The sequence below is a fragment of the Myxocyprinus asiaticus genome, chromosome 48 (assembly GCF_019703515.2).
Source record: "Myxocyprinus asiaticus isolate MX2 ecotype Aquarium Trade chromosome 48, UBuf_Myxa_2, whole genome shotgun sequence".
NCBI lineage: Eukaryota > Metazoa > Chordata > Actinopteri > Cypriniformes > Catostomidae > Myxocyprinus > Myxocyprinus asiaticus.
The window spans coordinates 20,111,488-20,172,435 of NC_059391.1; the positions used below are offsets into that span (position 1 = coordinate 20,111,488).

The 60,948-nt window shown below is 37.3% G+C and overlaps 3 protein-coding genes across 5 annotated transcripts; 2 read left to right on the top strand and 1 right to left on the bottom strand.

Annotated features, from left to right (window-relative positions):
* Positions 1–7,012: 7,012 nt before the first annotated feature.
* Positions 7,013–32,080, top strand: LOC127437786 (cryptochrome-2-like). 2 transcript variants are annotated; one of them, XM_051692965.1, is made up of 12 exons: positions 7,013–7,363; positions 8,853–8,961; positions 15,311–15,453; positions 23,409–23,593; positions 24,269–24,357; positions 24,590–24,730; positions 25,155–25,466; positions 25,750–25,901; positions 28,008–28,210; positions 29,787–29,870; positions 30,040–30,248; positions 31,008–32,080. In XM_051692965.1, the coding sequence occupies exons 1-11, from the start codon at positions 7,206–7,208 to the stop codon at positions 30,240–30,242; spliced, it is 1,779 nt and encodes a 592-aa protein (XP_051548925.1). In that variant the 5' UTR covers positions 7,013–7,205; the 3' UTR covers positions 30,243–30,248; positions 31,008–32,080. The 2 variants fall into 2 exon arrangements, with proteins under 2 accessions (XP_051548925.1, XP_051548926.1); XM_051692966.1 differs by lacking the exon at positions 7,013–7,363 and adding an exon at positions 12,582–12,629.
* Positions 32,081–35,181: 3,101 nt separating this feature from the next.
* Positions 35,182–52,164, top strand: LOC127437800 (C-Jun-amino-terminal kinase-interacting protein 1-like). Its single transcript, XM_051692989.1, has 12 exons — positions 35,182–35,640; positions 36,964–37,075; positions 40,605–40,913; positions 44,855–44,936; positions 45,969–46,970; positions 47,606–47,678; positions 48,240–48,409; positions 48,507–48,610; positions 48,734–48,850; positions 49,962–50,032; positions 51,465–51,563; positions 52,037–52,164. Exons 1-12 carry the CDS (start codon positions 35,570–35,572, stop codon positions 52,107–52,109), a joined length of 2,283 nt encoding a protein of 760 aa, XP_051548949.1. The 5' UTR covers positions 35,182–35,569; the 3' UTR covers positions 52,110–52,164.
* On the bottom strand, positions 52,151–59,370 carry LOC127437794 (centriolar satellite-associated tubulin polyglutamylase complex regulator 1). 2 transcript variants are annotated; one of them, XM_051692977.1, is made up of 9 exons: positions 59,004–59,370; positions 58,746–58,848; positions 58,251–58,381; positions 58,078–58,162; positions 57,913–57,998; positions 57,420–57,615; positions 56,087–56,196; positions 54,792–54,855; positions 52,151–54,555 (listed from the first exon to the last, which is right to left on the bottom strand). In XM_051692977.1, the coding sequence occupies exons 1-9, from the start codon at positions 59,050–59,052 to the stop codon at positions 54,390–54,392; spliced, it is 990 nt and encodes a 329-aa protein (XP_051548937.1). In that variant the 5' UTR covers positions 59,053–59,370; the 3' UTR covers positions 52,151–54,389. The 2 variants fall into 2 exon arrangements, with proteins under 2 accessions (XP_051548937.1, XP_051548938.1); XM_051692978.1 differs by having other exon boundaries at positions 54,413–54,555; positions 54,765–54,855; positions 59,004–59,369.
* Positions 59,371–60,948: the final 1,578 nt, after the last annotated feature.

Sequence of the window (60,948 nt, forward strand, 5' to 3'; positions counted from 1 at the left end):
AGGTACAGCATGGATGTAAGCATCTGTTTATATACGCTTACTCTGGCGATGTGATTGGTTGGATTAAATGAAGATGCTCCTCCCAAACTGTGTTATGAAACTCCATAAGGAGAGAGTCCAGTAATATACAAGGACCAGAACAGAGACCTGGAGGTGTGCTCTTTTTACATGGTCCAGTAAGCAGCCATGTAGCAATGTGTTAAAAACACTCAGAACACCACACCCCCACAACCACTCACAACACTATAGTGCCGATTTTCGCACAGACAAGCACCACTTACATTTCCTTCAGAAAACATCGAAATCTTGTTTATCGAGCACATTACCAGTGCTGGGTAGTAACAGATTTCATGTAACTGTATTATGTAATCAGATTACAAAAATCAAGTACTTGTAATTAGATTAGATTGCATTTTATAATACTTATAATCAGATTACAGCTACACTTTATGGATTACATATTAATCAAGTAAAGGCAGTAAATTTTTCTTATTTGTTGATCCCACTAATTATATTTTCATATTTAAAAATATTTATAAAAAAATAAGATGGGGGGGATCGCACACGCATACCTTATAATAGCCACCAGCCATAATTATAATGAAGCTGGAGCAGTAATCCACTCATAAATGCTGAGTTGCATTATAAAATTAAATTATGGTGGCGACAGGAAGTAAACAATTATATGGAAAAGGACTTAAATATTGATCTGTTTCTCACCCAAAGCAATCGTATCACTTTAGAAGACATTCATTTAACCACTGGAGCCATATAGATTACTTTTACTACAACTGCCTGTGTTTTTGGAGCTTTAAAGTGCTAATCACCATCCAGTTGCATTGTATGGACCTACAGAGCTGAGATATTCTTCTAAAAATCTATGTTTGTGTTCCGTAGAAGAAAGAAAGTTATACACATCTGGGATGGCATGAGGGTTAGTAAATGATGAGAGAATTTAAATTTTGGGGTAAATTATCCCTTTAAATGCATTTAGGCAACATTACAGTAGGTCAAAATGGTACATGCTTATCCTACTCAAATGCATGTGACATCAAATAAACAAGAATTATGTCATAAGTAATCCAAAAAAATATTATGTTAATGACTAAAATTTTAGTAATGTATTTTGTAATCAGTACCAGATTACAATTCAGAAGTAACTACCCAGCACTGCACATTACCAGACACTATTTAGTCCAAGACAGAGCACTTGGGAGAAATTGGAACGCCCTGCCCCCCCCCCAAAAAAAAGAAAAAAAGATCAGTAAATGTATCGAATTAAAAAGACTTGACTCAGTAGGATGAAATAAAATTCACATAATCTCGCTCCTCCTTGACTGGAGCTCACGCCCGTTGGTTGAAAAGCCCTGATCTAAAGGTAGATCAAATATATTTTTATTTTAAAATGTAGCGACAGTATGTGTTATGTTATACAATTGTTTTAATGTTTACTCAAATATTCATTCACCTATTTCTTGTCTTTTAAAGGTAATTTAAAAGCACAGGCCTGCTTTTCAGTCTTGCACCATGCCAGCTCTGTTAGACATCCAATAAATCACCCGTGCGTTAACTGGCATGGACACTCATGCCTGGCAAGACATGAATTAAACCTAATACAGCATAGATCGACACCACCTGTTCTCTCAGAACAACAAGCCTTAGAACCTAAAACTTAATGGCTTTCATTTCAAGGACAACATTTTACATAAAACATTCTTAAACCACTGTGAAAGGGCTCTTAGGGACTTGGTTTGATTTGAATGATACCATTCACTGATAGGGTCCCTATCAAATCTATTATCTTTCTAATTAAGTCACATTAAGAGGTTTAACACTGACCCATGTTAGAGGTCAATGCTCGCATACAGTAACAAATTACAACTAACAAATTAATATTTGCTCATATCCAAAGTTGTTTTGAATGACAGCATAACATACATCAGTTTTATATTATCTGGTTTAATAGTGTATTTGGTAGATTTCCTGGTGTGCTACAATGCAAATAAATATTTGTATTGCTTAAGATATTCATATGAGATAAAAGATTTTAAAACCTGTCATTATATAGCCAGCAAATACTTACCAGCTCTATCAATGCATGGTATAATAATAAAATGACACTGTCTTAATCCTATGAAATGACAGATTAAGAGACTGCAGGAGCAGGAAACTCTCTCTTATGAAATCTACTCTTTGCATGTTTGTTTGTGTGTGTGTGTGTGTGTGTGTGTGCATGTCTATGTAAGTGTGTGTGTTCTACATTGTGGATGTTTAAGAGTCTCACCCCTTCATTTATGTGTATGTGTGTGTGTGTTCTGCATTGTGTCTGATTTACAGATTTTTTTTTTTTATAACAAATTTAAAAAATGCTCTGTGTTAGAGTCTCACCCATTCATTTCCAATGGCGGATCAAATTTGACCCAAACAGTACAAACGGGGGACTGTTTGATAAAACCACCTAGACTCATTGAATCTAGTCCAAAAAATTTTTTCCGTGTTCAGGTGCCAAGTTTAGGAAAAGTCACCAAGCCGTGTACCACTCAGATTAAGGAAACTATTTTTGTCTAATAAATAATATTAAAAAATTATTACAAATTCTTCAAAAATGACCCGAACAGTGATTAAAGCTAAAAGTCAGTTTCTATAAAGGCACCTTAAAGTACCTTAAAGTCTTGGCTACATAAAATACAGTATTTTTAATAGATGTTGATCTTGTGACAACATGCCTAAACAGCAGGGCATATTGTCACACGATAGAGTAAGTTGTTACAATGAACCTGCCATTAAACCACACATTTGTGTAATTGGACTTTTGACTGAAAACCTTAAGGTTACTGAGATAAAGCCTCTTGTGACAACATCCCATTGAGAAAACTAACCCCGGTTTTTGCTATTGCACAGGGATATTACTCACTGGATGTAATTTCTTCTATTTGCAGTGGCATGGAATATCTTATAATTACTTGGAGGGTCAGTCAACTCAGACAGACAGTTGTAAAAGAGTTCCGATTTTTTGTCCTTGACTGATTTTGTGTAATAAAAAACGGATTACTCTATGAGATAACTCTCTGATATCACTACATACACCAGGAGTTTTTAGGGCTTATTGCAGAGCAGGATCCTGGTTGTCAGCGACTATGCCTCTGCTTTGTCAGTGATTGAATTTAGAGCCTTTAACACCTAGAATTTTATCAGGCCATTCATAACAAATGTCTGGAATATCCGCAAGTTCAATCTAGACTTACCATTATTGATCAAAGCGCATGACGTTTCTGAAATTGGCTTGGTCGTCCCGAAAAAAAAATATAATAAATAAGAGTAAGCCTCAATTTTATGCACTCCACTCAGTTTTTAAGATGCCATGTCTAAGGACCTTTAAAGGGATAGTTCATTCAAAAATTTAAATTCTCTCATCATTTACTCACCCTCATGCCATCCCAGATGTGTATGACTTTCTTTCTTCTGCAGAACACAAATTAAGGTTTTTAGAAGAATATATCAGCTCTATAGGTCCATACAATGCAAGTGAATGGTGATCAGACATTTGAAGCTCCAAATAGCTAATAAAGGCAGCATAAAAATATTTCATGCGACCCAGTGGTTTAGTCCATGTCTTCTGAAGCGAACTAATAGGTTTTGGGTGAGAACAGACCAAAATATTACCCTTTTTTCACTGTACATCTTGTCATTGCAGTCTCTAGGCACGATCAATATTTCAAGCTTGATTACACTTCTTAATACTTGACGCATACGCAGAATACTTGATGGCGCGAGAAGTGTAATCAAGCTTGAAATCATGATCGCCAAGGAGACTGCTGATGTCATGATTTATAGTGAAAAGGGAATTTGATCTGCATTTTCTTCTGTTCTCACCAAATCCAATTGGATTGCTTCAGAAGACATGGATTAAACCACTGGGGTTGTATGGATTACTTTTTTGCTGCCTTTATGTGCTTTTTAGAGCTTCAAAGTTCTGACCACCATTCACTTACTTTTTATGGACCTACAGAGCTGAAATATTCTTCTAAAAATCTTCAATTGTGTTCTGCAGAAGAAAGAAAGTCATACACATCTGGGATGGCATGAGGGTGAATAATGATGAGAGAATTTTAATGTCTGGGTGAACTATTCCTTTAATAAATTGTGGCAAGACAAGAATCTGGGGTGAAACCACTAGGGCATTGTTTAAACAACAACTTCAAAAATCTTGATTTTATTGTACAAAATAAAACACTGTGTTTATTAATGTGACTGAATTTAAAATATAGAAATTATAACTCAATAAGTTCTACTCACTTCAAATGGCACTTGTGTGGGTACTCTGAAGGGAAAATGGCATGTATAGCCTATATGTACTTTACCCTTTGTGAAAATATTTATTTTCTCACTTTCGTTTGCAACGACTCTTCGAGTGGCGTCTCCTTCCCACAGTGTCTTTCAAGGGCGCAAAAATGCCCATGGTTAAATAATAAACTTGAGAAACAGTGTTAGGTTTAATTTTTAGCTAAATCTGAGAGCGCCCTCTAGTGGCCCGGACTGGAGGATGCCGTTCCCTATGACGTACGAATCAAGGTTAAGGTTGCACGTTAGTTCATAACTGTGGCAGGGGGCCTATGAGACAGCAATCATTATGCATTAGCCAATTACTATTACTATTATAATCATCTTAGAGTTCTAAAACGTGCATACAGTGGCAATGAACCAAACAAATTAAAGCAACACGTTACAACCTGAAACACAGACCCCATGCTGTTAATTCTAAATTAATATAAAAAGTGCGCATACATTAGTACAGAACTATATAATAATAATTTGAAATTATTCATAATAATATAATAGTATAATAATTCATAATAATATAATGGTATAATATATTATAGACCTATAAATAGTATACGTTTTATATAATATCAGAAAATTATTTTAATAAATGCTTAAAACCCTTAAAACATTATAATATACACAACCAGTCAAAATTTTAGACACAGTTGACTGAATTTATATTTTTCATTATATTAAAAACCTTTTGATGTAAGGCTTGGGTGATGGTCTATGCTTAAACGAATGATATAAATAAATAGGATAAATTGTGTTTATGAATGTATTTTGCAACTAAACTAAAATTTTATTTTTTTTATTTTTTTCAACAAGTGGCTAGCATTTATAAAGGAATTCCTTTAATAGCCTAATGTTTATAGAAAATGTATACACAAAAAAATCATCTTTCTAAACAATACTAGTGGGGATTTTTGTATGCACATTTTATTTTTGCATTTTTGTGGCATATGCACCTTTACACAGTTTTTTGGACTTCTTAAAAGGCACGATGAGTTCCTTACAACTTTTAATAATGTTTCAAAAGCATCCCACGTGGGCACCTCACGAAGCTGGTTGTAAAGAATGTCCACATTGTGCCAAAGCATTGCAAAGTGTGGCTGTTTTGAAGAAGCTGAAATATAAGATAGTTTTGATTTATTTCATTTAATTATATTCATTTTCGGCCACTTTAAAACTCTCTTACCTCAGTTTGTGTTATTTTATATTTTAAATGGCTTAACTCTTATTTTCTAATGTGAAAAAAATGATTAATAAAGAATTAATACATCAGCTTTTGACTGGCAGTGTAAATAATAATGCAGACTAGTAAAAATAAACATTAGAAATATGTTATATTATATATCTGTTAATAAATTATATATTAAGGATAATACGTTATAATATTTAGATGCATTATTTATAATACATATAATAAAAAACATAATATTTTAATATTTATATAAATTATCATTAATATTATTTGGAGGGACTGGAGGGAATTCCCATGTTTTTATATCCACATTATTTACAAAAGCACATTCACAGAGATTAAAACATTGGGCCGTATATGTTGTAATTCAGACATCCCAATTTTCTCTTAAGGTTTCCAACTTTGTTCTTTCACTTTTTTATTCATACCACATTTATTCTGTACTTTCCATGCTTTGTCCCAAGAAATACTTACAAATAACAATTTAATTAAAAGTATAATTCACCCAAAAATGAAAATTCTCTCATCATTTACTCACCCAAATGCCATCCCATATGTGTATAACTTTCTTTCGTCTGCAGAACACAAATGGAGATTTTCAGTAGAATATCTCGGCTCTCTTGGTACATTCAATACAAGTGAATGGCGGCCAGAACTTTGAAGCACAAAGAAGCACATAAAGGCAGCATAAAAGTAATCCATAAGACTCCAGTGTTTAAATCTTTATCTTCAGACGATATGATAGACGTTGTTGAGAACAGATAAATATTTAAGTCCTTTTTTCCTATAAATTCTCCTCCCTGCCCAGTAGGTGGTGATATGCTGAAAGAATGCAAATTGCCAAAAACAAAAGAAGAAGAATGTGAAAGTGAAAGTGGAGATTTATAGTTGAAAAGGGCCTAAATGTTGACCTGTTTCTCACCCACACCTACCATAATGCCTCTGAAGATATAGATTAACCACTGAAGTCGTAGTGATTACTTTTATGCTGCCTTTATGTGCTTTTTGGACCTTCAAATTTCTGGCCACTATTCACTTGCATTGTATGGACATAGAGAGCTGGGATATTTTTATAAAAATCTTCATTTATGTTCTGCAGAAGAAAGAAAGTCATACACATCAGGGATGGCATGAGGGTGAGTAAATGATGAGAGAATTTTTATTTTTTTTTTTTATTTTTTTTTTTGTGAACTATTCCGTATATATTTATTTCCCATTCTCGTACTGTAATAATCAAGGAGTTCTCCGTATATCTTTTCTAACCACTTGCCGTATGCTAAACAGTGTGTGACGGTGCAAAATAACTCTCCGGTCACGTTCAGGGTTTTTTTCCAGCAGTTGCATGAACCGATGTCATAACATGACGATTGTTTCCCCATGAACAACACACCAGTGAAACGTGACGGGGCTGGATCTCCAACGTGGAGGCGAACCAATAGTCGCTCGCGAGCCCAAGTCACTCATTATGATAATCCGTACACGTGTCATTCTTCTGCCCAATGGACGCGGGAAATGATTGAGTTTGCTGTGGCTGCTCCTAATCTCAAATTTGAGAGAGAGAGAGAGAGAGAGAGAGAGAGAGAGAATGTGGCTAGGGAACGACTGAAATCGGGAATTATTTATTGTCAGGACTACCGTCGAATTCTATTGGACCTTTAGGATGGACTAAATCGTAATTATGGTGATGAATTCCGTGCATTGGTTTCGCAAAGGACTGCGGCTCCATGATAATCCAGCTTTGCAGGAAGCTCTAAATGGCGCGGATACTGTACGCTGTGTTTATATTTTGGACCCGTGGTTCGCAGGTTCGGCCAATGTGGGAATCAACAGATGGAGGTTAGTTTAGGGGCCTGATTTGTGATAAATAACCATAGATACAGTCATTCGCGGGCTGGCTGTAGTGCAAGTGCATTGGGTGGATAGGGTGGCGGTTAACTGCGCAGCTCGTGTGTACTCAGACGCCGGGATGTTTTGGCCCTCGCGTGCGCCAACCCACCGTACTTGCTAGCTGGTGGTTTGTCATTGAAAATAATGTTGCGTGCAAAATATATAATGTAAACACGCGAGATAAATTGCTTGATTTAATGTTTTTCATGCTTCACAGAAATATTATATAACGTGAAATGTCATACGCAATTATTCAGTGCTGTAAAAGGCCCAATTGCTGTTCACAGTGCGTGAAAAAACTTTTTAAGTCAACTGGACACTTCAGCTCAGTTTATAACAGTTAAAAACAATCCAACTGAGGTTATTGATATTTAAAACAATAAGCGATAAATATTGATCATCAATGCATGAACTGATGTATAATTTTGGTGGTGCAGTCACTGTGCTGGGACCATTAAGGTTAAAGCTAACAAGCTAACTGCGTTGTGCTCACGCCCACTTGCTCGCTTGTGTTTTATATAACACCTAAAATTACTAATTTCATGATTGCATTATTGCGTCATTGGTTAAACGCGTGTGTCTTGTTAAACTCGAACGCGCGAGCTGGCGCGCAGTTTGGACACTTAAAAGATTGTAGCGTAATAGCGAAAGTCATGTGATAGAGCGATTCTGTTTCATGTGTGTTGTCTGATCGGACACACCGAGATGTATTGTTTTTATATTTATATATATATATATATATATATATATATATAAAAATCTGGAAAAAATTAAATATTTATCATAACATTTATTACCTCTTTGTAACATTGTCAAGAAGGAGGAATGCAGTTAAACCAGGTCCCCTGTCAAATCTTTGAATTCATTCATTCATGAGTATATGCGCATCCATGTCTGCTTTTATAACAATAACTATTGTGAGTTTGATTCATGCAGAGCGAATACAATACACAAGTTAAAGTATGAATAATGAATTCAATAAAATTCACTGAAGTAAATGCTCAATTTAAATATGAGGCCTCATATATGGTGTTACTATAAGAGGTTATATTCTATTTAAATGTGCATGAAACAATGTGCTTGAAACCTGTTGATGAAATCATTAACAACCATTGAACATTAGTGCAAGATTTACTGCTAATTGCAATATGTATGGTATCATAGGCTTTTGTTCTTAAAATAAATCATTTTAATTTGCCCCAAATGTTGACAGACAAAACAGGGCCCTAGGTGTGATATCAAAATAGCTGTAGCTTTCTAAGTAATAACTTCTGTTAACTTTTAGAAATTACTTCTGAAAAAGGATGTAAGGTCACTAAGTTTTTATGTAGAGTGAGATGTGTATGCCTTGAATATCAGTCTTAATTTTTCAAATATATTAAGTGTACCATATTTTAATTCACCAAATATGAATAAAAGTAAACTTTCTTCCTGACAGATTTTTACTGGAGTCTTTAGAGGATTTAGATACAAGTTTGAGGAAACTGAATTCAAGGCTGTTTGTGGTGCGGGGACAGCCAACGGATGTCTTCCCCAGACTATTCAAGGTCAGTACGACTCCAGACATTTGTCTTGTCTCCTTTTGTCTCCTTTTGTCTTTTAATATGTAAACATTTTTGGAACATTTACCAAGTGGATCAGATACAGACCAGGAGCCTCATGTATAAAACTCTGCTTAGATTTCTCCCTAAAAGTGTGCGTAAGCACAAAAGTCAGACTTTGCGTACGCACCAAAAAATTCAGATTTATAAAGCCGTACGTACACCAAAACCTGCGCATAGTTCCCTTAATAAATCCCAGCTAACGGATGATTGTGCGTACATGCAAGTGATTCATTCCCCACCCCGTCTCCTCCCGAAAATAACCATATATGGAGTGTACAACGCCTGTTTTTACTATGCATATCCTCATCTGCATACAATTACCATATGCATTTCACCATCCAGACACGTGATTACTGCGTTTAACGGTACAAGAAACTGTATTATAAGAGATAAGACTGTAAATGTCACATGTGCCCAAAGGTTAGATGCTGCACCATGAAGAAACATTATGTATTAAGATATGAACTTGTTTTCAAAGAATATATCTTGAATATCCCTTGGCAATATGTTTTTATCTTTGCAGACATAAATCTAACCTAAGCAGTTTTGCTTCTTAGAAAACCTTTTAGATCGTTTTAAGGGTATTTTTATTGAGAAGTTAAATATTTAGTACTGGAAACAAAATGAAAATTATTAAAATTATTTGTGCAGCATTGTCTGATATCATCGGATTACTAAGATTTTATATTTGACTGGTGTTATATAAAAACAGCTGAACGGTAAATGTACTTTTGATAATGTTTTTATTAGACTAGAATGGGGGTTACATTGCGATGAGGGTCGGAATGAAGTGGAGCAGTCAGCACATTTTATGTGCATTGTTGTACCTGTTTGCAGCTGTACAATACTGTTTCTGATGAGACACGTCTCTCCAATGATCTGTTCGACTACTGAATGTGTCCAGCAGTGCCTGTCTTATAGCTACTGTCCGTTTTACCGAGCCATTTCACGTCAGTCAGGTACGCATCGCATTACAGATAATCTTTATTCAAATGCTGTACTTATCTCAGTACATCATTGTAATAGAACAGAAAATATGTCAAATTAAGAAATCTTCGCTGTCATGGGACACAGGAAAGTTCTCCAAATGCAGGGCTTCCCAAATCAATATTTCCCTTTTACTGCTTATATTTGAATCCCTTTTCAATTAGTTACATAAAAATAATATAGCCTACTATTGGATTGATAACGATTACTTCTGTTTCAAGTGCTTAACTACATACTTTTTGTATTCTAAACGTGAATTAAATGATAACACTATGTAACACAATTTTTGTTCCTGGGTAGTAAAGTGTTATTCCTAATTGCTTATGCCTCAAAAGTATAGAAAATGGCTATTATTCCCCACAGACTTTGCTTTTGTGACCAGGACAGTGATATTTTGAAATGTACCTATTCCCAATGAGAAAACGGGCGAATTTGTGTCTTTTCGTTCACATAAAGTCAGAAAAAAACAACATATGAATCCAAATTAACATGTATTTATACTAAAGTAATTCAAAAATGACTACAAAAGATTTAGAAGTGAGTAGTTTTTTTGAGATTTATGATTATACTGTAAATCACTTTCACGAATCAGCCCTCAAATGTAGTCTCCCATCATGTTCTCGTTATACTGTCCTTGATAGCGGCGTTCAAAGTCAAGTATATCCTGATGGAAGCGCTCGCCTTGCTCCTCCGAGTACGCTCCCATGTTCTCCTTGAATTTATCAAGATGAGCATCAAGGATATGGACTCTGAGGGACATCCTACAGCCCACTGTGCCGTAGTTCTTCACCAGAGTCTCAACCAGCTCCACATAGTTTTCGGCCTTGTGATTGCCCAGGAAGCACCGAACCACTGCGACAAAGCTGTTCCAAGCCGCTTTCCCCTTACTAGTAAGCTTCTTGGGGAATTCATTGCACTCCAGGATCTTCTTTATCTGTGGTCCGACGAAGACACCAGCTTTGACCTTTGCCTCGGACAGCTTAGGGAAGAAGTCTTGAAGGTACTTGAGGGCTGCCGACTCCTTATCTAGAGCTCTGACAAATTGTTTCATAAGGCCCAATTTGATGTGCAGTGGTGGCATCAGCACCTTCCGGGGGTCCAACAGTGGCTCCCACTTGACGTTGTTCCTCCCCACAGAGAACTCGGTCCACTCGGCTAATACAGTACCATCAGAATAAAAATTCCATAAAAAAAAAAAATGCATCTCGCCTAATAAACAAAAAACGTATAAGTACTTTCATACTAACTATTTTTGCATTAAAAGTGCTGTTTTCTCACTTTCGCATGGCTGAGACATTGACCTGTTTACATGCACACCAATATGCTGATGATTACTCCCAAAAATCGGCTTATTGAAAAAAAAATCCAACAAAGCAAGAAATTCGCATTTTCATGACATTTAAAATAATCGTGTTATGTGGGGGCCTGGGTAGCTCAGCAAGTAAAGACGCTGACTACCACACCTGTCACAAGTTTGAATCCAGGGAGTGCTGAGTGACTCCAGTCAGGCTTCCTAAGCAACCAATTGGCCCAGTTGCTAGGGTGGGTAGAGTCACGTTGGGTTAACCTCCTCGTGGTCGCTATAATGTGGTTCGCTCTCGGTGGGGTGCATGGTGAGTTGTGCGTGGATGCCGCGGAGAATAGCGTGAAGCCTTCGCACGCAGTAGGTCTCCGCAGTAACACGCTCAACAAGCCACGTGATAAGATGCGCGGATTGACGGTCTTGGATGCGGAGGCAACTGAGATTCATCCTCCACCGCCCGGATTGAGGCGAGTCACTACGCCGCCATGAGGACTTGAGCGTATTGGGCATTCCAAATTGGGAAGAAAATAAAAAAATAATCGTGTTATTCTCTGTTTTTGACCTCAAACCATGAAGAGGCATGCGCACAAGCCGGTAAGAACGGTGGTTAAGGTGTTACATGCAACATGAAATCGGCGAAATGGGCAAAAATGTAGCCGTGCTGATCGGTTTATTTTTACGTCGCTTAGTTTTGACCGTACAACGCTAAATCAAATGCATTTGCTTGACCACACACGTTGTCGGCTCATTTAGCATTATCGGTGTAAAAATGTGCATGTGAACGCACTTATAGAGAGTGTAAAGCTGCATGCCACATAAAGTTAGTTTAAGCAGACTTTCTTGTTTTTTATTTGTCAAAATGTCAGACAGCGTTTTGAATTATCTGTCAATTTTTTTTTTTATTCTGTAAATGTGGCGATTGTGTGAGGCTCTACGAAAAACAGCTAGACAATTACAAAACGGCATATACGAACACAAAAAATATATCTTCAATAAAGAATGCGATTTAATTTTTGTGCTCTTATAGAAAATGTATTGTTAATACTTTATTACTTTCATGAATATCATTAACAACAATCATTGCACTATGCATTGTTTAACAGATTATTATTTAAAACTTAAAATACATTCAAATCATTGTTAATATCATGAAAGTTTGATTAATATATTTTCATATGAATGTTCATGAACTGAAAACGTGTTAAGAATTATTATGTTTGTTAATGGCTAATGAATACAGTATAAAGTGTTATCAATATTTTTTGTTTTTCAGATGACAATAAAGGTGATCAGTCAGGACTGATGTTGTTTGGTGTTGCCTGTAAGATTAACTTAAAACATTATTGTGAAAAAGGTTCGTCGGAGAAGATGTCTACTGTCTTTTGTTATATATCAAGTAGCAATATATTTTGCTTCTGAATTCTCTAGGAATTATTGATAGCTGCTTAAACATATGTCTGTTGTATTATAACACATTAAAAGTTATGTCTTTAAAAAAAAAAAAAAAAAACTCTGGCTTTGCCCCTTAAAAATGCTCATTTTGGGGCACGAGCACTCCTAAATAAAATTTTTAGCCTAGAGCCCTGCACTATGTCTCTGAGGCACACGCTATTAAAATATATATAAATATGCTTGATTAAGCATCCGGGCCACCCAACACAGCATCATTGACCAATGGCGGGATTTTGAGGCATGACTATCTGTTTGTTCGTTCAGTGGAAGACGGAGGGAGTATTTGGAAAAGCTGTTTAAAAACAATGTTTATTTTGGCAATTCCATTTGGATATGCAGAAATTATCGCACAACTTTACACATTTGTTTGGGAAGTTAAGTTCCCTTTTTTATGTTTTAAACTAGAATTTTCAACCAAAATAATTGATGAAGCAATTTAAATACATTTGAGTAAATTTGAGTGTTTTTGAGTGCAATAAATGTAAATCAGTGTGGCCTGCTGAGGCAAGCATAACTTTTATTATTGGTCATTTAAAGGTGCACTCAAACAATAGTTTTCATTTACTGATGCCGTTGTAAAATGACACAATTCACAGTCTGCCATTATTACTTCAATTTATGAAAGTGTCCAATAAGAGAGCGATTTAATGCGATTAAGTGAGTAGTATTCAGCTGGTCATGTGATTCTAACATGGCAGCCCCCATGAGGGGACCATCTCCATGTCAAATAAAATGGCTTTTATAAGGTAACTGATATGACTGGAGTCTTCATCTCATGTGAGTGATCGTGATTTTATATACACTACCGGTCAAAAGTTTTGAAACACTTATTCTTTATTATGCTTTATATTATACTCTCATAGTAAAGTCATCAAAACTATGGAATAACATAAATGGAACTATGGGAATTATGTTGTGACTAAACAAAATCCAAAATAAATCAAAACTGTGTTATATTTTAGCATCTTCAAAGTAGTCAAGAATTTGCAGACATGTACTCTTGACATTTTCTCAAGCAACTTCTTGAGGTATCACCCTGGGATGCTTTTTAAAACAGTATTGAAGGAGTTCCCATCTATGTTGGGCACTTATTGGCAGCTTTTCTTTATTATTTGGTCCAAGTAATCAATTTCAAAAACTGTTTTATTTTTTTACATTTTAGTTTTATAATGAAATAAATGAATATGGTGGCACAATTATATTTTTGTCTACAAAACTAATTTCAAACATTTAAGCATATGCCTTCAGATCAAAAGATTTTTAAGATCATGAGAAACATTTCAGTCAAGTGTTTCAAAAGTTTTGACCGGTAGTGTATATGTTTCAAAATAACAAGTAATTTCTTTGAAGGATAACTTTTTAAATGAGTAAAATTGCTGAGTGCACCTTTAAACTATCTCCTAACCCTTAAAACTTCAGTTTATTCTACGGACATGAAAACTACCTTAAATCGTATTTAATGTAAAAACTAGTAGAAATACTTGGAATTAAGTAGGTGAAATCTCTAAACACACTGTTGCAAAATCAATATATCTGGTTAGAATTTCTTATAATATTCATCCTTTAAATGCACAACCCTTTAACCCATTCCTCATTTGGCTCCAATAAGTATTCAGCTAAGCATCTGATTCCGGTGCTTGTTGATTTGCAACCAGGATTTGAAGGTAGTTTATGTAATGAAAGGTCTTGTTTCCAAGCATCTGGTCTGTTGGAACAGTCCCCTCTATTAAGCATGCAAAGTATCAGTCAGACATTTGCAAGTGGGTTGTATGGTCCGTTTGGCAGGTTAAATTATGCCGTTTATGCAAGGGTGCTCATTATCAGCGTAGGGGGCAAGGGCACCAGCACATCAGCCATTCAAAGTGACCTTGTATAAGTATAATTTGTACAGTACATAAAAAAGGATTTGGAAATGACTAGTAAAGGCTCATCATTTCAGACCTTTTTTTTTGGTGTCCAAACGCAAAATAGTTCTGATCCAATCATCTGACCTACTCACTTTCAAAGTAGCAGTTGGTTGATTACTTTGGCTTCCAAGAGCTTTGACCTCAATTTAATGCAACTGATGTTTTTTATATCACTGTATTTTACATGGCTAGGAACAATAAGAGGTAAAAGCAACAAATGTACCATTTTGAGTTGCCCACCATAATTTGCTACACCTGTTGTAGCTAGTTTGACCATGTGTAAATGTGAAATACGTCAATTTTGTTTTCCATGTTAAAATGCTTTCCGCTACCCCTGCTTAATTTAGTGTTCTCACGGTCACGGAAATATCACGTGATTTTTAAAATGTTGTTTTCCAAGCCTGTAAAAGTAATGGACATTTCTATTTATGCTGAGCTCTAAAATATGTAATCAGTAAATATTGCTCTTGTGTCGAGTAAAACTTGCTTACACAAGACAGTGATGCCTGATCTGTGAGCAAATCTGCACTATCAAAACATTGCAGAACTATCCGGTTGTCTGACCAATGGAAGATTTGGGGATTTTGACACTAGTTGTGCAGAAATGACTACTGTGGGTATCTGATCTCTTTGTCTCTTTCAGGAGTGGAATGTCACACGTCTCACATTTGAATACGACTCGGAGCCTTATGGGAAAGAAAGAGACGCCGCCATCATTAAAATGGCACAGGAGTACGGTGTGGAAACCGTGGTACGAAACACTCACACGCTGTACAATCCAGACAGGTGGGTGACAGCACACTCCTCACTAGGGCTGGGTGATATGGCTTCAGAAATTATATCTCAATATTTTTCAGAAAATGTACGATATATGGTGTTTATTTCACCTTCACCAGGAGCTTTTATTATGAAACGGAAAGGGCAATGTTTGTTTGACAGTTATGAGTTTCGCATCTTGTGAACCGCTGTCAAACTCGCCTTTACTGCTCCGTGTATGTAGATATGTATAATACCTTTTATAGCGGTTACTAATGTTGGGAATTGCCCGAATGCTTGAACCTGCAGTACTTCACAATGCATGTGAACTGCACTAAAAACACTAGCCCATGAGCCCCGCTGCCCCTGCGCGTGCACGCAGATCAGCGCGTCGCCAGTTCATTCTGAAGCGCACGCAGACCATGTTTATCTGTCTTTAATCGCAGCCTTTGGCAGTTAAATAATCACAAACTGTATAATATCTCCATTTTTATGTTATTTTGATTAATTATACAGCCCTGAAGGATCATGAAATTAGTCTACTGATGCACTCTATGAAAAGTAATGGCCAAATAAAAGGCTAATAAAATCATTGCGATTTTGTATTTGTTTATTTTTTTTCAATAAACCAATTAAATAAACCAACCAGGGCTGCATTTCCCAAAAGCATCGTAAGCTTAAGTTGATCATAGAGACCATTGGCACTGATGTTTTCTACGATTTACTTAGGCTCACGATGCTTTTGGGAAATGCAGCCCAGAAAAGTTATCGATGAAACCTCTCATTGAGTTAATTATAATACTGCACCTTGTACATAACCCTTACAGTCAACTTTTACCTTTGTTATATCGTGTAATAAATATATTATTTGTTGCATCCATTAACCTTTTTACTAGTGAAAAAGACTGTTAACACAAGGTTGTTTTTGAGAGCTACTTTATTTAAAGATGAAAAACAAATGTTGCTAAAGTAGCAAATGAGCACACAGGAAGTTTGGCAGTAAATTACAGTGTTAACCAAAAGGTGTTTAGTATAGTCATGGGAAAAAAATTCCGTAATCATTAGCTGTTGCGTTCTTCGTCATTTTGCGTTCTTGTGAACAATGTTGAATGAGTCCACAAGAATGCTAGAATGCAAAAAAAATGCACATTGAGGAACAACCATTGACTAGATTCCACTGTAAACCTGGCCAATGCTTTTAACATAATGTGACATAATGATGAACTGCACTGTGGAGTGGCATAGCCACACTGTTTATTTGCTATTTGTCTCTCAAGCTGTCCCGAGATATTACCAAACAGGAGAGAATGACTCTCCGTTCAGATCAACATGCAGATTCCATTATTCCTGATGTGTAATGTGAAACAAGTGCCCTTTGCGTAGGTTATATAAACGTGATTGATGCTGGTAATACGCCCAGACTGTACTCCTCGTTGAGCGGGAAGAGTATGAGCTTGCATGCATGCGCCTGTGTAATCACAAGTTTGGGTGTGCGTGTAATATCCAGCGCTCTTCTTCACTGAGGTTGCACTACAATTATTATCTGTCACTTGGATGGACTATTGAAAATTTTCTGCCATGCTCTAATTTTATCCATCTATAAAATATTGTGACTGGCATCACAATAATTTTTGTGGCAAGAGGTAATATAATTTTCTTGCATTGTAAGACAGCTGATACTTCGGTCACGCTATCTGGTCACCCAAGTTAATAAACAATATCCCATGAATTATTCCACGAATTATTGGAATCTTTCATTTTTCTCCTCAAATCCTTACTCTCATCTCTGTCCCACGGCGGTTACAAACTTTTTCTTGTTTAACCTATTAACATCCTTTACAGTGGGAATGTCTCAAAAGAATGGACATGCAGTAGATAAGAGAAGTAATCAGATATAATGCGACTTGCTTCTGCCATCTGTTGGTAGAACAGCGGTGCTGGCGGTCACACTCTAAAACATGTGCTGTGAGTGGGAGGGTGAAATAGCTCAGCATACAAGTCACCACTGCAGACATGTGCGAGCTAAGCGCTGGGCTTTTCCTTTTCCTAACAAGTACACGGGTGCCCCCTGATTCTGCACCGTGCAGAGAAAACCGGCCAATAGCAGGGACTCAACCCCAGATATATATAGACAGTTGTATAAGATCAGGACTATAAATAAGGGACAGGCTATTAATGTGTTAAGACTGTTGTTTCTGTCTTAGAAGAGACATTGAGACTATTAGCTCCTCTCCCAGAGTGTATCAGTGCCGCCAAGAGACTTGTGCTTGGATTTGAGGCATTTTTAGAATGTAGGGAATTGTGTTCTCTCCGGACACGCTGCCAGACGAACTGTCCCAGTTAATTGAGAATGACTTTAGTGAACTTGTTTCCAATTCTTTTGGCTTTTTGTTGCGCCACCTCGTGTTATTTGAAGAAGATTGGTGCATAATGTTCCTTAATTGATGTGCCTTGCGATCATGCAAGACTTTGTTGTCATTACATAGCTCTCTGGAATACTTGATTCCATACATATAGGGTTCTTAAGGTCTTCAGAGGAATTATAAAATTGTGATTTCTTGGCTTAGAAAAGTAATGGAAATTAAAAACATTTTAAGTCATGGACATTTTACATAGTGAATTTAAATTCAAGTTAATACATTTCTGTCGGCTCTCATATACTTCATTGGTTAGAATTGGCTATTTTCGAATAAAATGTCTATAAACAGGTTTCCCACGCATCCTGGAAAACCTGGAATTTTGCAATGCAGTTTTCCAGTCATGGTTGCATAAATTCTCTGCTCATCTGTTGTCTTCTCTGCTTTGCTCTGACAAAATAGTATTGATATAGTACAAAATACGTTTTTTTTCCTTCCAAAGATTTCTGCTAATCAAAAAACATTTGAGTTATAAACTTTAGACAACGATGACAGTCGGACCACTGATTTTATTTTGTTGAAAATTCATTCATACCCTGGGTTGGTAGCGTGGTGATTCGGCCTTAATACCTCGGTATGTTAATTAATTTTCAATAATTCAATGATCGGAGTCTGCTTATACCACGGTTACCACATGTAATATGAGGAAAACATGGACAGGATCTCAGAATCTAGTCATAAAAATTACATTAGCTATCAAACACAGGAAGTCATGGAATATGACATATTTGGACGAAAATGAATGTTTGAATGCACAATCAGTCAAATTAAAATTGCGATATGTCCTAGTGTGATAATTAAACAGCAAAAGTATGTTATTTAATTAAATAAATATATAATCTGCATGTGATGCGTGCTTTAAAATGAATGTGTTAAGCCGGGCGCTCATACACTGCAGGGCTCCAGACTGCGACAAAAATGGTCGCAGATGCAACTAAAAATAATTGATTGCGACAATACTTTAAAATCTAGTCGCCACTGGCGACAGTCAGGTTGTGTGTGTTCATATGCGGTTTCGTCAGATGTCATCTTGTGAGTTATTGAATATATTTTTAGAATGCGCACAACCAGTGTGTCTCACGCCACTTTTCACCCGTTCTGTTTCTGACGAGATCGCTGCACCACACGCAACAACAAACCCAGTGCGAGAGAGTCATGAATAAATGACTCTTCTGAACCGGATCTTTTTCACGAATCACCTGAAAAGAACCGAGGGTTTGAACTCAGGAGCTCAGGTCAGCAGTTTGAATCAGTCACTTTCTCAGCGAATCATCCGTCAGTGAACTCACATCTGGGAGTGCAGACATTTCAAAATAAGAGTCTCGTGTATTTCGGGCTTCTTTATAATTAAAAGTTCTGTATTGTGTATCACTTTTTTTCTTCTGTAAATTATTGATTGGGATTGGAGTAGCACAATAAATTGCATCTGGGATTTCATTCAATTTGTAATCTCTGTGTCTGGGCCATCTGGTAACAGTAAAGAAAGACTAAGGCAATATTTTAAAACAATTAAAATGATTTATATAATTAAGCTTTTGACTGTAATGATGAGTCATCGGAGTTGAGATCCATGTGCAGCTTTATTAACAATAAACGTAGTAATGTAGGCAGGCAGGGATCAATCACCAGCAATAGTAATATACAAGGCAAACCGGAGCGATAGTTATTAAACAGGCAAGAGGTCAGGGCAGGCGGCAGGCAATCACAGGTAATATCCAGGTAAACAGATTAGTAACAGTAGGCAGGCAGCTGTGGGAAGTTCAAGGAGCGGTGCCATGGAAGACGGAGCTGTTGCAGGCTTGAGGTTAAGAGTCCAGGATGACTGAGAAATGACCTCCGTGGTTGTGGGCATGGACAGAGTCTCGGGAGCGACCTCCGTGGTCGAGAACACTGGCGGAGACTGGGAAACGACCTCTGTGGTCGGGAACGCGGGCGGAGACTTGGAAACGACCTCTGTGGTCGGGAACCTGGGCGGAGACTCGGAGACTACCTCCGTGGTCATGTACATGAGCAGAGACTTGGAAACGAAAGCCCGAAGTTGGTGGTGCAGGCACTGGGACGGACGAGGCTGGCAATGCTTCCAGCTCGTTGGCCGTGGCAGGCGTGGCCGCTGGCTCGTTGGCCGTGGCTGGCAAGGGCACTGACAATTTGTGGGAAAGGGTTTTCGTGGCCCTACGCACCAATATCAGTGGCGGATAATTCAACTTGGAGACAAGGGCCGTGAAGGCCTTCGAACAATGAGTCGTGGAAGGCTGGACTGTGGCATGGCATGGAGCCGACTCAAAGTTGACTGTGAAAGGGCGTGGAACAGACTCAGATGTGGCTGTGACATGACGTGGAGCTGGCTGAGGTGTGGCTGTGACATGACGTGGAGCTGGCTGAGGTGTGGCTGTGACATGGCATGGAGCAGGCTGAGGCTTGGCTGTGACATGACATGGAACAGGCTGAGGTTTGGCTGTGACATGGCATGGAGCAGGCTGAGGCGTGGCTGTGACATGGTAAGGAGCAGGCGGAGGCGTTGCTGTGACGTGACATGGAGCAGGCTGAGGCGTAGCTGTGAAATGGCATGGAGCAGGCTGAGGTTTGACTGTGACATGGCATGGAGCAGGCGGAGGCGTTGCTGTGACATGGCATGGAGCAGATTCAGAAGTGGTTGACTCGAAAGCTGGAACCAGGATTGAGAGAGGAGGATCCTCTCTAGCGAGTGTTTCTAATATCAGCCTCACATATTCCTCCCACGTGTAATCTTCTGTCTCTGGCAGTTCCATCCACTGGCGTGTGGTGAGTCCGATTCTGTATATGGATTTTAGAGCGACATCACCAAAACCAGTGTGGGCGGCAACAGTAGAAAAGAAATGGGAGTACTCCCTTATTGATAAGTCCACCTGGCTTAATTGAACAAAGAATGCTGCTAGATCCATGGTGCAGTGAATAGTTCTTGATGAGGCCGGGTGTGCCACTGGGTTTGATGAAGGAGCTGAGACCTCGGTAGTTGGTTGAAGAAAGCCACTGGATCGGTTTGTGGCGAAGTTTTGCCATGAGTCTATGAGTCATTGGAGCTGAGATCCATGTGCAGCTTCATGAACAATAAACATAGTAAAGTAGGCAGGCAGGGATCAATCACCAGCAATAGTAATATACAAGGCAAACCGGAGAGATAGTTATTAAACAGGCAAGAGGTCAGGGCAGGTGGCAGGCAATCATAGGTAATATCCAGGTAAACAGATTAGTAACAGTAGGTAGGCAGCAACGGGTCAAAACAGGGTAAACAGTCAAGAATCATACACAGAAAATGCAGTAATTACAGAGAACACTCAGAGATGTCAGCCAGGGCAAAACAAGACTTTGCAATGACAGCAAGTGAGAGTTAGTCTTAAATAGCTGAATAAATGAGGGACAGGTGAGCAGGTAATCAGTGCAATGTACGGGATTATGGGAAATGGAGTTCAGAGAGTAAAAGTCAATATTCAGGTGATGGAGCCCTCTGGTGGTGAGTGGGAGGAACTACAGAGGCTGGATTCATGACATTGACACTTAGGACAATTGAGGGACTTGTACACTTATTACAATAAACTATTACACAAGGTGAAAACATTCACTGATGCTCAAAAAGACAACAAACTACTGTTTGCATACTATATTTTATGTAAATATCTGTAATGAAGTTTCTGAAGAGCAGTACTAAATAAATACATATTTTATCTCTTATATAGTACTGTGCAAATGTTTTAGGCACTTGTGAAAAATTTTGCATAATGAGGATGTCTTCAAAAATAATGACATAAATAGTTTTCATTTATCAGTTAACGTCATACAAAGTCCAGTAAACATAAAAAAGCTAAATCAATATTCAGTGTGACCACCTTTGCCTTTAAAACAGCCCCAATTCTCCTAGGTACACCTGGTCACAGTTTTTCTTGGTTGTTGGCAGATAGGACATTCCAAGCTTCTTGGAGAATTCACCACAGTTCTTCTATGTATTTAGACTGTCTCAATTGCTTCTGTCTCTATGTAATCTCAGACTGACTCGATGTACAGTGGGGGGCTTTGTGGGGGCCATGACATCTGTTGCAGGGCTCCCTGTTCTTCTATTCTAATCTTTTCTATTAGCAAAAGTAATATTTGGGAGTCTAACATTTATGTTTCCTATTGACACACTAAAGCTGAAGATATAAATAACCATCTTAAGACAAATGCTTTTGTGAAACATCTTATATGCCTAAGACTTTTACACAGTACTGTACAAAAGTGCATAAACTATAAGAAGGACTCTATGCGCAAAATTATATTACATCATGTGTCTTGTGCAAGCTTGCATATGCTTACATTTTGAAACATTACTGGGAATTTGGAATGCAGACATACACAAAGCAAGAACAAATATTTATCTATGCAACTTTCATGCTCATTGCAAAACAAAATGAAGATGTAAACACAGAAGAATCACCAGGTGGAATCATAATATCATGAAGCAATAGTGATTCATTATTAAGACACATTTGATACCACTCTGAGCATGTGGATCTCTACAGTCTGCAGGCAATAGACAGCAACAATGAGTAATCCTGGACCACCAGGTGAAAAAAAAAACCCAGTTCATGTAACATACTTTACCATGAGAGTTGTGAAAGTTCTTTCAAAAAAGAAAATGCTTTTGCACAGTACTGTATGTGTATAAATTATGAAAGGGGTGTGAACATTCATGAAACAAAAGGGAATGCAAACTTATATTCTCAACTATATATACTGTTTATTAAACCTTCGATGAATGGGTTATCACCTGACTTCCTTTTCTTTGGCTTTCTATCTTCTTTCTGAACAGCAATCTAAATCGAGTAATTCTGTGATTTGGCTCCTAAAAACAGCCATTTGGCTCCTTCATGTTTCAGTTTAGCAGCCAATGGCTCCTAACTCATTTTTTTTAGTCTGGAGCCCTGCACTGATAACACCTCATCATGATCATCACTCACGCTCTAGTGTGTAAGAGATGACAGAGGTCAGGGCACTCTGAAGTGTGCAGCACATACAGACTTACGTATTTATTTAATTAAATCACAGCTTTACAGAGATTAATAATCACACATGTAGGGAACTGCTTATCTGGAGGTGAGAAGCTCCTGTCAAAAACACATGAAATGCCAAAATAAAAGCTCTATTTAAATGAGCACATGTGGTTTTTTTGCTTAAATATTTCACTTGTTGGGCACACAAAATATCCTGGAAATGTCCTGGAAAATTGTGCCTTGAAAAGAGTGGGGGCCCTGATAAAACACTTTGTAAAATCCCTTATCCAGTAATCAAACATTATCGGAAAATTCATTGGTCAAAAAGTGTGGGATCCGTGTCCATGGCCGTGCTATTTTTTAATGACTTGCAGTGTATTTTATCACATAATAAAAGCAAGAACACAGAAACACACTTAAGTCAACAGGATTAATAAAACTGGTTTGAAGACATTTTCCCTTTATTGTTTCCTTTAAGAATTTTGTATTAATATTCATCCCTAGAGAAAAAATGAAAAGGTTATAAGACAGTAGAAACTAAGATATGCTTTTGCTTTTCCCTCAGGATCATAGAAATGAACAACCACAGTCCCCCCCTCACCTTCAAGAGATTTCAAGCCATTGTGAACCGACTGGAACTGCCCAGGAAACCTCTGCCGACCATCACTCCAGAGCAGATGGCCAGGTGTCGGACGCAGATCTCAGACAATCATGATGAGCGCTACGGAGTGCCATCGCTAGAGGAGCTGGGTAGGAACTGAATTCATCTATATATATATATATTTGCATACACATGTTGGGAACAGCAGGAAAAAATGCTCGAGGCTATGCAAAACATGCATAGTTAAAAGGAGAAAACACTTCCCAGTGAATTGGAAACTGGCTTAATATTTATAATAGGGCTGTCAATTTAACACATTAATTTAGTGTGAGTAATTATATGGGGGAAGAAAACTTGTTTAAAAATGTAATGTAATTCATCATTCCTCTGACCTGTATGTAAATAATGTAATAAGGAATGTTCTTACTATCGAAGCAATTAAACCTTGATATACCACCTTGATACAGTAGGGGGCAGTCAGCACTCCAGCTGAACAGACAACGCTACCGTCAACACATCGAGCACTTTTGGGGTGTAGACCAGTAATAGTGTTATGTTCAGTCATTTGGAAATTAAAAAACAAACAATATTTTGACTTTTAAAGACACTTTTTGTATTGTCTCAATGCTTTACTTGTCTGATGCCTCAATATATGTGTATAATGGTATGCATTTTTTACATGAATTATTATTATTTAAATATAAATATCTTTATAATTTTTTTAATTTACTTTATTTGGGGCCTTTCACAGTATATATTGATGTGTGATTAATTTGATTAAGCAAGTGGAATAAACAAATGTTTTTTAACCTGTTGTCCATCAGGTTTTATGACTCGGGGTGACCGCACTTGTATATGGAAGGGTGGTGAGACAGAAGCCCTGGACAGACTCAATAAACACCTGGACAGGAAGGTGAGACATCCAGCTGCTTCATGCACAGTATTGAGGTTTTATAAAAGAGGAATGCATTTGAGTGGCTGACTAATTATTCAACAAGAAATAATGTTTTTTTACTCCAGTCAATATCTCGATGGTAATAAATACAGAATTAATATACTAATTTCAAGCACAACCCTTTTAATTAAAGAGTTTTTTTCTTCTTTGAAGGTTTTACTTTTAGTTTACTTATTTCATTTGTATGCAGGCCTGGGTAGCAAATTTCGAGAGGCCTAAAATAACTGCTCAGTCCCTGTTTGCCAGCCCAACTGGACTCAGTCCTTACCTACGATTCGGCTGTCTGTCATGTCGCGTGTTTTACTACAATCTGCGGGAACTTTATATGAAGGTGAGTGTTATTTTAAGGGCACTGTTTGTGAACTGGAATCAATGGATTTTGTGTTAATGAACACAAAAAATGCCTCATATCTATAAGGTTTCCTGTAGCACAGTTGGTAGATTAAATCCTTAAAGACCACTCAAAGTCATAAAATATGTATTCTTTGAGCACACTTGGATAAAAGTGTCTGCCAAAAATATATACACTGATAAAAAGGGGTGTTACATCTATTAACAATGCTTGCCTAATGGAAGCATATATAAGTAAAAAAAAATTAGAGGACCTAGTATCTAGCCTTGGGGGACACCACAATATATACAGGTATATTTATTAATATTTTTCACCACTGTTATAAAAATTTGGTTGCGTTACTTGCAGTGATGAGTTTTGAAAAGGTTAATGTCATTTGTCATGATCTCTTGCACTCCTCCAGCTCCGGAGACACTCCAGTCCTCCCCTCTCGCTTTTTGGCCAACTGTTATGGCGGGAGTTTTTCTACACAGCGGCCACCAACAACCCTAACTTTGACCGTATGGAAGGAAACCCCATTTGCGTGCAGATCCCATGGGATCATAACCCCGAGGCGCTGGCGAAGTGGGCTGAGGGTCAGACGGGGTTCCCTTGGATTGATGCCATCATGACCCAGCTCAGACAGGAGGGCTGGATTCACCACCTGGCCCGGCACGCCGTGGCCTGTTTCCTAACCCGGGGAGACCTGTGGATCAGCTGGGAAAGCGGAATGAAAGTAAATGAGTAATAATAAAAAACTGTGTGTTTTGCATGCTGAATTCACAATTTGCTTTCTCTAACTCTCTTTCTCTCTCTCTCTCTCTCTCTCTCTCTCTCTCTCTCGTGCTTTTTTCCTTTTCCTTCCTGTTTTCCTTCCTTTCCTCTGATTTCCTTTCTTCATTCTTTCCTCTGTTTCCTTCCTCCTTTCTGTTGTTTTGTTCCTTTTTCTCAATTTTCCTTCCTTCTGATCTTTTCTTTCATTCCTTCTCCATCTCTTTGTGTCTCTCTCTCTCTCTCAGGTGTTTGAGGAGCTGTTGTTGGATGCGGACTGGAGCGTGAACGCAGGCAGCTGGATGTGGCTGTCCTGCAGTGCATTCTTCCAGCAATTCTTCCACTGTTACTGTCCCGTAGGTTTCGGCCGCAGGACAGATCCCAGCGGAGACTACATCAGGTACACAACAAGCCCTTAAACACACCTAAACCACAATCACACAGCACGTGTTACATCATCATCAGGTATTGCACATTTTGAGAGGTTCACAGATTTGTGTTGCATAAAGGCTCATGTAAACCACCACAGGTTTGAAGCTCTACACATTTAAAAGAGCTGCTGTGAGGGCGTGCTGAGTGACTCCAGCCAGGTCTCCTAAGCAACCAAATTGGCCAGGTTTCTAGGGGGGGTAGAGTCACATGGGGTAACCTCCTCGTGGTCGCTATAATGTGGTTAGTTCTCAGTGGGGCGTGTGGTGAGTTGAGTGTGGATGGCGTGAAGCCTCCACACGCACTATGTCTCCGTGGCAACGCGCTCAACAAGCCACGTGATAAGATGCGTGGGTTGACAGTCTCAGACATGGAGGCAGCTGGGATTTGTCCTCAGCCACCCGGATTGAGGCGAATCACTACGCGACCACGAGGACTTAAAAGCACATTGGGAATTGGGCATTCCAAATTGGGAGAAAAAGCAAAAAAAAAAAAAAAGAGCTGCTGTGGCATTGTGAAGCCTATTAGCTGCTGTTTTCTAAATGACAGGTTCCAGACGGTCATGGAAAACCTGGGGATATCAGGGAATTTTAATTTTAATTTTAATTTTCCAGGCCCAGAAAAGTTATGGAAATAATAGACTCTTAAAGTCAAAGTTGTGGAATTTCTGTTAGAAATTTATTATTTCTAATTATGCTTGGCTTGAATAGAATTTGTAGGCTAGAAATTGCTCTTTGTGAATGCAGTCTCTGTAAATTGATTTTTAAAAATACTTGTCCATTAATCACAAACAGTTGTAATAGTCATGAACATTCATTGTTCAGGTGTGGAAACCCTGAAATTAACATTATCACTAAAAGAACGTTTTGTTTGGAAAATAAGCTGTGTCTAATTTTGTCCAAAAAAAGTGCAATTTCAAGTGACTCATCTAGACCCTTCTTGAGCTGTTAATGGACAGCCTTTACAAGCTCTTCAACACACTGTTCTAAGAGCTGCTACTCTATCTGTGTTAGTCCACTGTTCCTCCAGTATGTGTATAGTTCATCAGAGCAGAATGCCAGCATGCTGTCTATTAAGAGCATTTTCCTTCCCGGACACAAGGGAGTTTAAAAGCCTGTGTTATTTTTAACAATATATCTTAACAATGGACACTCAGTTTGCTTCCTTCATCGGAGTTAAATTATTATTTCAAAAAATATGTCTAATGAAGAGTCACAGTGGCTTCATTTCATGCAGTAGAAATGATGTTCAATAAGATATGAACAGGTACACTGCATGTAAATTTATTACAAGGCACTCTGGATTACTCAATTCTGATTAGTCAGTGGCGCCATCTAGCGGTCTGATATTTCTCAGTAAAACTGCACATCCACGTATCAGACCGCTCATCTGGGTACTGCAAGCCATCTTTACTGCTTCTCAGATCACTGTGCGTTCTCTACAAGAAAACTAATAAAATAATTTCAACTCAAATCAATGTTTTGTGTGCATTTGTTTATTTATTTGGCACGTAGTCTTATAATAAGATACACAATGAGCAGTCAGACGTTCTTTAATTAAAAAAGAACACCAACAGAGATGGATTTCAGCTGTTCAGCGATTTATTTACTCTCCCAAAATTTCAGCTCAAATCAATATTTCATTTACATGTATTTTAGTTAGTAGCCGTGTAATAAGCAGGATAATGTAGAGCCAGTCGGTTGTCATTGAAAAATAAACCCCTTCAGTGGGGTTCATCACCCTTTGGGTTTATTTTGCGATAACAACGGGCTGATTGTACATTATCCCATACATACTGTATGTGTAAACCCCTGTTGGTGACTGATTTACAGTGCATTATCCTGCTTATTAAATGGCATCTGGCCAAATAAGTAACTGGACATGAAATACTGATTTGAACTTTTATTATAAAAGAGACAGTAGAGTGATATGAGAGGCATGAAACTAACATGGCTATGTATGAAATGGGTTGCCTGGGACAAGAATTTAAACTGTATTGTCAATTATACATTTAGCACTCATACAAAAATGAGTTTTTGTTTATGCTGTAAGACCTTCTATGTGTCCTTGCGTGCAGGAGGTACATCCCAAAATTGAAAGACTATCCCAACCGCTACATCTACGAGCCATGGAACGCTCCGGAATCCGTACAGAAGGCCGCAAACTGCATTGTGGGTGTGGATTATCCCAAACCCATGGTTAACCATGCAGAGAGCAGCCGACTCAACATCGAACGAATGAAGCAAGTTTACCAGCAGCTCTCCCACTACAGAGGCCTTAGTGAGTGATACACGCACACACCTTTTTTTTTCTTAGGTCACAGTAAACTTTTTGAGCACTGCTCACCCACATGTAGTTCCAATCCTGTATGACTTTATTCCGTGGACCGCAAAAGAAAATATTTAGCTCAATGTTAGCCACATGTGTAAATGTACCACCTGGCACCATTTGTACATTTTGGTTTAGCTTTACACTGTTTGACTATGCAGCAGTAGATTTGTCTAGATCTGCATTTTTGCACCGCTCTGTTAAATAAGACGAACAGTGCTATTACAAGTGTTTATTGGCTGTAACTAAAGGTCACAAACTGAACAATAGTTATGATGATAATGAGTGCTTGTGTAATGGGTTATTTAGATAGTAGTTTTCAGCACAGTTGTACTACTACAAGTACAGTAATTTCATTTGATTTTCACAAAATGTCTTTGACCCAGTAGCTCAAAGCAGTGAGCAATTTGGTTGGCCTGAAAGTTTGTAGAGTGCTTTGCCCGCTGCAGATGGGCAATGGATCAAGTTTCAGCAGAGATATTTGAAATTAGGCTTTGAGTTTTGTGGCTTTTTCATGTACTAAAAGTTTAAAAAATAGTCAATGTTTTTAAAATGTAATCTTTTTCTCCCTGGAAAACCTACCAAAAATATTGATGACTCATCTTGCACTGCACAGATTTTTGTCCAATTAAATGCTCTCTAGAATGAGAATGTCCCTCCCTCTAATACCACTTGCAACCACCTAAAAAGGAGCAAATCACGGTTTGTGACTGTGACATACCTAAAGCCTATTGGCTATTAAAAATATATTGTCCCACCCAAACTTTGACTGTGCTCGTCAAGCATTTTCACATCTCAAATGATATAAGAATTTAAAGAAATATTCCAGGTTCAACACAAGTTAAGCTCAATCGACAGCATTTGTGTAATAATATTGATTACCACAAAAATAAATTTTGACTTGCCCCTCCTTTTCTTTAAAAAAGCAAAAATCTGGGTTATAGTGAGGCACTTACAATGGAAGTGAATGGAGGCCAATTTTGAACGTTCAGATACTCACTTTTTTAAAAGTATAGCCACAATACATAAACAAAATGCGTGATAATCACTCATTAACCTTTACTGTCTAAAGTTATAGCTAATTTTACAGTTTTGTTGCTATGACGCCGTAATGTCAACAAACCCTACAACCCTAAAATGCCTGTATAAAAGACAATTTAAACAACTTTACAGCTCAAATAATACATGAGTTTTTACTGAAGAATTAATTTGTGCTTTTATAAAATTATAAGCTTCACATTTCTGCCTTTAAACCCTCCAAAATTGCCCCATTCACTTCAATTCTAAGTGTCTCACTGTAACCTCCATTTTTGCTTTTTTTAAAGAAAAGGAGGGACGAGTGGAAATAAATGTTTGTGGTATTCAGCATTATGCTATTAATGGACAGCATTAGGCTTAACTTGTATTGAACCCGGAATATACCTTTAAGGATGGCGCTGTGATTCAGTTGTTATTGGCCTTGTGTGCTACAAAGTTCAAAGTACCTTTCATTTTCAAAGCATCTTTCTCTTTGTGTCTCTCTTGGCAGGTTTACTCGCCTCCGTCCCTACGATCCAGGAAGAGGCGGAGCCTCCCATGTCTGATGACTCTCAGGCCAGCAGCAGCACTGGTGGTGAGAAACGTCAAACTAACAGGATTCACTTTTCTGCTTTAATTTCTCTCTGATTTATTTGTATCTATGAAACCACAACAAAAGTGTCTATGCACTCCCTGCATAAAAATATAATCAGCACAACTGCTTTGCTTTTCTCCATCTTCAACATGTTTCTTGTTTTCTACAGGTCAAGCCTCCAACACCACAGCATCAACCCCACCTAACTCAGAGCCGTCTACCCCAAACTCAAGCCCAACAGCAATTGCCCTCGTCCCCCAGGCCCAGAGGAAGAGGGGCCGACCCTCTGATGTCCCAAGCAAACAGAAGTCAAAACTTAAGCACACCAGCCAAGCCAAAGGAGTTGAGCAGATGATGGAGGACAAGCAGTGACCACAGGTACCGGTCATGTTAACTGTGTTATCATGTTTCTTTTTTTTTTTTTTTTTTTTTTGGATTTTCTTCCCTTTTTCTCCCCAGTTTGGAATGCCCAATTCCCAATGTGCTCCAAGTCCACGTGGTGGCGTAGTGACTTGCCCCAATCTGGGTGGTGGAGGACGAATCTCAGTTGCCTCCGCGTCTGAGACCGTCAATCCGCACATCTTATCACGTGGCTTGTTGAGCGCATTACCGTGGAGAGATAGAGCTTGTGGAGGCCTACGCTATTCTCCGTGGCATCCACACACAACTCACCACGTGCCCCATGGAGAGCGAACCACAATATAGTGACCACAAGGAAGTTACCCCATGAGACTCTACCCAACCTAGCAACCGGGCCAATCTGGCTGGAGTCACTTAGCACGCCCTGGATTCGAACTCGTGACTCCAGCGGTGGTAGTCAGCATCTTTACTCACTGAGCTACCCAGGCCCCCTATCATGCTTCTTAATGCAAATATTTTATGTACTGTTTGGTTGCTTGGTTCATTCATTGTTTGCTTTGCACACTTTAATGCTTGTCATTATTAAAATTTGACCTCATAACGAGGGTGTGTGGGAGATTTTTCATAAACCAGCTTTACTTATTTCTACCGCAGAGGTTATTCAGCTGAGCTTTCTAGTAGAGACAGTGTGAATTATTTGGCCTATTCAGCAGTGAGCAAAATGAACCAGCCGATGGTAATGACAGTGATGATGATGTATGTTTCTGCTCTCTTTAGGTTGAGACTGCATTGGCAGTCCGACATCTGAGGGAATCAGAGGAGCCTACCTCCCCGAATCATCCCACAGAAACGGCTCGAGAAAAGTGTTAAATGGCGCCACCATCTGCAGCAGAACAGGAACGGCAGTAAAGAGAAATAATCAACGTAACTAAGGCGTGTTACAGACCCAGGGCTTCTGTTTCCCAATCATCCTTCATTAAAGCTGCTTTTGTTCTTTGTTTTAACGTTTTAACCTGTTCAAACAAACATGATTGTATCAAAATGAAGGTTCAATGATGTTTTGCTCCCTGCATTGTGATCTGACTTCTATTTAATGGATTTTGTCATTTCCAATTGAAAGTTTAGGGTAATGAGTATTTAATTGAATAAGTATTCATGAGATTTGGCCAAAATTTGTTGCACACTTTGATTAAAAATGAGTAAGTGATGAGAAAATACTGGAGAAATGGCCTATAATGTTCCTACCACATGAATTGAGACTTAAGTTTTGTATGAAGTCTCTATAATTGCTTGCAAGCTACAAGCAACTAGTTCGTACGAACAACAAAGAGCTGTGTTTCTTCGGTTTCGGGTTCGGTTAATTTTTCCCTATAAAGATACGCTTTGTGCACATAGCTCCAAATGCAAACATTTCATTGCCTCTGGCTGCACTAAAGGTTTTCGAATTTAACAACATCAATCCTCTGTTTATAATGCAATAAGCCTGATTTATTTACCAAGTGATTAATTTACCGTTCGCAGGTTTTCTAACAGTCGACGTATAATTGTACATTCCACTAAATGTTTCATTCACGATAATTTAACCGTTTGAAAAGTAATAGCAGGCGACGTGGAACAGCTTTATTTATGTTTTTGTCCCTTTTTTTTTTTTTTTTTTTTTATTGTATAAAAGAGTTTATTTTCATTAAAAGGCTGACGGGATTGTTAAGCTGTTCTGTTTGTAGGCAGTAATTTATTCAAGCCTTTTCACTGCATGCTTCTGTCAGCGAAAAAAAAAGTTTCTGCGATATATTTCATCTACCATGTCTCGCTGTAGACTACAATATATCAAATAAATTTCTTGAACCTGTTTGAAGCACCTTTGAGTTGGTTTTACTTTGATGTCATATATATGGGCCGGGAATGTGCTACATTGGTAGTTGTTATCGGACTTATTTTCACATGGTGAACAATAAAACGGGTGACAGAATCACATCAATTTAATTTGAAGGAGGGACCCGAGCCATATCTTTGGATCTGAATATCATAGAAACCTGTCAGTGCGTAACCACCTAGTAGCCAAATAGCAACGCCCTACAAACCACTCAGAACTCTTAAGCAATGCTCTGCCAACCAATTACGTCATCCTTTAGCATTGTATTGGTGACTTTTGCACCAAGCGCCACACATTTTCTTCTGAAAATGTAACTATATCCATCACCAGAGGGTGTATTATAACCCTAATATTCATATTTCCTTAAAATATCTATAAAAACGGGATTGTCTTTCTGCAAAGGCCTGCCCACTTGCATTAAGTTGATTGAATTTGATTTGCATTTGTACAGTTCTAGTCATAAGCTATTCATTAAATAAATCTTTCTGGGTTTAAACTCCGATATCTTCAAACAAGAGAGTGAAACTGGTCTTTTTGTATGCTTGTTGTGTTTTAGACAAAAATCAGCACTTAACCTTTACATAAATCTAAAGGCACAAAATGCTGCATCTGCATGGGTCAACAGCCGAGTGAACTGTACAGCATGCAGCAGTGGGCTGGCCTCTATCTCAGACTGTTATTGTCGTAATGCAATAGAGCTGCTGTATGCAGAGATGATGTGAATGATGTCCTGTGGGAACAACAGTAATGAGGGAAGAGCTCTCAGCTCTTGTACAGGTCAGCTAATGTCTGCTCTTATAGAGCATAATGAACATGGAGAGACTCTTGACTGTCTCTGTTTCTCTTCTCCTTATCTCTCTCCCTGTTTGGCTATTTCTCTCTCTTTGTCCTCCATTGTCTTGTGCTTCAATGAAACAGATCTCCTAGAAGTCAATAGCAGGCATTATCTGCACTCGTCCCACTGCCATTCTAAAATAAGATTGTGATGATAAGAATATAGGTGATAGGTGATTCTTCAATTAGGGGAACTTTTCTGAGCCCACGGATAATTTTAAATAGTTTTAAAGGGTAGATTGCAATGGCTTTAATTTTGTGTGCTTGTGTCTTACTTTTTACTAATTTGTAAGAGTGGTTGAATTTGCCAGAATGTCACTTGTTTTGGGCTTCCCCTACCAGATTTTTTTAACCTCTCCCCTCTTTAGTACATTTATATACACTGGCGGCAAAAAGTTTGGAATATTGTACAGATTTTGCTGTTTCGGAAGGAAATTGGTTCTTTAATTCACCAAAGTGGCATTCAGCTGATCACAAAGTATAGTCAGGACATCACTGATGTTAAAAACCAAATCTTTTTGATCAAATTTAGACAGGCCCCATTTCCAGCAGCCATCACTCCAACACCTTATCCTTAAGTAATCATGCTAAATTGCTAGTTTGGTACTAGAAAATCACTTGCCATTATATCAAACACAGTTGAAAGCTATTTGGTTTGTTAAATGAAGCTTAACATTGTCTTTGTATTTGTTTTTGAGTTGCAACAGTATGCAATAGACTGGCATGTCTTAAGGTCAATATTAGGTCAAAAATGGCAAAAAAGAAACAGCTTTCTCTAGAAATTCATCAGTCAATCATTGTTTTGAGGAATTAAGGCTATAGAATGCTTGAAATTGCCTCAAAAAACTGAAGATTTCATACAAAGTGTCTTCAAAGACAAAGGACAACTGGTTCTAACAAGGACAGAAAGAGATGTGGAAGGACAGATGTACAACTAAACAAGAAGATAAGTACATCAGAGTCTCTAGTTTGAGAAATAGACACCTCACATATCCTCAGCTGACAGCTTCATTGAATTCTACTCGCTCAACACCAGTTTCATGTACAACAGTAAAGAGAAGACTCAGGGGTGCAGGCCTTATGGGAAGAATTGCAAAGAAAAAGCCACTTTTGAAACAGAAAAACAAAAAGAAAATGTTGAGTGGGCAAAGAAACACAGACATTGGACAACAGATAACTGGAAAAGAGTGTTATGGATCTTAACCCCACTGAGCTTTTGTGGGATCAGCTAGACTGTAAGTTGCGTGAGAAGTGCCCAACAAGACAGCCACATCTACGACAAGTGCTACAGGAAGCGTGGGGTGAAATGTCACCTGAGTATCTGGACAAACTGACAGCTAGAATGCCAAGGATCTGCAAAGCTGTCATTGCTTCATGTGGAGGATTTTTTGATGAGAACTCTTTGAAGTAGTTTAAGTTCTGAATATTTTTTTCAAATTGTAATAGTAATTTGTCACATTATTAATGTCCTGATTATACATTGTGATCAGCTGAATGCTACTTTGGTGAATAAAAGTACCAATTTATTTCCATAAGAGCAAAATCTGTACATTCCGCCAGTGTATGTTAAATCAGGGAAATTATACTTTGCCATTTTTCCTAAAGACTCAAAATCATTCCAATTACTTTGGTAAATCTATGTACCATTTGTATTCTTTTCTATAGTTTCATCATACCTAAAATTGCTTTCGTTATCATTATGGCAAGCATTTTAGAGAACTTTGGATTCTTTGTTTTGTTTTGTTTTCTGTTTGGTTTGATTTGTTTTTATGTGGTTTTGGGTATTGTTTGTTGTTGTTTTTAGTTTTTGGTTTAGTTTGGTTTAGTTTGGGGTTTTCTCCAAAAACCGAAACATGTAATTACTGCATTATACTAGAATCCACTTGAACGTTGATCAAGGCCTTTATTAAATCTTTTTCCGAGGGTATGTGTTAAGTTTTCAAAATAGATGGAAATGTTTGCACATCATTTTCCAAAGATTTAAAAGTGCCCATAATCAGCCATATACTGATGCATATTTAATCCATCAATAAAATTATTTCTTGCACTTCCCAACTGTTAATGAAATGCATTAATTAACAAGGTTTAGGGGAAAGGAACAAATCAACTGTATTGATACATTATACATCATGGATGTTCACAGGCTGCCTTGCAGATGTTTATTTTCAGCTGTTATCTATGGCATCGATCCCAGTAGACTTCTACTCTGCTGCTACTGGCGTGCTCTTGTGTGGAGGTGGCAACTTGAGCTGCATTGATCTGGACCATCAATCACAGGGGTTGTAGACCCTTTTAGAGCAGACTACGCCTCTCTCTCTCTATCTTTCTCTCTCTCTCTCTCTCTCTCTCTCAGTCATACACTGCTGACTTTAATGGCTCCATTGAAGGAAACACGCAGAGCAGTTTAAGGAGTGTCAGGGGTGTACAGTATGATGTTTTCCAGGGGAAGTGAGGACATCCACAGCCACTCCAGCTTCCCATGGCTGATGTAACCCCCTAGGACCCTGTGGATGATGTTTCTGTAAAGGAACCAGACCAAGAGTGCTGGATGGGCGGTAAAGGAATAGTCCCATAATTGCCGGCTCCATTGATCCCAAAGAAGGGTCCAGTACCACCCTGCCCTTCCCCGCAGATGGTGCTCTGCCTAGCCATGGACTCCAGAGAGGATGGGGACAGCTGGATGGAAGAACAGTGGGAGAAATGGTATAGTAGTACTGATGCAACCGTGTCCCCTTTACGGCCTTTTGCGCTGTATTTAACTGACCTTGGATCAGTCCATGTGCTTTGAGATGGGGTTCTGTGGTTGTTATGGGCTAAAATATTGGTTTGGGCTTTTGCACTGTAGTTTAACTGACCTTGAAGTGGTCTAAATAAACTAACAGTTTAAATATTAGTTTGGTACGCATGAAAGAAAATCTTGCAGGATTATGGCCACAACTGAGTGAGAGATAAAGGTTTTTGTTATCTAATATGTGGGTATGGTGTTTCTGATCTAAAATTAGGCTTGCTTTGATTGCTTTGTGTTGCGATTAGGTTTTCTGTGTTATTTCATGGTAAGAAATCATAAAAAGAAAAACTTTACGAAAAGCTAAAATGAGTAGGATGTGCAAAAGACAAAGTTATCAGGTTTAATTGCAATATTTATAGTTAGTCTATGTTCAGCAGCTTGACTAAATTTCATCCTTCATGCTGTTAAATTATCTAACATGTATTTATAATTATCTGAAATGAGCAGCTGCATAGTGGCAAGTATAAACATGAAGTGGTGATAATGTAGCACATTCGAGTGCTTTAAATCCTTTTTCTAGCTTAGTTACTTGATCAGTCAATGGCTGAAGAGCCACCAGCTTGCAAAAACAGCTGACTTAAAATCAAGAAAAACAGCAGAATTGTGTTTGCTTGTGCTTTCTTATAAAACATTTCCAAGTGTGTAACTTCTATAATTCTGAAAATTATAATGAAAACCTTCAGATCAGGCTATATTAAAACATGTTTTTAGATTTAACCCTCTAATGCATGATACCTACACTGGACAGATTTTTAAAAGCCATTTTTAACCATGCATGGTGTGATTTTACATCCAAACCACCATGGGTGATTACATTTCATCCTTAACCATAATTCTAAAAGACTGTCTTCTTTATACAGTATGTCATTGTGTTTTTATATATATATATATATATATATATATATATATATATACTTGGCTGGAGAATAAGGTGATACACCAGGTACCACAGAAATATTACTTATTTATCTATCTAGATTTATCAATCTTCAGTTGCAGTAGACAAATGTGCAACTCTCAAAATACATAATTTTGGGTCATCAGAGGGCTAAATTTAATGATCATTATAATTGGCCTACAATTAAACTAGTGGGTTACATCATGGCAGCAGTCCCAAAGTTATCTGCTCACAAGGCAAGCTGTGCTCTCTCTTGTGTATGATTGTGTAGAGATAGCCTTGTGGAAGTATGACATCATGTGTGTCAATGTCTGTGTATGTGGGCGTGCTGACACTACAGGTTAATTCATGATATCAGTCTGAATGAATATGAGGATGATGACCTGTCAGAAGTTACAGAGATCACAGATGAGAATGGAATCACCCTTAACCAGCTCGAGCTCGACCCTGAAGTAAGTTTATATTCCAAACACACATACTTAAAACATTTTAGCATTAAGTGTTTTTTTTTTCTGCACCCTTCTGATCTACAAATTAGGCTAGTCATATATTCCTTATGCACTAGTTTCAGTTATAGTTTAGATTGTAAAATTACACATTAGTAACATTAGAATACAGTATAAAAATGTATATCAGATTTAGATTTAAATATATATTTTTTATATTTAGCACATACTGTATATTCATGTTTATTTCTGTTTAACTATATAAACTTTATGCTTCAGTATATTTGTTTCAAGATTTTTACCATATAATGTCTTTTAACTTAATCCTGGAGTTTTTTTTAATTTTTATTTTAGTTTAATTATCCCCTTTTCTCCCCAATTTGGAATGCCCAATTCCCACTACTTAGTAGGTCCTCATGGTGGCACGGTTACTCACCTCAGTCCAGTTCTGTGCTGTGCCTCCGCTTCTGAGACAGTCAATCCACGCATCTCATCACGTGGCTCGTTGTGCATGACACCGCAGAGACTCACAGCATGTGGAGGCTCATGCTATTCTCTGCGATCCACGCACAAATTACCACACGCCACATTGAGAGCGAGAACCACTAATCACGATCACGAAGAGTTTACCCCATGTGACTCTACCCTCGCTAGCAACCGGGCCAATTTGGTTGCTTAGGAGACCTGGCTGGAGTCACTCAGGATTCGAACTCGCGACTCCAGGGGTGGTAGTTAGCATCAATACTCGCTGAGCTACCCAGGCCCCCTAATCCTGGAGTTTTAAAAATCTGTTTATATCATTTATGGTTTTGTATTGTAAACACATTTTAAGCACCTTGTACACAAACATTTATATAAACATTCTCATTTAAATGAATTTACAATAAAAAAAAATTTATTTGTCGATTTTTTTTTTACTTATATATGTACAGTATATTTAATATATTTTAATTTTTCAGTTGGTCTTGAAGTCTTATAATGACTCAGATCCCATAGTTTAAAATATAAGTAACACTTTTCAACAAGGTTAGTTAACATTAGTAAATGAATAAGCTATCATGAACTAACATTGAACAAAACATTTTTACAGCATTTAGTAGTCTTGGTTAATGTTAACTTATATAAAAATATAATTGTTGTTAGTTCATAATGCATTCACTTATGCATATACTATATTAACATATACATCTTTCAGTTTTAAAAAATGTATTAGTAGTCTATGCTTCAATTAATTTTAACTAATGATACTTGTTGAAAAGTACTATGCATTGTTAGTTCACGTTCAATAATGTAGTTATCTAATGTTAATGAGTACAACCTTATTGTAAAGTGTTACCAAAATATATTTGCATTAAGCATTAATACACCATTTTATTGTCTCTAAGCACATAAGTACATACTCTAAGTGTTGTGATGTCAGGTTTGCACATACCAATAAGGGTTAAACAACATCTGCTCAGAGCCTTTAGCTAATCTGCAGTGGAATACAATCCAGGTATGGAACACACAGCTCTCTGGCACAGCATTTTCTGATATGTAGCTCAGAAGTTATGCTTAAGTTATGCTTAACTCCAATATAGATTTGACGTGGACAGATTTGATGCCACTGTTTTGGCATGAAGTAAGGAAAATATCTGTGTGTGTGTGTGCGTATATATATATATATATATATATATATATATATATATATATATATATATATATATATATATATATATTATATAATTATTATTATTATTTATTATTATTATAAAATATGTTTGTTAATTATCTGTTGTAATATGACACACCATATGTGTTTGTCAGGTGTGTGCGGTCATATTTGTCTATCCTTGAAGGGTCTAGTTGTCGCTATAATGATAGTACAGCCAGAAAACCTACATTATTTGGACTGATCCTGTGGTCCCCATTTGGAAAGCAGCTTTAAACATAAATTGGGGTCTAAATCATGTCTTAGTTAAAATCTTAATTAAAATCTCAAAAGGTGTCTTTTAGGAGTAGGGCAGGATTAGGGTTAGGATGGTAACACTTTACAATAAGGTTCCATTCGTTAACATTAGGTAATGCATTAGGTATCATGAACTAACAATGAACAATATATTTTTTTACAGCATTTATCAATCTACATTAAGTTAAAGTTAGTTAATAAAAATACAATTGTTCATTGTTAGTTCATGCTAGTTCATAGTGCATTAACTAATGTCAACAAATACAGCTTTAGATTTTAAAAATGTTTTAGTATAAGGTGAATTTAACATTAACCTAGTTTAATAAATGCTGTAAAAGTATTGCTCATTGTTAGTTCATGTTAAATGGAACCTTACTGTAAAGTGTTACCATCAAGATGTAGTAATTATGATTAGCTTGATTAAAGAACAATAGACATCAAATGGACGTCCCCACCACGATAGAACATGGCATCTGTAAATGTGTGTTTGTGATGTAGTCACAGCATATCCATCCACCCTGTAACCAAACAGTAACCCAGCTTTGTAGACACACAGTCATATTGTCCCAATCTGAATGAAGAATCATTTGACACTGCAGAGTTGGTGAACTATTTACCCCACTGCAAAAATAGATTTCTAGGTCAACGCACACCATCCGTTTTCTCAGGCACTGAAGTCTTGTGTTGCACCCTAAACCTGTGTAGAGAATACTAGCATTTCAGTATTTAGTATTGGACTGAAGATGGGTGAGGTTGCAAGAGGCTGTAGTATTCAGAGCCAAAGTCAATTAGCAGCTTAGTCATGGACATTAAAGCCAAGTCAGAGTCAATCACAACTGACTTTTCTCATTTTACTGTGGACACCATGCGGTCTGACCAAAACCAAAACAAATAGCCATAATTTCAGATTTTACAATATTTTGTCATTAGCTTTTTGGTAGAGTGTTATAGTGTCAGAGCTTCCACTGCAAACAATCATGTTCTTGATCAGTATTTTATCTCATTTTCCATTAAAAATTACTGCATCTAAACATCATTACAAAGATCATATTTAAAGGGCTAGTGTAGCCAAAAATCTATTGTTATTACTCGCCCTAATGTTGTTTTAAACTCTCATGACTTTCTTTTTTCTGGAGAAGATAACAGGAGATGTTAGGCAGAATGTTAGCCACCATTTACTTTCATTGCATCTTTTCTCCATACAATGAAAGTGAATGGTGACTGAGGTTGTTCAGTCCCTAACATTCTTCCTAACATCTCCTTTTGTGTTCCACAGAAAAAAATAACATCATGCAGGTTTGTGACAACATGAGGGTGAGTAACTGTAGACAAAATTTCAATTTTTGGGTGAACTATCTCTGGCCTTTAATGAAATGATATTAAAACCCAACACTCCCTCGTTGTCATTTTGGGTGTTTATTTTGCCTGGGTCATCTGACACGCCTTATTTTGTTCTCTGAGATTGAATTAGCTTTCCTCACATCAGCCAAGAAGGCAGCCACAGGCTGATGTCATCACTCACCTCTGATTGGCTGGCTGCATCTGACTGCAGCTTGACTCTAAAGCTCTGCTGCCTGCTCTTCCCAGGATCACATGAGGCAGCTGGCCAATGGCACGCCGAGGACCGGCCGGAGGAGGGGGGTGGTGGAACTGCAGACGGAGATGCTCCACTTGGACCTGATAGATGCAGAGGGAGGAATCCAGGAAGAAGAGGAGGAAGAGGAGAACGAGAGGTGGCTCGATCCTGCCGATGACAACCACAAGGTGGAACAGGGAGCAGGGCTGCCTGTCACACAGCCTATGCTGAAGGATTTCATCCCTGCCATTGCCATGGACACCTACCGGCCCAAGAGACCAACAACCCTGAATCTTTTCCCCCAAGTGCCAAGGACTCAGGTGAGATAGAGGATTTTGATTGCTGGTAGCAAGGCCCTTTGGTCCAGAAGAGGCTTGTTGATCGCAACCAAGGCAGATGGCGATCTGTATGCAAACTGACAGGTCTTGGAAATTCTTTCACAGTAAAATGACTGTAGGCTGTAATGATTTTCATACTGCACTAACAGGAATCTACCTTCTTGGTATGCGCACTACACCCCGGATCTTAACTAGATCTGATGCTGTTGCTAATGCTGTTTCTTCATGCTCTCATTAGTGCCTTCATTATGGATATGATCTATGGGGTGTATTTTCAGTGTTTTGCATTGATTTCAGCCTGTGCTAATCTGTGGCTTGTAGCATCGGTTGTCTTTGATACTCCCAGCCAGTGATGCTGATGACGTTTCCTGTTTGTGAACTCCCTATCAGCCCACCTGCTATGAATCACTGCTGTCCACCCTCTGTGTGTAATGCGATTCGACATAAAAGAGAGAAAGTGAATTATTACTGTTGACCTGTGGGGGTCAATCAGCAGGGGACGGCACTCTATTGGGACGATTCGTACAAAACATAACAAGATGAGAGTGAAATCATCAGCTTTTTTGGATGTCATGTTTAGTGACGCTTTTTCTGAGAGGGAAATGTTCTCTGTAATGATTTTGGAATAGAATGACATTTAAGGGTTAGAAAGAGGAAGATAACTTGTTTATTTATTTATCCATTCATCCATCCACCCACCCATCCATCCATCCATTCATCCATCCATCCATCATCCATCCATCCATTCATCCATACAGCCAGCCAGCCATCCATCCATCCATCTACTGTATCTAAGCTGATCAATAGAAGTGTCCGTTCCAAACTTTAACAACAGCCTTGTCAATGGGTAATAATTAGCACATTTAGTTTTCACATATTTTTAGTACATTTTGAATAAAATATCACATTATATAAGCGTTTAATTTCACAATTTTTGGTATATCTCATTTACCAAACACTAAATTGTCCAATATACTTATTGGTATTCGCCAATGGCCACACTGCTCTCTAGACATTGGTATCAGCCATATACCGGCCAATATTGGTTGACAAATACTATATATTATAAATTTTTCCAGCACTCAAAAGATATCCTATTTGATGAAAACCTACTTTAGGCCTTAAAATTTAGATGTGCTTAATATTAAATGTCCTAAATGTCATCCTTTCCAAAACCTTTGAACATCAATACCTTTAAACATCATCCACTGACATCACAGACTTTATAAATGGAGTTTGTTTCTTACTATTGCTTTTAATCTGCTCTGCAGTGATTTTGTGAGCTCCTGAATGTAAATCATGAGCAGCCAGGCTGTATATCTCTTTTGTGGTGCATCATGGGTAAGAAGGCTGCTGGCGCTCAACTAGAGCGGGAACTGAATGATTTAAATTATTGCCCAGCACTGTGTAATCTCCTGTAAAGACTTCCAACTCAGACTTTCTGAACTCAAATTGACCTTTTTATTCTCCCTCTGTTGCAGTAATAGTGTTTTGTTACCCTGCTAGCTGTCATTTCTGACAAATATCAACTTTTGGTACTTTAAAATGTCTTTCTAGTTGAAAAGACTACAAATAATGGATTTGGTGTGTCAGAACAACTATCTATCTATCTATCTATCTATCTATCTATATATATATATATATAATTGTTTTTTTTTTTTTTTTTTTAATCAAAGCACACATCAGCCATGTATCTTATAGGGCACAAAATAATGTATATTTTCAATGCAAAGCAGTTTTAAGGAATAGTTCACCCAAAAGTTAACATTATCTAATTTTTTTCCTGTGAAACACAAAAGAAGAATGTTCATGTTGCTCTTTTCCATTCAGTGAAAGCAGATGGTGACCCGGCAGTGTCAAGCTAAAAAAAAAAAGTACCATAAAATTATTCCATATGACTTGTGCACAACATTCCAAGTCTTCTGAAGCCATAAAATAACTTTGTGTGAAGACTGGACCAAAATTTGTAGTTATTCACTGAAAATATTGCTTTCGCACTTTAATATAGGTTAAAGTTACAGGTTTGGGACAACATTAGGGTGAATAAATTATTAATATAAATTTCAAAAATACATTATTCAACACCATGCCTTTTAATTGGCTTTACTGCAGTAATTGCATAATAATATTTAGCACCTTATACATAAAGCATTGCAGTTGGCAGCTAGCAAAACGTCCTAAATACCCAAAGTCACCTGATATATGCAGGTGCTTACGTTCTGTTGAATAAATATGTTACCATGGTGACAAAATGGACTTGAAGAAAGGGCAAAAGTAGTCTGTTTAAAATGTTAGTGCAAAAAATATAGCCTTTTGCTTTTAAAAGTTAGAGCGCTTCAGCACATCAATTGATATCCAGGTCAACAAAATGCTTTACGAATAGGAAAGATGGTGGATGACTGTAAATGTGCTTCAGTGTCTTTAATCTCATAATCTTGGCTCATCAGATCTCTCCTCAACTGCAGCACTGGCACAGCCGCTGGGCATTTGAGGAATTAGCAGAGGAAGAGCTTTTCCAAAGAATATAGAAAGATACTGTCTAATACACTGAAAACAATGAAAAAGATTGGTCGAAAAATCTATTTTCAATCTGAAATTTATTTGGCACAAAAATATTTTAGCTAGCAAGCCTGAGGTTAGCATTTTAGTTAAAGGAATATTCTGGGTTCAATACAAGTTAAGCTCAATTGTATCGAACCCGGAATATTCCTTTAAGTGCACAATCTATTCTACTGCCAAAGTCTAACATATTTTTGAGTGAAACAGGATTTACAAAAAGAAAAAAAAAAGTAGGGCGGGACCTCACTGGATTGTGGGAAAGTGGGCGTTACATACCAGAATGGAGCCAGTTGATTGGAGGGACGGGTTGAAAAGTAAGAGGGATTTGTGATGTCAGTTGAAAAGAAAAGTTGTTTTAGAGGTGGAGCAATTTGTTAAATAAATAGCGTCAATTTTTGATTTCATATTTACTTTTTTGACAGTTCCCTCTATATCCATAAAGCACAAATCTCTCCTTTTCTACAGGAATGAGAATGTGTTGAAAAGAAATGAAGAATTATGTGGAAAAGGATCAGATTTGCTCTGCCTTGTTAACAGTTGTTGATCATACATTCGTTATTTCTTGGAGGGAGACATATTTCAATTTATCATTTATCTGCTTTTTTCTGTGGAGATAAAGATTTTTTAATTGCTAGTCTGATATTATTAGGGCCAAAAGTAATAGACTGAGACATACTCCTTTTCTTAGAAACTGATTATAAAACTAGATAACGACGAACTGTCGGGATAGAGTTACTCCCATCTGTTTCCGTTTTTCTACCGTTTTTGGAGGCACTGGATAAGAGCATCATATAAGCCACCTGTATCTTCCTCCTCCGTCACGAACACCACTGTGTGTCTACCCCCACACTTACGCACACACTCACACATGCCAGTTCCTGCATCATCAATGGGTGCGTTGCTATGGTAACACAGGAGTGTCAGTATAAAAGGTACATCATAGCAGGGTGGACAATTGGTGAGTCAGCGATACGAGAGAGCGGTAAATTGCTTTTCCTGTAACTCCTTCACTTTACAGATTGCTATCAAGTGTGTGTGTTTATGGAAGAAAGCTTCTTGAGGGCTGTTGCTGAGAATGTTGACAAAATCACACCATTGTTCCAAGATGGAGGGAAGTGTTCAAGTCTGTCTGTTTCAGTGTGAGAAAATGTTATTTCCAAAAATTCTTCTCTTACAAATAAGTACTGTGGTGGTATTATGGCATCTTGATACTCTTGGCCCCTAAAAGTATTTGGACAATAAAGCCACACAAAAATATACATGTCATTGCACTAGATTACAAAATATCTAACCATGTAGCACCTGCAAACAAATAATGCTAGACCTTTTCTCAGAACTAACTTAACTCTCCACTTTATTCACAGGACACAATAAATAACAATTCATTTGGTGAGAAAGATCGGAGAAAAGAAAAGAAATCCCATTCCTCGTCACCACATATTAAGGGTGAGTCATGGCCACGTGCACAACAAAAATTAACATGTCTGAAGAGTTGCAGAGAATGTGTAAAACAAGTCATTTTTCAAACTCAGTTCTATGCATTAGAGGAATTAGCTTGTGATAAATTAAGGAAATACAATGGAGGAACTGCATTGATTTGTACACTTATAAAATACAGACAGCTGTTAGTCATCTCTGTTACAGTACATGACATTTCAATGATCATGAACAAAACATTATATTAATGATAATGTTAAATATTTCATGACAATTGCTCCTTGCTGGAATGTAGTCCATCTGAATTGGTGACAAACAGGCAGAACATCAAATGTGCTGTCATTGTGAGTGTTTTTGTAGTATTCAGTTCTACGAAATGAAAATGTGTTTACGTGCTATAATTAACTTGAGGGGATTTTTGTCAATCCAATTACCCATAAGAGTTCATCGGATGCCAGTTGTGTCTGACTGCACAGCTAGTTCTATGAAGAAAGGTATATTGTTTTAAGCTGATATGTGTAATTTTTTAGATGTTTAAGTACTTTCTCCTATCCAAAATGCTGAGACAACTATAAGCCATCTGTAGGTTTATTGCCCAAAACAGTGTAAACACTGTAGCTCTGTGACACTATCGAAGCTGTTTAGGCGGCCGGACATAGCAACATGCGCTCTGATTTTGGGGCAAAACTGCCTGTTTGTCCCAACAATTGAAAACATGGGGGAGTGTTTGGAAGTGGTAATTGTTTTTTAATTCCATTTGGTGCCACAAGTGGCACAGCAATTACACTTGGAAGCTTTAAGAAGAATGAATTCCAAAAAAAACAAAGCATTACATAGCTAAATTTAGTAATAGACCCACTTATTATTATGCAGGTGACATTGGTGTTGAAATGGTATACATTGCTTTCTATGCTGAGTGAAATGTAGCAAAGGCATTTTAAGTGGTATAAGCTAATATTTTTTTTTTCCATAATCCTCTTCTCATGTTTTTCTCCAGTAGGCCTATTGCCTAATATGTAATCTTTTGTGTATGTGAAACAGGGGATCTGGCACCCAAACCTGAGCAAGTTAGTGGCACTGATGGGGACAAAGTCCAGGCCAGAGCTGACGCCAAAGCACGGGGCTCTACCTCCTCCACAAACAAAGCAGCAGCCTTTCACAACAAGCAACAGGACAAGTTATCTGAGTCTTTGAACAACCCCACTGGGGTGGCAACCTCCACACAGACAGTTATGAAGGACATATCCGGGAATGTCACCCTCATAGAGGGTGTCCTTGACATTGGTACCATTTGCAAGGAAAAAGCCCATTATCACACTGTAAATGGCTATCGGGAACAAAGGCAGTACCCTGTGGAGAATGGAGGAACATTTCACCAGTCGGTTGACAAAAACAAGGACTATCATATATCAGAAGGAAATGCCAAGGAGGAGATCCACCTCACGCCAGTTAATGGTGAACAGGAGCGACCCTTTCTGTCGCAAAGCAGCGACAGCAATCGCATGTCCATCAGTTCGGACACAGAGCTGCCTCCCTTGCACTATTATCCATTGGCAGGTTGTGCAAACCCTTCCATTAGTGAAGAAGATGAGGTATACCCACCCACACCCCCTTGTAGGACTGTCAGCCTCAGCGACACAGGGGACACTAGTAAGTGGGTTGAAACCCATAAGCCCAAAGTAGCGAAGGAGGACACAGGGACCTTAAAGATGGCGGCTGTCAGCACGGATGCTTCAGGACTTACGTATGACTCTGTTAAGTACACCCTGGTGGTGGACGAACATGCTAAGCTTGAGTTAGTGAGCATCAAGGACTGCTACGAAGGTTACGATAGTGACAGTGACAACACCGTCTACGAGTCTGCCATTGATGAGGATGAGGAGGATCAGGAAGTGGACGAAGAGGAGGAAGAGTCGGGAGCAACGGGCATGAGGAGAGACACTTCCTGTTTATCTGCGGACTCAACCACTGACACCACTTCAGACATGCCCCGCTCCCGCAAGTTCATGAATGTCTTTGTGAACGGACGGTCACGCTTCTCTGGTGAGTGGCAGATCTTGGCTGTTTGTGCAAAGATAAAGATCAAGTGTTCAAGAGATTCATTGTTTAGTGGTGTTAGTGGTGGGGCCCAGACAGAATGGCAAAGGTCCAAACGTGGAACCTTGTGGCACTCCTTTCCTCCATGTAACCACCAAGACTTTGCAAGAACTGCAAAGATTTTCTTCATTAAAGGGTTTCCTAATGTCAGGCTTGCCTTTCAACAGCTAGAATCAAGATGTTATACTGAAACGAGTATGTGCCTGCACAATACACAACTTAAACATTTGCTTAAAAAATGCAAGAAAAGGACATTTGAAATGATCTTTTTTACATCAAAACTTAAACAGACATGCACATATTGAATAAGCCACTAGAATACCAGTCAAGGTGTTTACATGTAGTGCGAAATCGAGATAACAAGAAAAATCTAGGTGTGCCGATAGTTTTTTTTTATTTATTTTTTTAGCTTAAACCATGCATGACCTCTCCCCAATAAAATAAAAATAAAAAATTTGGCATTTACATTACACATTGTTGGGTTATCAAGCATAATCAGTGTAAGAGTGTGCATACAAACTCATTGACACTTACCTTCTGTGTTTTAAATGTGACAGTGAACTTTTTTTTCTCCCTCCCAGGTGCTGAGTTTGGACTCTTCTCCTGTGTTATTAATGGAGAGGAAAAAGAACAAAGCCACAGAGCAGTGTTCAGGTAAATTTTAAATCAGACCAAATCACTGATGACCAGCTAAATTAAGCAAGTAAATAATTAACCAAGTGACTGAAAAGAAATTAAAAGAGAATATTTGGGGTATTTTACTCAGCACAAACACCAATAAACTACAGCAACATAGCTGCACACAAGAACTAACACATGACAGAGTAATAGGATATATCCAACCATGCTAGCGCATAGACTTTGTCCTAACCAGGCATGCTGCAATAAAGCGTCAAGTTAATGTAAGCTTTTGCCCTAATCAGCCACGACAACTGGCAAGCAACAAGACATTATTTCAGTTGCACATTTTCGATTTCTGCAGAATTGCGCCTGAAAAGAGTTCTGATTAGAAATACGTCCTTGGATGTGATTGTTTGGTGTCACACAGCATTTTTGCTTTTAGAGTGGGAAGAAAAATTGCTCTGGAAAAGTATCACAAGGTGCCTGGTTAGAACATAACAATACTTTTTTCTAAGTCACGCTCTACTAACATGGCATCCTAAGCCACTCTTTTGGAGATCTCCCAATCAGACTTGTTTGCTGGTTTGTTTACAGGTTTATTCCTCGGCATGATGATGAGTTGGAGTTGGAGACTGATGACCCCTTACTTGTAGAGTTGCAGGCCGAGGATCTATGGTGCAAGGCCTACAACATGCGCACTGGATCCAGAGGCATCTTCCCTGGATTTTACGCTGTGAAGGTGACAAAGGATGAACACGTTAAAGGTAACCACTTCTCTCACTATAGTCTTTAAAATCTTTGTGGGTTTTTTATCTTGTACTTTTTTGAGTAATGGCTTCCTCTGTGCATTACTTTATTCAGAGGTCAAAGTTGATTGGATGGACAAATTCTGGGTCAAATTCCTTGGTTCTGTTCAAGTGCCGTACCACAAAGGGAACGATGTGCTTTGTGCTGCTATGCACAAGGTATACTAATTAACTTCTCTGTCATTATCTATATTCTAATACTATCATTAATTGCATAGTAATTACACAGACATATTGTTCTGCGTAATCTGTTATTCATATGAAATCCAATTATGTCAACAGATCGCAATAAACAGGAGAACAACGATGCAGTTCAGCCCCCCTTCGCCTTGCATTCTGGAAATCAACACAAGAGGAGTGAAGATCATCGTTCAGGATGACTGTCGGACTTCAGGAAGGGTTTGTATATTTCAGAAAGAACTACAATATTCTTCTTTAAAATTACCCCAGAGCACATTGGTCATTCCTGTTATGCCGTATCTTTTGTAACTTTTAAAAATATAGAAAAGGATAGACCAAATTTTCAGAAATATGCTTTGATCTATCTCAGGCACTTCAACTTTATTAATAACAATATAACTTGATTATTTACGCAATGGAAAGAAAATTAAAAGGATGCCAAACAGGACTGAACCTAACAGGTGGAAATAAAAAGTTAGCCATTGCTTAGTGAGGGATTGAAAGTTAGCCTATATGAGGGTAATGTTAATTTTTATTATTTTTTAACTATCGTCCGAATTTTTTATAATGCCATTCAGATTTCTGAAATTCTATCAAACTGGATGGAAATCAACTAATAGCACAAAACATCACAGAATTAATCAAGTCCATTGCTAATACTTGTGCTTGTGTTTCCCATTAAAATGTCACTTTAGATTTTAGATGTCAATGCAAGACCTAGGAACATGGCAAATTGGCAACATTTTCTCAAACCAAAGAAATGAAATTATTTAAAATTCACCCTTTGTTTAATTTATTGTGATATCATAATAAAAGAAAACAATGTTTTCCATCTTACAAATTGTTATATACATTTTTTGTCCATTAAGACTGATGGGCATATTTCTGTTTTGGAAAATATCGAAAAGAATTATTATTATTTTTTTTTTAATCAAATAATGTACATAAGACTCAAGTCATCTCACAAGACTTTATGTTCAAATGACGCACATTGCCTTGGAAACATCTAAGTTCATAATGTGTCTAAATGCTGCCACCAAACGGCAATTACTCTCAAATGAGTTCAGTGATGCAGTATTTATGGTACCACTGTTATGCAATGAAACATCTTAAGATTGAATGGTAATCTGCAGCCATAAGATTTCATCCTGCTAAGCCCCTGTGAATGAATTTGTGAACGAGTTCAGTGATGCAAAATCACAGGGTTGAGGAATTAATCGCACAGACTTACACAACCTCCCAATGCACTGACATCATGTTCTAGCTGCTTACAATCATGTTTTTCGCTCTTGTAGTGCTGATTAAACCGTTCTTTTTCCATTTTTTACAGGGAGAGAAGTGCTTTAACTTTTTTCAGTTGAAAAACATCTCTTTCTGCGGATGTCATCCAAAGAACAACAAGTAAGTGTGAACAGAAATATAGGCATAATGCTGGTTCTTCTTTATTTATTTTTTATCTTCCCCTTCCTTTGCAATCAGATCTGTTGGGTTACCAAGGAGTTTGGTAAAATGATGCTCTGGTTGCTGATAGGTCAAAACAGTGTACCAGCCATGACAAAATAAATGATGTGGTAACAGCCATGATGCAAAATACCTCAGCTAGCTACTGTGTAAATCACTGTGTAGCAATCATAGAGGCCAACTATTAACCATAGTTCACATTTCAGGGACTTTATCTTAGCAGAAGAATGAATTTGCTTGATAAAATAAAGTTTTAAAGAAAATTTGTGTCCTAAATATTTTCATTATGTAGTAGCCTTTTTATTAAAGCATTAAGGAATTCAAGGTTGTGTTATGTTGTGAAGATAGTCACTGCTGAAGGGTTTGCCAAAATACTCACAATATAGCATTGTCACTTGTACACAATTGCTCAAGTAAACACTCTGATCTAGATAAGTTTACAGAGACAGGGAATAATATCAGAATCAGAACACGAGTACATATCAGATAAAGGAATATGTTCTGGCTACACATACAAAATATAGATTGTAGTAGTTATAGATTACTAATATAATTAATATAAGATTGTTATTTGAGAGTAATTGTTTGTGGTCACTTATACAATTATAAGCTCTGTAGTTCCATACAATGCAAGTGAATGGTGACCAAAATTTTAAGGCAGCATGAAAGTAATCCAGAAGACTCCAGTGGTTTAATCCACATCTTCTGATCCAATCAGTTTTGGGTGAGAACAGACTAAAATATAACTCCTTTTTACAATAAATCATGACATCAGTAGTCTCCTTGGCGATCATGATTTCAAGCTCGATTACACTTCCTAGAGCCATCTAGCACTCTGCGCATCAAGCACTAGAAAGTGTAATCAAGCTTGAAATCATGATCATGCCTAGAGACTGCAGTGGCAATATGTACAGTGAAAAAGGAGTTACATTAAGGTCTGTTCTAACCCAAAACTGACTGGATCGCTTCACAAGACATGGATTTAACCACTGGAGTAGTATGGATTATTTTTATACTGCCTTTGCATGCTTTGTGGAGCTTTAAAGTTTTGTTTACCATTCACTTGCATTGTATTGACCTATACAGAGCTGAGATATTCTTCTAAAAATGTTTGATTTCTGCAGCAGAAAGAAAGTCATACCCATCTGGGATGACATGAGGTTGAGTAAATGATGAGAGAATTTTTGGGTGAACTATCCCTTTAATATAGCTATATTTATAAGTGTCAGTAGACTCAATACAATAACCATATTTGACTAAACCGGAACACCCTCTACAGGGGAGAATTAGAACAACATATGTTGTTGGCAAGAATGTTAACAAATGGAAGAAAGAATGTTATAAACACAAATGCTCCATGTGTGACTTTCAGGTATTTTGGACTGATTACTAAACATCCAGCATACCAGAGATTTGCCTGTCATGTGTTCTTCTCAGATGATACCACCACAAAGCTGGCTGAGTCAGTAGGGTGAGTTCTCCATTATGTACTTAAGGATCTTTTTGCTGATTGGTTAGAACAGCAGAATATTTTTGCTGATTGGTCAAAAAGCAGAATGTTTTTGCTGATAGGTCAAAAGGCAGAATATCTTTTGCTGATTGGTCAAAAAGGCAGAATCGTTCTTGCTGATTGGCCAAAAAGATATTAATGTTGAAGTGCAGCCTCGCTGCTGTATGCTCTGTGGCATCAATCTGAGGGAGGTTCTGTTTTATGAATGCACAACACATAGTAAGATGTGTACAAAATTATTTGTTAATTAAAAATAATTGTACAAAATTCATTCTAAATCAGATTCTATATGTAAAATAATTTCTATATCTTCCTAAATCTACAAATCAAGTAAGTTGAACTATGACTTTAGTACATTTAAAAAGTGTCATATATAATATGTCAAGACACAAGTATCTAATACTTGTATTTTTATTTTTTTTTTTCTTGAACAGGAAAGCTTTTCAGCAATTCTACAAAGAACATATGGAATATTCCTGTCTGACAGAAGATATCTTCCTCGAATGACCTTCGATATATTCTTTTTTTTTTTTTTTTTTTTTTTTGCATAACCACATAATATATGAGGTGTCGCATGATGGTGGTTTTAAGCCTCTTTGTAATGTGTCATGTTGATAATATGTTGATGTCTATTTTAGACAAATGTTAAAATAAAAAAAAAAAAAAAACACCCCAAGTGTTTAACAGATATTGGCTACAGTGCACTATTTTCACCTCTTATCACTCGAGTATTACTGACTGATGTAAAGCTTTACAAAGTGTAATAACTAAAAAAAAAAAAAAAAAGTTTGATGTGACTTGTAAAAGTCATCTTTTGATTTATTGTTACTCAGTGCAAAGCTTGGGTTTGAATTGATGCGAAGCACAATGTCCAATGCATTTAATAATGGAAAACAACACGCCTTGATAGAAAGGAGATCTTACAGTTAGTCTGGATCCAAAATGAAGACCTGTATTTCAAAGTTTATCTGTAACCAAAGCAAAGTGGAGATACTCTCTGGGGCAGTTCCTTCTTTCATTCAGAATGGAGGTGGACTATGAAATTAAATTCAAATCCAAGCACATACTCTGTCTGCCCCTCCTGGTACCCTTTGGTCTTTTCATGCTAAACTTAACCCTGCATTAAGGCCAGTTTTAACCCTGGGTTTAAAGATTCACACAAACAACTTTAAAAACACAAGCACTGCTTTCAGCCCTGTATTTTTTGACAGAGGTGTACAATGTGAATTACTAAACCATGGTAAAGTATAACAGTGTGAAACTTGGAACATGATAACCCAGGGTTAAAAATGACCCTGGGTTAACAATTTGTTGAAATCCCCAAACTGTTGTACGTGAAATAAGGTAATTGCTACAGTTTATCTTTGGTCAGATGCGCACTACAAAGTCTGTTCAGGCATCACAAATACAATATGGCATCCATGCTTACTTCTGTGAATGCATTTTTGTTCTTATATTCAATGTTTAATGTGCTTATATTCCGAAATGTTGCTCTGTTAAACAGAGTGTAGTCTGGACCTATTCCAATCTTCAGTCTCTGTATCCCTGAAGTATGTAGCTGTGAAAACCAAATCATTGTATTTTCTTTTTACACATATCAGATCTCTTATTTATTATTATAATGAAATGGGAAGAATCTCAAAATATATTATTTTTGGCACGTAAAACATATAAGGTGATTCATAACAATGAAGGTGAAAATCTACTATTATAATGACAGAATGTGGTCTATATACATGGTGCTGAAGAAAATGGCTGCCTGATAATGAAACATTCGTTTTCTTATTTCTGATACAAAAATGTATCCTGTAAAATCACAAGTTGTGCCTATTTCTATTTCAGTTATTATCACTGTACTTTTTTTTATGATTATAACTGTTCTGTGGAACCCATTAAATTGAATCCTATTTGTAAATGTATTGTCCTGGTATGTAAAAAAAAAAAAAAATAAGACTAAGAAACCAGAAGTGGTTGCTATGCGATTGCTAAGGTGTTTACATGCAAGTTTTATGTTTATTTAGCATTAGGGTTTTTTTTTTGTTTGTTTTTTTTTTTATGTATCAGCAATATGCTTACCTTAGCAAGAATGTTTAAAACAACTGCAGACAAACACATTTATACAATTTTTATGTCACACTTAAAGTTCTTTGAATGAATAGTTCAGCAGAAATGCACAGCTTGCCACTGCAGTCTCTAGGAACAATCATGATGTCAAATTTGATTACACTTCCTAGCGCTTGAGGGATGTGCAGAGCTCTACATGGTGCTAGGAAGTGTAATCGAGCTTGAAATCATGATCGCCAAGGAGACTTCTCATGTCATGATTAATAGTGAAAGGGAGTTATATTTAGGTCTGTTCTTGCCCAAAACCAATTGGATCACTTCAGAAGACATGGATTAAACCAAGGAGTCTTGTGGATTTATGCTGCCTTTATGTGCTTTTTGGAGCTTCAAAGTTCTGAACACCATTCACTTGCATTGTCTTTGTTTGTGTGCTGCAGAAGAAATAAAGTCATGCGCATCTGGAATGGCATGTGTAAATGATGAGAACATTTTGGGGGAACTATTGCTTTATCTCTTGCCATTACAGAGCATTTAGATGTCTATTGCACTCTCAGGCTTAAGTATTATGTACTGTATGTGATATTGTCCATCACAGATTATCATCTATTATCATCATAAATAGAGCAAAAGTCACCACAAGAACATATATTAAACAAATGACTGCATGTTCCAGGCTTATATAAGAAACATAAACACGTTAGCAAACATCACAGTCTGTTGGTGTTAATTCTCAGAGGAATCCGTCTCCTCCGTGGAACCGTCACTCTCCATTTCAATTCTCTTGCGTTGGTGCAGGGACTTGCGTGGTGAGGCTTTTTTGGACATCTCCTTCTGTCCCGCAACACTGCTGCTGCTGTTGGAAGTCGGGCTGATGGCGACTTGAGCTATGCTGAAACAATCACAGAGACACAGTATCAAGCAAATGATAACAGTAGAACTATTTAGTAAAATGTTATGATGTATTTAATCTCAAATCTCCTTTCCAACATATCATCGGGACTAGCTTTAAATGAAATTTATTTTAAGTGAAAAGCATCTCTACGTCTTCATTTTAACAGAAGACGGTATAAAATTAACCAGCAAATGACTGTAATATACTCTTTGAAGCAAGTCCGTCTCTCTCACAGTCTCTCCAGCTCCTGGTCCATTTCTGGATCAATCAGCAGGTCCGATTTATTGGGAAGAGCACCTGATGTATATAGGACAGAAGATACATTTGTTTTACAATTAGGGCTGCAACTAACAATTATTTTGATAATCGACTAATCTAACGATTATTAGAGCAGTTATTCGACTATTCGTCAATTATTGCAACGATTAATCATTAGCTCTTAACTGATTATTCAGCTCGTGCCTCGACTTAAAAGGTATTAAACGTGAATACAGCAATAAAGAGGGCAAAATCATCTTTTAAAAATACCTCTAAATGACATTCACTTTATTAAAGGGAAAAAAATACTTGGATTTTTATACAATTTAATTCATTAAAAAATTCACTGCAAAATCATATAAGATATGATAGAAACATAAGATATAAGACATAAGAAGTCTAAATATCTTATATCTAAATAGTACATGCTTCTCATGTAAATGTATCTTGTTTTAAGGATTTTTTGATATTTTAAAATATTAAATATATATTAAATATTATATTCAACTAACATTTTTTTCTTCTGCAGTATAGCTCCTAAAGTAAATGTACATAAGGAGTTTTAGATATTTATATTGGAAAACAAACCAAAAAAGACAAATCAATAACCAACTTTTTTGTTTTTGTTTTGCATTGTATATTGGGCTAAGACTACACTCTCTCACCTTTTTGTTCACTTTGATCCATCTTTAACTCACCAAAAAAAAAAAAAAGAAAACTCTTCTTAACAGAACTACGTATCGCGGATTTTCTTCATGATAAGACACACACCGTGACACATATATTATGATTCGCTACGTCACGATCCATCAGGTTAAAATCTAGCTGGAGCAAGTGTGCGTGAAGTACGAGTGTCTCTGCAGGAGAGGGTTTATCAGCCGGTAGAAGTTTGAAACGCTCCGACCGCACAGAGAAATGCCAGTTTCTGAGTTTCGGAGTGCTTATTTACACAACCCACTTTCTTATTAGATGCAGTTGATTCCTTATTAGATTCATTAGAACATCTCCTTTTGTGTTCGGCATAAGAAAGAAAGTCATACGGGTTTGGAACAGCATGAGGGTGAGTAAATTATGACAGAATTTTCCTTTTTTAGTTAACTATTTCTTTAACACATTTTAGCATATTTAAATTAATTTCACAGAATTCCGCAGATTTTGCCCCCAAATTCACCACAGAAAATGCAAAAAAGATTTAGTTTGGGCCAGGTAATTAGTTGATTTAGGCATCAAAGGGCTGCAATATTAAAAATGGGAGTTGCTTGTAGCTCACCGATGTCTTGGTTTACTCCTTCATGTTTGGCCAAGGCCATCAGGCAGCCATAGAATGAGACACGCTGACTGCTCTCTAGTATTTCCTTCATAGCAGCAATGGAGGGATATCTGAGAAAAGATAAGATCAATATTCCATAAGATCATGTTCCAGTAATCAGGATGGGTACAGTATGTCTTATCCCATCTACAGTAGTAAACAAAAACATTACATTAACAAATAGACCGCTACCAAGCTAAGCCTAAAGTTATTTTTCTAATTTTAAAATGAGTAAAGTATAAGAATATAGTACTGCTAAATAATAAAAACTTCCACTGGAGAAAATATTACTTACTAATTAATGACTTTCTTATTAACTTGTTCCTTATTATATGTAATAAGTAGACCCACGTTAAATCTGCATACATTGCATTGATTTTGGCTAAATTTTGCAGAATCGATTTTAAAATGGCTATATGTGCTAAATGGAATTTAAAGGAATAGTTAATCCAAAAACTAAAATGATCTCATCATTTGCTCACCCTCATGATATCCCAGATGTGTATGACTTTCTTTCTTCTGCAGAACACAAATGAAGATTTTTAGAAGAACATCTCAGCTCTGTAGCTCCATACAATGCAAGTAGATGGTGGCCAGAACTTTGAAGCTCCAAAAAGCACATAAAAGCAGCATAAAAGTAATCCATACGACTCCAGTGGTTTAATCCATGTTTTGAGAAGTAATATGATAAGTGTGGGTGAGAAACAGATCAATATTTAAGCCTTTTTTTTTTTTTTTACTATAAATCTCCACTTTCATATTCTTCTTCTTTCTTTGTGCATATCGCCACCCACTGGGCAAGGAGGAGAATGTATACTAAAAAAGGACCTAAATATTGATCTGTTTCTCACCACACATATCATATCACTACAGAAGACATGGATTAAACCACTGAAGTTTTATGGATTACTTTTATGCTGCCTTTATGTACTTTTTGGACCTTCAGAGTTCAGGCCATCATTCACTTGCATTGAATAGACCAACAGAGCCGAGACACTCTTCCCAAAATCTTTGTTTGTGTTTAGCAGAAGACAGAAAGTCATACACATCTGGCTTGGGATGGCATGAGGGTGAGTAAATGATGAGAGAATTTTCATTTTAGAGTGAACTATCCCTTTAAATATTATCAATCCGGCAAAATATCCAAGAAATGGCATACAATAGATGGGGGATGTGTAGAGCTTTGTCTGTGCAAGGTTTTCCAATTCAGAATATTTGCAGCCACATATTCCATGCAGGCCTAGTAATACACTGGTAAAATAAATATAATACAATAAAGCATGCTTCGTCTTACTTGTGTTTGAACCTCTCACAGAGTCCCTCTATGCACTCACAAAAGACGGAGGAGTCTACGCCCTCTTGAGCATCTGGCTCCTCATTGACTGTGCTGGATAACTGCTCTACTGAGGTGGAGGTCGGGACGATGACAGTGTTTGGGTTTTTTCCCGAAAGCAGGTCTTGATAAATCACAGAGACACTCTCCACAAACTCTGTGAAAGTGACCACATGGATAACTCATGGACGCTCATTCTGATCAAAGGCGGAGACTAGAGTAACCATGGAAACTCTTTTCTCCTTGTGAAGATCTCATTCTGGTCTTTTGTTACACTGCTGTAAAACTCTCAAGGTCAGAAGGGCTTTTGTGTGGCCAAGATCTTTAAAAGTCACCCAGGAGGTATTCTTCTAGATTGCCTTGTGTCTTTACACAGATGTTTACTCTATGAACATTGCTATTTCCACCAATGTACCAACCAAAGTATGGCTTATTAACTGTATTATAAATTTACCTTCATAATAGAACTGGATTTGGAATGAATAGATGAAATCTGAGAATGACATTAGACAATCCATAGCATCATCCATCAGGACAATCCTGTCATGGAAAAGTAACAAGGTAACATTTTAATCAACTATATAACAACAGTAAGGTATGGTGATGAATGTGAAATTACCTGGCTGCGTTTTGTACCACCTCAATAGGAAAGTCTGGACATAGCAGCTGTAGGAGTGAACTATATTCTGACATAGCCAATAGATCTGAAATAAAATGACAACCACATTCGTTCACTGTACACAAACAACCACAGTTGAGCTTCATGAAATGAAAAAACATGTATTTCCTTACCCCCATTTTTTCCAATCTGTCTGAAGCATTTCCAGATGATATGAATGAAGGACACTCTGTTATGTGGTGTTGACTTGATGTAACTAAATTCCCTGAAGAGTACATGATTCCCATTCTTCACACTGGTAAAACTGCAAAATTATACAAGTGTAAAGTAAATGTTGCCTCTACGTACACAAACGTACCATGGTATTACCATGTTTTGTGTGTGTGTGTGTGTGGGGGGGGGGGGGGGGGGTGGCATAGCTATTATGGTAATACTTGTGCCATGGTATTACCATGATACTGTGGATGACTGTGTAAATACCATATGGTAATCATTCAGTACCATGTTATATACCAAAGTAGCATATCTGCAACCATCACTGTACCATGGAATTTTTTTATTATTATTAATATTTTTTTTTTTATCATGATCATTTTCTTTTCTTTCTTTCTTTTTCCTTTTTTTTTTAAAGGTCAGATTGTTAGAGATTTTTATGAGAAACAACTTACTATTCTGCAAAATATCGGACCACACCAAACTGAGTGTATTCTTCCTTATGTTCAAGTAGCTGCGTGACTGCATCATTGAGATAGAAGAGGACATTCGTTTCAGCTGGAAAATAAAATAAAAAATCCATGACATGGCATGAACGGGTGTTAGTTCTTCTTTAATCTATCTGTCAATCATTCAGTCAGTATTATGGCACCTTGCAACCGACTGCTGCTTATCAGTGATAAACAAACCAAATAGCAAACGCCGAAACATACCTAAATACTCGTCAACTGTGAGGTTGAAACGATCCGTATTCATTTTCATGTTGTTTTTATGGTTTTAAATTATTTATCAATGCTGGGATGGCGATGCAGTGCATGACTCTGCTAGTGTCCTATTCGGATGCAGTCAGTAAAGCTGCTATATTGGTTGGTGTGCCCACTCTTTACTGACGCCAATGCTGGGCGAGATGAAGTGCATTAAAAAGTAAGTATTCATACCTTTAGTCACATAGGGCGCTATGCTAAAATTTATAGTTTAAACCTTCCACCTTGGATAATTTATATAAAATTGTCCTGTTTAGATAATATAAGATCACTGAAAATATATATTTACGAGATTTACTGTGATATTTATTCGAATTTTGTCTAATTGCCTTAGTATCTTGGCCAATGCGCTAGCATTGTAGCTAAAATTCCCCTTTAAATTTAAAATAACCAATTGGAGACGCGGCTGAGAAACACGTGACAAAACACAAATGCGAGAGCGGGGTGGAGTCTCGTCCTCTTTTTGAAAAATGCTTTACTGTGCTTCGTCACTTTTTGTTGACGCAGCCGCGGCTATGGAAACTAACGCATGCGCGGTACAGCTGCATCACTGCGCCCATAGTGGCTTGGCCGTTTAAATACTAAACCAGAGAGACATTAATATGTTTATTACAAATTATATCTTGCAAGAATTTTCAGTGCATTTTAAGACAATTATATTTGGGTATTTTGAGTCGGATCCCACAAAAGAAAGTGCTTGCTTTTATTATAAACTTAATTTGTTTGTTTTTTTCTTTCATAACTTTAACCCTTAAATGTAAATTTTTGAACAATAAGCATATTTTCTCTGTATTCTTAAAAGAGATGAAACATTTTTGAATACTGTCTCACTCTCTGTTAACAAAAAAGCACTTGGAACAATTACAATTTGCACTGCCTTTAAAATCTTTAACTTAATTGTATAAATCATTGTTTCCTTTATTGCTCTCTTATTTTTTTATTTATTTTTTGTATTATTTCATATATTTATTTATTTGTTTACTTTTATTTTTTGTTTTGTCTTTTATTAATTTATTTTTCCTTTATTTTCTGGCTAAATTTGTTCTTCCTTGTTCTTTGTTCCATTTAATGTGTTATTCCTATAGTCAGCTTGTCAACTAATTGTATGGTGATATTTTCTCTGTACTGTGTTGAAAGGACAATAATAATAATTGTAAAAAAAAAAAAAAAAAAAAAGAAATACTAATCCATAATTATCTGTAATTACTGTATGTGTTTCTGCCACATTTTTAGTGTGCATATGTATTAATTCAATAACCACATAAAATACACAAACATGTAGACTCAAGTAGAGAAAATATGCATAAAACAGGTCATTATTTAGATTTGTCATTTGTATGATCATGCTTTCAATATTCAAACGCACACACGCACACACACAAAAATAGTATTTTTTAAGTAGATTATGCATGTCCATCAAGGCAATAAAATGTGAGTTAAAGTTGTGCCATTCCAATAATGACAATATTTATTGATAAGCACTAGCAGAAGCGGATGTTGTACCCTTCCAAAAAAGACAAACAGTCAGTAAGTTAACTAATAAAAAACGCACTCAAAATATCAGTACAAAAATGAATTTCAAGCAGTCGTTTGAATGAGTGCTAGGTGGACGAATCAAGTTGCCCGGTTTTTCCCTTGAAGGCTGATTGGTGGATTAGCAACAACTGTGCTGTGAATGGAGAGGATGGAAGTGGGTAGTTTGGATGATGATGGAGAAGATGAATATAGTTAGTGTAGATAATATAGATATAGATAATAGATAGTGAGGAGTGGTCTCAAGTTTCACAAACCTCAAATAAACTGAAAAATAAGGAATCTGACATGGATAACAACCTAACAGAAGCAGAAGGAAATATCAAGACAAGGTGGATGGAGGCAGAATACAAGGTTATGG

Bases quoted from the DNA above. Each gene is read 5' to 3' on its own strand.
- LOC127437786 (XM_051692965.1), top strand. From the start codon at position 7,206: ATGGTGATGAATTCCGTGCATTGGTTTCGCAAAGGACTGCGGCTCCAT. The intron at 23,594-24,268 runs GTAGGAACTGAA...GTTGTCCATCAG, and splicing joins GCCATCGCTAGAGGAGCTGG to GTTTTATGACTCGGGGTGAC. The intron at 28,211-29,786 runs GTGAGTGATACA...CTCTCTTGGCAG, and splicing joins CTCCCACTACAGAGGCCTTA to GTTTACTCGCCTCCGTCCCT.
- LOC127437800 (XM_051692989.1), top strand. From the start codon at position 35,570: ATGGTGCTCTGCCTAGCCATGGACTCCAGAGAGGATGGGGACAGCTGG. The intron at 44,937-45,968 runs GTGAGTCATGGC...TATGTGAAACAG, and splicing joins CTCGTCACCACATATTAAGG to GGGATCTGGCACCCAAACCT. The intron at 48,851-49,961 runs GTTTGTATATTT...CATTTTTTACAG, and splicing joins ACTGTCGGACTTCAGGAAGG to GGAGAGAAGTGCTTTAACTT.
- LOC127437794 (XM_051692977.1), bottom strand. From the start codon at position 59,052: ATGAAAATGAATACGGATCGTTTCAACCTCACAGTTGACGAGTATTTA. The intron at 58,849-59,003 runs GTATGTTTCGGC...TTTATTTTCCAG, and splicing joins CACAGTTGACGAGTATTTAG to CTGAAACGAATGTCCTCTTC. The intron at 56,197-57,419 runs GTAAGACGAAGC...ATCTTTTCTCAG, and splicing joins TGTGAGAGGTTCAAACACAA to ATATCCCTCCATTGCTGCTA.